General features: G+C 45.3%; 1 protein-coding gene and 1 long non-coding RNA gene across 3 annotated transcripts; one reads left to right on the forward strand and one right to left on the reverse strand.

Annotated features, from left to right (window-relative positions):
• Nucleotides 1-40,974: 40,974 nt before the first annotated feature.
• Nucleotides 40,975-50,516, reverse strand: prdm13 (PR domain containing 13). 2 transcript variants are annotated; one of them, XM_038799521.1, is made up of 4 exons: nt 50,328-50,516; nt 48,163-48,294; nt 47,902-48,022; nt 40,975-43,358 (listed from the first exon to the last, which is right to left on the reverse strand). In XM_038799521.1, exons 1-4 carry the CDS (start codon nt 50,466-50,468, stop codon nt 41,875-41,877), a joined length of 1,878 nt encoding a protein of 625 aa, XP_038655449.1. In that variant the 5' UTR covers nt 50,469-50,516; the 3' UTR covers nt 40,975-41,874. The 2 variants fall into 2 exon arrangements, with proteins under 2 accessions (XP_038655449.1, XP_038655450.1); XM_038799522.1 differs by lacking the exon at nt 50,328-50,516 and adding an exon at nt 49,092-49,305.
• Nucleotides 50,517-50,597: 81 nt separating this feature from the next.
• Nucleotides 50,598-54,246, forward strand: LOC119967241. Its single transcript, XR_005460944.1, has 2 exons — nt 50,598-51,294; nt 53,736-54,246. It is a non-coding gene; the product is annotated as an uncharacterized LOC119967241 (long non-coding RNA).
• Nucleotides 54,247-72,089: the final 17,843 nt, after the last annotated feature.

Below are 72,089 nucleotides of genomic sequence, written 5' to 3' on the forward strand. Positions count from 1 at the left end.
GCCTTGTACAACTTCAACAAGACGACCCAACTCCTGTATTCAATATTCTGACCAATAAAACCGAGCATGCTGAATGCCACCCTGTCCACCTGCGACTCCACCTTCAAGGAGCTATGAGCCTGTCTTCCTACATCTCTTTTTTCTGTAACTCTTCCCAACTCTCTACCATTAACTGAGTAGGTCCTGCCCTGATTTGATCTACCAAAATGCATCACCTCACATTTATCCAAATTAAACTCCATCTGCCGTTCATCAGTCCAGTGGCTCAATTGGTCAAGATCCTGTTGCAATCTTATATAACCTTCTTCACAATCCACTATGCCACCAATCTTGATGTCATCTGCAAACTTACTAAACATGCCTGCTGTACAGCTTCGATTGCCAAGCCAATTTTGTATCCAATTGGCTATCTCACCCTGGATTCCGTGAGATTAATCTTTTGCAACAACCTACCATGCAGTATTTTGCCAAACGCCTTGCTAAAGTCCAAGTAGACAACGTCGACCGCGCTGCCCTCATCTACCTTCTTGGTTACCCCTCCAAAAAACAATCAAATTTGTGAGACATGACTTTCCCCTTACAAAGCCACGCTGACTGTTCCTAATTTGTCCTTGCCTGTCTAAGTGTCTGTAGATCCTGTCCCTCAAAATACCTTCTCACAATTTACCCACTACAGAAGTAAGACTCACCAGTCGGTAGTTCCCGAGCTTACCCTACAGCCCTTCTTAAACAAGGGCACAGCATATGCTCTCCTCCAATCTTCAGGCACCTCTCCTGTGGCTGTCGATGATTTAAATATCTCAGCTAGGGGGCCGGTAATTTCCTCCCTAGCCTCCCACAATGTCCTGGGGTACTTTTCATCAGGTCCAAGGGATTTGTTTCTCTTGATGTGCGTTAATACCTCTAGCACCTCCTTCTCTGTAATATGTACACCCCTCAAGACATCACTTTTGTTTCCCCCAATTTCCCCAACATTCATGTCTTTCTCAACAGTAAATACTGATGAGAAATATTCATATAGGACCTCTCCATCCCTTGTGAATCCGCACACAGATGGCCCTGTTTATGCTTAAGAGGCTCTACCCTCTCCCTAGTCACTCTTTTGCCTTTTATGTATCTGTAAAAGCTCTTTGGATTTTCCTTTGCGTTATCTGCCAAGACAATCTTATGTCCCCTTTTTGCCCTCCTGACTTCTCTCTTAACTCTACTCTGACAAGCTCTATACTCTCCAAGGGATCCACTTGATCCCAGCTGCCTATGCATGTCATATGCCTCCTTCTTCCTTTTGACCATGGCCTCAATATCCCGAGTCATCCGGGGTTCCCTCCTCTACCAGCCTTACCCTTCACTCGAAGAGGAATGTGCTCACCCTGAACCCTTGTTAATACACTTTTAAAGACTCCCACTTACCAGCTGTCCCCTTGCCTGTAAACAGGCTCCCCCAATCAATTTGTGAAAATTCCCGCCTAATACCATCGAAATTGGCCTTGCCCCAATTTAGAATTTTAACTTTGGGGCCAGAACTATCATTCTCCATAGCTATCTTAAAACAAATGAAATTCTGGTCACCGGTCCCAAAGTAATCCCTCACTAACACTTCCGTCACCTACCCTTCCTTATTCCCCAAGACGAGGTCAAGCTTTGCCCCCTCTCTAGTTGAGCCACCCACATATTGAATGAGGAATTCTTCCTGAATACACTCAACAAATTTGTCTCCATCCAAACCCCTAGTCCCAGTTAGTGTTGGGAAAGTTAAAGTTCCCAACTCTTACCACCCTATTTTTCCGGCAGCTATCAATAATCTTCTTACATATTTGCTTCTAGATTTCCCACTGACTATCTGGGGGCCGATAGTACAGTCCTATCAAAGTGATCTCACCCTTCTTACTTTTTAGTTCTACCCATATGGACTCAGTGGACAGACCTTTGAATATATCCTCTCTCTGTTCTGCCGTGATGTTGTCCCTAATCAAAAATGCAACTCTCCCTCCTCTCCTATCTCCTGGTCTATCTTTCCTCTAGCATCTGTACCCCGGAACATTGAGCTGCCAGTCCTACCCCTCCTTTATGTTTCAGTAATAGCTATAATATCCCAGTCCCATGTACCTATACATGCCCTGCCTTGCCCGTTAGGCCTCTTGCATTGAAATAAATGCAGTTCAATCTGTTTTTCTGCCTTCCACTTTCCTCCTTACTGGCTTTTGTATATTTTTTACTATATTTTTTAGCCTTTTTTACTACCCTCTGACTTCCTGCATTGGTTCCCATCCCCCTGCCACATTAGTTTAAACCCTCCCCAACAGCACTAGCAAATAACCCCCCGAGGACATTGGTTCCAGTCCTGCCAAGTCTAGACCGTCCGATTTGTAATGGTCCCACCTCCCCCAGTTCCAATGTCCCAAAAATCTAAATCCCTCCCTCTTGCACCATTTCTCAAGCCATGCATTCATCCTGTCTATCCTGTCATTCTGACTGGCACGTGGCACTGGCAGTAATTCCAAGATTACGAACACTGAGGTCCTATTTTATAGTTTAGCTCCTGACTCCAACATTCAGCATGTAGGACCTCATCCCATTTTTTACCTATATCGTTGGTGCCTATATGCACCACAACAGCTGACTGTTCACCCTCCCCCTTTAGAATGTCCTGCAACCACTCTGAGACATCCCAGCAGTCAGCAGTGGCAGGATCAAGAGGTAGCCACTGCTGGGACTACAGGCAATCTCCAAAAATGAAAAGTCAGGCAGAGCCTGGGTCCAGAGGTAAATCCTTGTGGACAAGCCTGGCTTGGAGATGCTAATGAGGAGTGAGGGGGTTGGGCAAGTTGGAGATGTCAGGGAGGGTTAAAGTGATGGCCTGGTCTTGTCTGGGAGGGTAGGGGTGGTGAGGGGGTTCCTCCAATTAGCACTGGGGAGCCTCTAAAGGGAGGTACCTCCTTCCCAGTGAAAGCCGCCAGCCTATATGCCCTGCCTTTGTATTCCCCTGTCACACATAAAATAATAGCAGAGACAGAATAAGACCTTGAGTGGTTGCTAATTGGCCACTTAAGGGCTTTAATAGGCTAAGAATGGGTAGGCCGCATCATACCTTCCAGGCCCTTTGTAATATGGGATTGGAGTGGGAGGAAAGGAAGTGGGAAAATAACCCCGACTTATTTTACGGACCCCCTGCCTTCAAATATGCCAGTGGAGGCCATAAATTCCAACCCACAGATTATCACTTGTTTGTGCTCGTGATTCTACCATCAAGATAAAATAATTACTTTTGCAACAATGAACATGGGGAGAAGATCATGGGGGGAATGAGCGACCATAACATGGTAGAATTTTTTATCAAGGTGGAGAGTGAAGTAGTTGATTCGGAGACTAGGGTGCTGAATCTTAAGAAAGGGAACTATGAGGATATGAGGCGTGAGTTGGCCTTGATAGATTGGGGAGAGTTACTTAAAGGGATGACAGTGGATAGACAATGGCAAACATTCAAGGAATGCATGGAGGAACTACAGCAACTGTTCATTCCTGTCTGGCACAAAAGCAAAGGGGCTAAGAGGGCCAATCCACGGCCTACAAAGGAAATTAGAAATAGTATCCGATACAAGGAAGAAGCATACAGATTGGCCAAGAAAAATAATAGGTCCGAGGATTGGGGGCAGTTTAGAATTCAGCAAAGAAGGACCAAGGGATTGATTAAGAAGGGGAAAGTACAGTACGAAAGGAAGCTTTCAGGGAACATAAAGGCCGACACTAAGAGTTTCTACAGATATGTGAAAAGAAAGAGGTTGGTAAAGACAAATGTCGGCCCACTGCAGACAGAAACAGGGGAATGCATAATGAGGGACAAAGAAATGGCTGAGCAATTAAATATATACTTTGGTTCTGTCTTCACAAATGAGAACACAAATCAGATCCCAGAAATGTTGGAGAATGAAAGGTTTAGTGAGGGGTAAGAACTTAGGGAGATCAACATTAGTAGAGAAATGGTGCTGGGAAAACTGATGGGATTGAAGGCGGATAAATCCCCAGGGCCTGAGAATCTGCATGACAGAATGCTTAAGGAGGTGGCTCTGGAAATAGTGGATACATTGGTGGTCATCTTCCAGGATTCTATAGACTCTGTAACTGTCCCTGCAGATTAGAGGGTAGCTTACGTCACTCTGATATTCAAAAAGGGAGGTAGAGAGAAAGCAGGGAATTATAGACCAGTAAGCCTAACATTGGTAGTGATGAAAATACTTGAATCCATTATCAATGACTTTAAGCGGATCATTTATAAAGCAGTGGCAGGATCAGTCAGAGTCAGCATGGATTTATGAAGGGAAAATCATGCTTGACAAATCTGTTGGAATTCTTTGAAGAGGTAACCAGTACATTCGACAAGGGGGAGCCAGTCGATGTGGTATATTTGGACTTTCAGAAGGCGTTTGACAAAGTCCCGATAAGAGATTATTGTGCAAAATTAAAGCGCATGGGATCGGGGGAAATGTATTGAGGTGGATAGAAAACTGGTTGGCAGAGAGAAAGCAAAGAGTAGGGATAATGGGTCCTTTCCAAATTGGCAGGCAGTAACTAGTGGGGTACCATAGGGATTGGTGCTGGGCCCCCAGCTATTCACAATATATATTAATGATTTGGATGATGGAACAAAATGTAACATCCCAAAGTTTGCAGATGATACCAAGTTTGGTGGGAGGGTGAATTGTGACGAGGTTCAGGGATCCTACAGCAAGATCTGGACAGATTGGGCGAGTGGGCAAACCAATGGCAGATGCAGCATAATTTGGATAAGTGTGAGGTTATTTATTTTGGAAGCAAAAACAGGAAGGCAGATTACTACCTCAATGGTTGTAAATTAGGAAAGGGGAGTGTGCAGCAGGACCTGGGTGTCCTTGTGCACCATTCGCTGAAGGTAAGCTTGCAGGTGCAGGTGCATGCAGGCGGTAAAGAAGGCTAATGGTATGTAGGCCTTCATTGCGAGAGGTTTCGAGTATAGAAGCAGGGATGTGTTGCTGCAATTGTGCAATGCATTAATGAGACCACACTTGGAGTATTGTGTGCAGTTTTGGTCTCCTTCTCTGAGGAAGGATGTTCTTGCTCTCGAGGGAGTGCAGCAAAGGTTTACCAGACTGATTCCAGGGATGGCGGGACTGTCGTATGAGGAGAGATTGACTAGGTTGGGATTGTTCTTTCTGGAGTTCAGAAGAATGAGGGGGGAATCTCACAGAGACTTATAAAATTCTAACAGGACTAGATAGGGTAGATGCAGGGAAGATGTTACCAATGATAGGTGTGTCCAGAGCAGGGGTCACAGCCTGAGGATTCAGGGTAAACCATTTCAGACAGAGATAAGGAGACACTTATTCACACAAAGAGTGGTGAGCCTGTGGAATTCATTACCACAGGACGTAGTTGATGCTAAAACTTTGAATATATTCAAGAGGTGGCTGGATATAGCACTTGGGGAGAATGGGATCAAAATCTATGGGGAGAAAGCAGGATTAGGCTATTGAGTTGGATGATCAGCTATGATCGTGATGAGTGGCGAAGCAGGCTCGAAGGACCAAAAGGCCTCCTGCTGCTCCTATCTTCTATGTATCGATGTAGGATGCATAGTCATCACTCACTCATGTTTCAGGCTGCAGATCTGATGAATGTCAATGTGCTTGACAATTCTATTGGTCAGCACATGTAAAATAGCCCATTCTGGGATTTTCTGCCCCCTTCTATTGGTGGACCTTCTGGTCACGCCGAAGTCTATGAACGTTTCAATGGCTTGCCGCATCCACTTGTGGGGGGGAGGGGGACCTGTCATAGTGGGACTGGACAATCCCTGCCCATGTCTGAAGAATTACCAAACCATTCACAGTTTATTGACCCATGTTGAATAAGCGGCCTGAACGTGAAAAATGTGGCAAGGCCGCACGTAGCCTCATTTTGTTCAGTGAGGAACTCAGCTCACCTGAATGCTCCATTGCAGAGAGATATTTGAAAATGGCCAGGCCCCCAAAACAATCCCTGACCTCCCCCCAACCCAAACGGACTAATAGAGGATCCTCGTGACTTCCCCCATCCCCCAACACCCACACTGGAAAACCCCGGCCCGATCGTAAGCGCGCAGAAAATGCCTGCTTGCCACCTTGGCAGTGCCAACATAGCACACTGGCAGTGCCTGTGCCAGCAGGCAGTACCACCTGGGCACCACCAGGCTGGCACCCAAGTGACACTGCCAGGATGCCAGGCTGGCACTACCAGTATGCCAGGCTGGCACTAGCAGTGCCAGGGCACCACTCTACCCAAAAGGCATACAGCTGGGGGCCTCCGATCCCCTGGGAGACCGCCAGGAGTGCCGTTCCATCTGATCCCTGTTCGTGGGGACTAGTGCTGAACAGCACTCACCCGAGGTCTCCGAGGTGAAAGGGTTGAATCCCAAAGCCTCAGATACCTCGGGAATCTGCATATTGGATTGGATTTGGATTTGTTTCATTGTCATGTATACCGAGGTACAGTGAGAAGTATAGTTCTGTGTACAGCCCAGACAGATCATTCCATAAATAAAAAAACATAGGGTATACATAAATACACAATTACACAAGAATCGGGTGAAGCATACAGGAGTGTAGTACTACTCAGTAGAGAAGATGTGTGAAGAGATCAGATCAGTCCATAAGAGGGTCATTCAGGAGCCTGGTAACAGCGGGGAAGAAGCTGTTTTTGAATCTGTTAGTGAGTGTCCTCAAATTTTGCATCTGCTGCCCAATGGAAGAAGTTGGAAGAGTGAGTAACCTGGTGGGAGGGGACTTTTAGAGTAAGGCTGACTAGTTCACTCTAATTTGCAGATTTACTGAAAAGTGATCCCACCTATTGTGGGTGGGATTCACATCGAAACGTCTTGTGAGACCGGGGTCTCCCGACTTTCAACAGCCACACTGCACAGCGGCGAGCTGCTTTTCGGTGCAGCATGGCCGTAGGATTGTGTTATCTGTATACCAATGGTGGAAATACACAATGGCAGGCATGGACAGTGGATAGGGCAGATGCTGTCTATAGGGAATTCTGGATGACATTTGATACGGTTGTGCACAAGAGATTATGTGTGAGAATTTTCAAAATTTATTTACGGGGTATGGGCGTCGTTGGAGGGAAACCTCCAGGTGATGGTATTCTCAGGTATCTGCTGCTCTTGTCCTTCTAAATGATAGTGGACTTGGATTTGGAAGGTGCTGCCTGAGTGAGAACCTTGGTAAGTTCCTGCAGTGCATCTTGTAGATGGTACACACTGCTGCCACTGTTCGTTGGTGGTGGAGGGTTTGAATGTTTGTGGAAGGGGGAGCAATCAAGCGGGCTGCTTTGTCCTGAATGGTATAAAGCTTCTTGAGTGTTATTGGAGCTGCACTCATCCAGGTAAATGGCAAGTATTCCATCACGCTCCAGTATGTGCCTTGTAGATGGTGGAGAGGCTTTGGGAAGTCAGGAGTTGAGTTACTACTCTTATAGCCGCAGTATTTATGTGGAGAGCTAAGTTCAGTTTCTGGCTAATGGTAATCCCATGGAAGTTGATAGTGGGGGAATTCAACGATTGTAATGATAATGAATGTTAAGGGGCAATGGTTAGATCTGCTCTTGTAGGAGATCACCATTGCCTGGCACTTGTGTGGTGTGAATGTTGCTTATTTGTCAGCCCAAGCCTGGATATCGTCCAGGTCTTGCTGCATTTTAACATGAACTGCTTCAGTATCTGAGGAGTTGCAAATGGTACTGAACATTGTGCAATCATCAGCGAACATCCCCACTTGTGACCTTATGATGGAAGGATGGTCATTGATGAAGCAGCTGAAGATGGTTGGGCCTAGGACACTAACCTGAGGAACCCCTGCAGTGATGTCCTGGAGCTGAGATGTTTGACTTCCAGCCAACAGAACCATTTTCCTTTGTGCCAGGCATGACTCCAACCATCAGAGGATTTTTCTCCTGATTTCCATTGACTCCGGTTTTGCTAGGACTCCTTGATGCCATACTCTGTCAAATGCTGCCTTGATGTCAACGGCTGTCACTCTCTTCTCACCTCTGGAGTTGAGCTCTTTTGTCCATGTTTGAACCATGGCTGTAACTGGGTCAGGAGCTGCGTGACCCTGGCAGAACCCAAACTGAGCATCCGTGAGCAGGTTATTGCTGAGTAAATTTTAATTGCACTATTGATGACCTGTTCCTTCACTTTACAGATGATCGAGAGTAGATTGATGGGGCGGTAATTGGCCAGGTTGGATTCGTCCTGTTCCTTTGTATAGTACATACCTGCGCAGTTTTCCACATTGCCGAGTAGATGAAAGAGCACAGAAATGAGATACCCAAGTGACAAGGGCTGTTAATAAAAACAAAAAATGCTGGAAATATTCAACGTATCACGTAGCATCCATGAAGAGAAAATCAGAGTTAACTTTTCAGATCGATAACTATTGGCTAAAAACTGACGCGCATGCTATCTCTTTGAATAGACAATTGGTTATTTTGAAATTTGAATAATATGAGAATAATTAGCGTCTTTAATTAGTTACACATTTCCTATTCCAATATAATACATGCTGGAACACTAATTGTAACTATAATTCCCTGCATACAATTTTCAGGGATTGAACAGCCTTGTTAACTTCATAGCATAAGTATACTTAGCACCACCAGCCAAAAGATACATTACTCACACTTCAGATTTCACACTGCAACAGTGTAAATTTCTGTGCTGCACTGAGATGTATTTCTGAAATACAGAAAGAGATTGTTTCTAATGGAGAGAATGCCACACTAAAGAGTATTACTTTCCAATTAGCCAAAGAGAAAGCTGGCCAAACTTCTAATTGGTCGGGCAACCTTCTAAGAATATCAGACCATGAAGTGTGTGATCTGAGGAATAGATAGCACGGATTAGGTATTGGAAATAACGATGAGGATGTTAGTGCCCACAGTTTTTGTAATATAAATTTAGAGTACCCAATTCTTTTTTTCCAATTAAGGGGCAATTTAACATGGTCAATTCACCTACCCTGCATGTCTTTGGGTTGTGGGGGTGAAACCCATGCAGACACGGGGAGAATGTGCAAACTCCACACGGACAGTGATCTGAACCCGGGTCCTCGGCGCCGTGAGGCAGCTGTGCTAACCGCTGCACCACCGTGCCGGCCATTAGTGCTCACTGTTATTGCGGAACGTGGAGAATAATAATTTCCAGAGTAGGCATGTGTGCAGTTAAATGCTGAAGCTGCAGTTCAAGTTACACTACTCCTCCACAGAGTGCACTAAAACTGATGGACATGACATTGAAATCCATATATAGCTGTAAATATGCTGCATTTACCCACTGAACATTACATTAAAAGTGTGTGCTGGTATATTCGATTTAACTGAAGTTTTAATGGTTTGATAAATCATAATTATTCCCATAATCAATCATAAATAATTTTACAGTGTGGAGTCTCATTCCCTCAGAATTGAAGTAGTGCTGACAAATTAACTTTTTATTTCTCTCTTAAATCTATTGTTCTTTCCTTTCTTTAATTATTCTTCTGTTCATGATTTAAATCTAATTTATATTTTCTGGATTAAACTTCGTGGTATGGATGGCTTGGAATCAATTGGATTCTTCAATCTGCTTGGCGGAAGCCCATAGTGTTGCTTGCTTTGCTCACAGATCCACTGCAAAGGGCTCTGTGGTAGATCAGACACCTAATTATTCTTTCGTGAAAGGTGGGTATCACAGGCAAGGCCAGCAATTGTTGTCTATCCCTAATTATCCTGGAACTGATGGGCTTGCTGGGCCATTTCAAAGGGTGGTTAAGAGTCAACCACATTACTGTAGGCAACTGTCAGCATAGTGAATAGCAAGTGCCATTTCTTCATCTGTTGACCATAGAATTTGAGCCAACATGACCTTATATAAACACAGCAAGTTAAATATATTAGTAAATATATTAATGGACATGTAATGAGCAAATTAATTTCAATGTCGCTAAGTGTGGCTTGGTGCATATTGTTAGTCTTGGGCAGAGCAGGCTCCATACCAAGCTGTGATACAACCAGAAAGAATGCTTTCTATGGTGCATCTGTGGAAGTTGGTGAGAGTTGTAGCTGACTTGACAAATTTTCTTACTCTTCTGAGAAAGTAGAGTCGTTGGTGGGCTTTCTTAACTATAGTGTCGGCATGGGGGGACCAACCATCTGTACACCTAAAAACTTGAAGCTCTCGACCCTTTTTCCTTCGTTCCCATTGATGTAGACAGGGGCATGTTCTCCACTACACTTCCTGAAGTCGATGACAAACTCCTTCGTTTTGTTGACATTGAGGGAGAGATTATTGTCGTCGCACCAGTTCACCAGGCTAAATCGCTGCCTTGTAATGCAGAATAAGGCAGCAGTGCGGGTTCAATTCCCGTATGATTTTGATTGAGAGATAGATATTGGCCCAGCCACCAGGGTTTACTCCCGTACTCATCTCCGATGGGCGGCACGGCAGCACAGCGGTTAGCACTGTTGCTTCACAGCACCAGGGACCAATGCCCAATCCCGTGTTTGGGTCACTGTCTACATGTTCTCATTGTGTCTGCGTGAGTTTCCTCCGGGTGCTCCGGTTTCCTCCCACAAGTTCCGAAAGACGTGCTGTTAGGTGAATTGGACATTCTGAATTATTAATAATAATAATAATAATAATAATCTTTATTATTGTCACATGTCGGCTTACATTAACACTGCAATGAAGTACTGTGAAAAGCCCTTGTCGCCACATCCCGGCGCCTGTTCGGATACACAGAGGGAGAATTCAGAATGTCCAAGTGAAGCCATAGTGCTAACCACTATGCTACCCCTGTGTACTTGACCAGGCGCTGAATACGGCGACTAGGGGATTTTCACAGTAACTTCATTGCAGTGTTACTGTAAGCCTACTTGTGACAATAATAAAGATTATTATTATGAAAGAATGCCAAGGGATCTTTCAAATCCCCCAGAGATGGCAGACAGGGCGTTGATTTACTATCTCATCTTAAACAACAGACTCCCATCACTACAGCACTCCCAAAGTACTCCACCAGAATGTCAGCTTTACTTCTTGTCTTCAAGTCCTGGTATAAGTCTTTAATTCATATATGTGGGTCTCAAAGAGGGAAGAGTGCTGTGGTGGTATGACTAGGGGTATTACGGTACCTGGGAGTATGAGCTGCCATTGGTGCAGAGGGCTCGCTGCCCATTGACTCAAGTATCGTGTTCTCTGTATTCTCATTAGTCGAGAGGAAGGTAGCTCTGCCTACGAGGTGGGGTATGAGAACCCGTGTTTCCCAGCAGCCAGGTCATTTCTGTACTCCTGCTGCTGGGCACACTTCTTGCTGATTAAAGCTTTTGATTCGGTCTACTCCTTCGTCTTCGTGTCCATTGATTGTGCATCAAGTGCTAGCAGCTGAACAATTCACGCTGGGTGGGATTTTCCACCCAACTTGCCATGTGTTTCTTGGAGGCGGATGTGGCCCACCATTGACTGAATACAGGATCTTCTGGTCTCGCCGTTGTCAACAGTGTTTCCTGTTGAATGCACACCTCGTCGTCGGGAAACCCGCGGCAGGTGTGAGCCATCAGCAGGACCGGAAGACCTCTTCGATACTAAAGTTCATCATGGAAAGCATTCAAAATCCTTATTTTTTCCAGAATGCAGCATTCTACTTGCAATCTTCCTTTTAAAAATATACCAATTGCATGATAAGAATCATTAATCTTCTGAATATTCTGCTCATTTGTATTTTTCAATTAGCTATCGTTTTGTTCTGTATCTGACCTTTTTGCTGTGCATTGTTTGGAATCCAAGTCAATAGCACTTTGTACTTAATAAATCTGTTTACCTTTCAACATTACCACTTTGTTAAACACCAAACATTTTCACTGGGTTAAGTGCAGGCCTGATAGTGTCAGCATTGAATGAAGAGAGAGGAAAGGACTTACATTGATAGGTATTTCACATACCTGGGACAGCGAATGAAACACCCTTTACCTGCTCTGATTTAAAGAAATGCAGTAGCCAAAATGTACACAGCCAAACCCTACAACCAGCAATCAGATAAATGAACAACTAATTTACTAAGAAATAAATATTAACCAGGGCAACTCCTTTGTTCTTCTTCAAGTAACTCTATGGGAGAGAGATTCAGCATCTCTAAAATGGTTGTAGTATCTTAACCCACATTATGAGCTAATTTCCAAGTGGGAATGATATTCTGGGCGCGCTCTACCGCCCGCTCCCCCAATCGGGTGATCTAACGGAATCTTGCGAGACGTCGCAATTTGAATCTCACTCATTGTGGGCAGTATTTTGCAAATCTGCATCATAGAGTGAGGCAGCTAGTCTCACTCTGATGTGCACTCATCTGATCTAATCAGGCCCTGGGATCTAACCCCTTTGCCTTGGACACCTTAGCCGAGCGCCGTTCAGCACTGGTCCCCACAAATGGGAACCAGACAAAATGGCACTTAGTGGGGGAGGTCTCCCAGGAGATTGAAGTCCCAGGCGGCCCCTCTGAGCAGGATAGCACCCTTGCAGACCCACGTGGGTGCCAGCTGGGCATGGCTAAGGTGCCCAGGTGGTGCTGACAAGGGCACTGCCAGGGTGCTAGGTTAGTGGTGCCAGGCTGGCATTTTTCCCGTGCTGGGGATTGGGCCTGGGTGTACCCTGCCCATTTGAGGTGGGGAGGCTGAGGACCCCTTATAGGTGAGTTAAAATTTTGGAGGGTACAATTTCGGTGGTTGAACCGGGAGCGTTGAGAGATCTGGACGCCATTTTAAAATCCCGATCGCCTCCTGCATTGAGGAGTTCTGGCAAGAGGAGTTCCTCAGTGCAGGAAACGGGACTAAGTGTGGCCTTGGTGGGGCATTCCCAGCTGGGGCTCCGGATTGCAACAAAATCCTGTCGGTAGCGTGATGTTTCTTAGCATTGCGAGTATGGGAACACCTGGATAAACATGCTTGACATAGGACTCTGTTGCAATTCAATTAGATTGAGTTCTCTTATTCCGAAATAATGGTGCTGCAACTGAGCTAAAGAGCAGCTAATTATTCAACTGCTAAATCCAGATGTAAATAGAAGTATTGATTGGTAACAAATAATTCATAGTAGATCGCTTCTCAGTTTAGTGTAATTTCTAAATGTCTGCATTATACCATATCTAATTGGTTGAAATCTCATCCACTTAAAACACACGTGCAGGAAATCAATCAATGAAGCGCATATAGAAAAGAAATAATTCATGGATGGACAGCAAACATAAACTACCAATAAAATAAACTGGAAGCATAACCAACCAAATTATTAAAACAAAATGCATAAAATACTTATCCTTATACTTTGAGTTTGATACATTAATTGAAGAAATTTTCTTGCAGAACTTTACTCCTGTGTTGTCATCCTGAAGCTTATTTGGGATCAGAAATTGAACCATTTTGTTGGGCTGTACTGACCTTTTTTTTCTGCAAATGTATTGGTTCTTCCTTATTGACCTGTGTTGATGTTATTCAAAACAAATCCTTCTTCCTTTTGGCCCCAGAAGACAGTTAGGAGCACCAGAATTGAATATCTAAGGGTACTCGGTATTTCGTAAGGACAGACAGAAAGGCAAAAGAGGTGGTGTAGATTCACTGGAAAAGGAAAGGATCAATGCTGTAGTGAGAAATCATATAGGTATTGGAGATAAAGATGTGGACTCAGTCTGGGTCAAAATAAGAAATAACAAAGTAAAGAAGTTCCTGGTGGGAGTAATCTATAGATCCCCAAACAGTTGCACAGTGGTATAAGCCAGGAAATATTGGAGGTTTGTAAGAAAGGTACAACTATAATCATGGGTAATTTTAATGTGCATATAGACTGGATTAATCAAATTGGCAAGGGTAGCCTCAAGGGAGAGTTCATTGAATGCATTAGAGACTTTTCATTGGAGCAATATGTTGTGGAACCAACCAGGGAGCAGGCTAGTCTGGATTTTGTAATGTGCAATGAGGAGGGATTAATTAATGAGCTAATAGGTAAGGGTCACTGAGGGAAGAGTGATCATAGCATGATAGAATTTCAAATTCAGTTTGAGAGCGAGGAACTGGAGACCAACATTGACATTCTGGAGTTAAACAAAGGTAATTACATTGGCATGATGACAGATTTGGCCCAAGTGGATTAGGCAGGGGATATTCAATTTATCCCAATTAAAATATATTCCATCAAAGAAGAAAGATTGTAAGAGTGGGGAAAATATCCATGGCTGAGCAAGGTAGTTAAAGATAACATAAAGGCAAAAACAGAGGCATACCATATTGCAAAGGCCAGTGGCAGGCTGGATGATTGAGAAACTTTAAAAGATCAACAAAGGGTTACTAACAAAGTAATAAAAAGAGCAAAGATAAATTATGAAAGAAAATTAGAGCAAAATATAAAAAAGGATAGCAAAAGCTTCTATAAGTATATAAAAAGGAACGTGGTCCCTTGGCAGATGAGGCCGAAGAGTTAATAATGGAGAACACTGAAACAGCGGAGACGCTAAATCAGTTTCATGGTGGTACCATTGCAATAGTAACAGATAATGCTGAGGTAATGAAAGGGTGGAACTTTAAAAAATCATCATCAATAGGGGAAAAATATTAAACAAACCATTGGGATTGAAGGCAGATAAGTCTTAGGGGCAGCACGGTAGCATAGTGGTTAGCACAGATGCTTCACAGCTCCAGGGTCCCAGGTTCGATTCCTGGCTTGGGTCTGTGCGGAGTCTGCACGTTCTCTCTGTGTCTGCATGGGTTTCCATCGGGTGCTCTGGTTTCCTCCCACAGTCCAAAGATGTACAGGTTAGGTGGATTGGCCATGACAAATTGCTCTCAGTGTCCAAAAAGGTTAGGTTGGGTTACTGGGTTATGGTTGAAGGCGTGGGATGTTCTTTACAAGGGCCAGTGCAGACTCAATGGGCCAAATGGCCTCCTTCTGCACTGTTGATTCTGTGATGCTGTGAAGTCCTCAGGGCCTGATGGCCTACATCCTAGGGTTTCAAAGGAAGTGGCAGCGGATATAGTGGGTCCATTGGTTATAATATCCCAGGCTTACCTGGATGTGGGAAAGGTTCCAGTAGATTGAGAAAATTCTAATGTAATGCTCTTATTCAAAGAGGGGGAGGCAGAAAGTAGGAAACTATAGACCAGCTAGTTTAACATCTGTCATTGGGAAATTGTAGAATCCATTGTTAAGGAAGGAATATAAGGACAATTGGAAAGCCAATCCAGCAGAGTGGGCATGGTTTAATGAAGGGTATATTGTGTTTGACTAATTTGCTAGAGTTCTTCAAAGATGTAACAAGCCACGCGGATAATGGTCATCCTGTAGATGTAGTATATTTGGACTTACAGAAGGCATTTGATAAGGTGCCACACAAAAGGTTAGTACACAACGTAACATCATATGGGACTAGGGGCAATTTATTAGCTTGGATAGCAACAGAAGGCAGAGAGTGGGGATTAGTGGGTCTTTTTATGGTTGAAAGGTTGTATCTCTTGGAGTGCCACAGGGTTCAGTCCTCGGGCCCCAACTATTTACAATGTATATAAATGACTTGGATGCAGGGATAGAACGTACCATAGCCAAATTTACAGATGATACTAAAATAGGTGAAATAGTATGTTGCAATGAGGAAATAAAAAATTTACAAATGGATACAGGTATGTTAGGTGAGTGGGCCAAAATTTGGCAGATGGAATTTAACGTGAATAAGTACGAGGTTATCCATTTCGGTCGGAAAAATGGAAGGTAACTTATTGTCCCGTAACTCTTGGCTATTGGCAGGAAGCCAGGGCCGCCGATTCTGAAAGGGAAAATGCGCACTTTCCTGCGCTCAGATTATTCAATGAACCTTCCGCTCGTTGCAGCAGCCTGGGGCCTCCAGCAGGGCTGTCTGCGATGGCTCCAGCGTGGCACAGGAGCGGTGCAGCCATGTTCAGCCAAGTGTTGTAAAGGTATAAGTAAAGTTTTAACAATTTTGTTTGCTCTTTCTTTTATGCAGGCATTGCTGTTGTTATTGATTCTTTTAAAGTAATTTTCAATATTATATTTTATGATTATTATTTATTTTATTTATCTATTTTTTAATTTACAGGACCCAATCATTTTTTCCAGTTAAGGGGTAATCCACCTACCCTACACATCTTTGGGTTGTGAGGATGAAACCCACGCAAACATGTGGAGAATGTGCAAACTCCACACGGACAGTGACCCAGAGCCGGGATCGAACCTGGGACGTCGGCACCATGATGATTATTATTTATAAGTGAACATAGGTTTGCTTATTTAATTTAGATCTGAGAAACTCTTTAAATCTGCACTATAGTATTATATAATTTTACATGTGGCATGATTAAAAGTGTTTGTATGTTTTAATTTAAATTACGGTCATAAGATTTTAAAAGCGTCCCAGGGCGTTTTGCTGTAACTGACCTTGTAACATCTGATTTTTTAAAAGTTTGTGTTTACAGGATCATAGAATCACTGCAGTGCATAAGACTTAATGATCTGTTGAGCTGCTCGCAGAAAAATACTTTTCACTGTCCCTCGGTACACGTGACAATAAACAAATCCAATCCAATCCAGAAGGCCATTCCAACCATCGAGTCTGCACCAACACTCTGAAAGATTACCCTACACAGGCCCACACCCCGCCTATCCCCATCACCTCACCTAACCTTTGGGCACTAAGGGACAATTTAGCAGGCAAGCCATCTAACCTGCACATCTTTGGACTACGGGAGAAAATGAAGCAACCGGAAGAAACCACAGGAGCATGATAGCACAGTGATTAGCACTGCTGCCTCCCAGTGCCAGAGGCCCGGGTTCAATTCCGGCCTTGGGTCTGTGGAGTTTGTATGTTCTCCCCATGTCTGGGTGGGTTTCCTCCAGGTGTTCTGGTTTCCTTCCACACGCCAATGATGTGCATATTAGTTGGATTGGCCATGCTTGGTTGCCCCTTAGAGTCCAGGGATGTACAGGTTAGGTTCCGGAGAAACGGCGGGGTAGTGGGCCTAGATAGGATATTCTTTCAGACGGTTGATGTAGACTTGATGGGCCGAATGGCACTTTAGGAATTCTATGGTTCTAGGAAACCCATGCAGGCACAGGCAGAATATGCAAACACCACAGTCACCAAAGGTCCGAATTGAACATGGGCCCTTGGTGTTGTGAGGCAACAGTGCGAACCAGTGTGCTACCGTGTCGCCCATGTTATTATGTTTCTGCCTTGTTCACTTCAATTATCTTATCCATTTATAATTATCTCATAATTAAATGTTGTGTTTTGATGTTTCAGTAAGACATTTATAGAATCTTGAAAGTATGATGGAAAATATTTATTAACAAAAATAATTTTATACATCCGAACTTTGAAACTTGCTAACATTTAACGTAACATTTAACTTCATCAGCTAAACAATGACATCTTGTGTAATAACCTCAACTTTTACAAATTTCTTACAATAAAATATATTTTCTCACATAAACATAATGGTCAATAAAATATATTTCTCCACATTAACACAATGGTTCTGTCTATTTGTAAAGAGGAGGGAAGGGGAAGAGAGAGAGGGAAGAGGGGAGGGAGGGAAGGGGAGGGAGGGAAGAGCTCTAAGTCTGAAAACAGCAGCCACTGAAGCGTAATGTTCTGGCATACATCTCCTCTGACATAATTTTGTGATGTCCTTTGGCAGTACACTCTTAAGAGTGTGTAATTGATTTGCTGCAATACCTGGCAGAGAGATAGTTCATATTAGCTTACAGGAGGCTTGCATATGTCAACTAAGGCATTAAACTATGTTAAAGAATTTAAAGCAATCGCTGAGGCTTGTAAGGATGAACATTACATCAGGGAGATTCTTAAAAAACACAGCTTAAAATACATTGCAAAATCAAAATGTACTTTAGCTCTGAATGAGCTCGGAGGACAGGCGTGCTAACATTAGTGTCCTTGAAAAAGTCAATAGCACCATTATCAAGGCCATGATCATCCAAAACCACTGGGCCACCCATATGCTTAGGATGTCATAGTCCTGACTTCCAAAGCAAATGTTCTTCACCCAGCTTAAGGAAGGAACCCGAACAACAGGAGGACATAGGAATAAACCTTGCAGGCTTACCTCAAGAAATGGACCATAGACATCAATGCCTGGAAGACCTTTGCTCAGAAGAGACCTACTTGGAGGGACCTCCTGAGTGAAGGGTCACAATTCTTCAGGAACACCCAACGACAAGAAGAGACCTGGAAAAGGAGCCTCAGAAAGGAATACCTGCGACCTGGTGTCCAATAACAAATCCCACCTTTTGGAAACTCCTACCAAGTAAGTGATTTAAGATGTGGCTCTAGGATTGTGCTCATCAGCCACGCAAGGACCCACAGACCCGTGACCAGTAACACGGAGTATCTTCGGTGGACAATCACATTCTTTGCAGACAGTGGTCAGATTTCTGACGAGACCCTTTACAAATTCTTTCACTGGAGATGTGTGCACCTTCCCACCTCCAAGCCACTTCAACACTCACCTCAGAAGAAATGCATCTCTGATTTTTATGCAATATATCATGGAAGAGTTGCAAGTATGAATATAGAAAAATGAAGTTGTTCTTATCATATTTCATGGAGGCAATTCTCACGTTTTCTTCCCTGAAAAATGGACAGGAAGCATGTCAACATGGTGGGTAAGAAATGGTGGAATGACGGGGAGAGAGAGACACATAAGCGCCGCCATTGGTGCCCGAGTTCTAACTGATGCTATTTTCAAGGAAGCCAGTAAATTGACAAGCAGCATGCCCACCTGAAAGAGGCGGAAGAGCCCAACTGCATTTTTCAGGTCCAAATGAGTGGGCTTTGGAAAGAAAGAAATCTTTATTTTGTAGAACACTCCTTCTCCTCCTCAGCTTCCAAAAAGAAACTCAGGTCTCGTGTCTGCCCAAAGTCCCTCCGCGTATGACCTTTCCCCTCAATTCCCCTCCCCAGCTTCAGGACTGTGGGCTGTCTCAGCAGAGGAACCAACTGATTCCCAGGCCTCTCCTGCCCAGCTACCCGCAATTCACCGGGCATCACATTGAGAGACACAGGCCCTGAAGTCACTTTGACCTAATGCCAGCATCAATGGGAAAGTGGCACTTCCACTTTGCTGCTATGCACCATTTCTTGCAGAAGATCTATACTGACCCAACCTCCCAAATCATCATCCTACCCCACCACCTCCTCCCCCGCATCCTCCTCCTCACTTGCGGGCATCACACTTTGGAACAAACAAATTATAGCATTCACTAAAATAATGTAATAAAAGTTAGTAATTTTCTGCTACTTTCTGCTGACCTCAAATTGACCTCAGAAAAGCAGAACAATAACTTGTGGTTTGACAAAGAAAGGCTTGGATTTATGTAATGGCTTATCACACCTGTCAGAACATCCCAAAATGCTTCGCAAGCAATTATTTATCTTAAAGAACAATTGTGGTGTTTTCCAGGTGAGTGCAGTGTCCATTTTATACACTGTAAGGTCCTGCAGGCAGCAATAAGATAAACGATCAGTTAAATCTGTTTTAAGTGGAAATCATTGAAAGAGAAGCAGTGGACAGCCCATACTGGGTTACACACAGCTGCACCTGAGCAATTAGCCAGTACATTGTGCTTTACATGATAAAATGCGCCTGTCAGGGATCCTCTGGTTTTCTGTGAGTAGCGGCACTGAAGATGCATTAGTTTGTGCAATATATTTGTCAGAAATGTCATGATATGTGCTTGTTGCATTCAATGTTTTGCATTATGGAACTTTATTATTTTCTTTCTCAACTTTAATTAATTAGTCCTAATTAAAGCAAAATCTCTTTAATTCTCTCAACTTGTGACCAGCTTTCTTAGAAAACTAATAGTTAAGCAGCCAGCAACAAAACACATGAGGATGCAAATTACATTACACCTTCCATCTAGAGTAGTAATGTTCTTCCAATTCAGTAAGCATGTTTGGGAAACAACAAAATGCAGAAAAAATATTTATTGTCACTGCTACTCATGTTTTCTATAATGCCACCAGTTTGCAAGAATAATTGATGAATTAAAATGTAACTATCGTTGCTAATTTACATGTAACATTTTATGTAGCACAGTGGAGGTGGCAAGGTAGTACAGTGGTTATCACTGTTGCTCCACAGCGCCAAGGTCCTGGGTTCGATTCGTGGCTTGGGTCACTGTCTGTGCGGAGTCTGCACGTGCTCCCCGTGTCTGCATGGGTTTCCTCCGGGCGCTCCGGTTTCCTCCCACAAATCCCGAAAGACGTGCTGTAGGTAATTTGGACATTCTGAATTCTCCCTCAGTGTACCTGAACAGGTGCTGGAGTGTGGCGACAAGGGGATTTTCACAGTAACTTCATTTCAGTATTAATATAAGCCTACTTGTGATATCAGTAAAGAATATTGTTATTATTATAATTCATAAAATCAAGAAATCCTTAAATATCTAAGTTGCACTGAAGAGTATAATTCTCAAGCGTATATTTTCAAAACTGAACTGCTTTTTAAACCTAAGGCTGATTTATTTGATAACTTCTAAGCTTTTTTAAAATTTATTTTTCCAATGGGATGTGGGCATCGCTGGTTGGGCCAGCATTATTGCCCATATCTGAAGGAGTCACGTGAGGCCAGGCCAGGTATGAATACAGATATTTTTCCCCTTGGACATTAATGACCCACGTGGGTTTTTTCACACTTTTAATTCCAGATTTTTATTCACTATTTGCTGAGGCAGGATTTGAACCTGGGCCACCAGAGCATTACGCTGAATCTGTGGATTACTAGTCCAGCAACAATACCACTACACCACCATCTACCCTGAAGTGCGAATCTGTTTAGTTTAGAATCAATGAATTCAATATTTACTTTAGGAAAACGTTTGTACTTATTTGCTCATAGTGATAGAATCTATTTTTAATTCATTTTTAGAAAATCACTCTGTCGCTTTACTCTTTTCGGTCAATTCTGATGAGTGATGTCTTTCAATCGAAATGTCCAACAAGTCAAATGTTTGACTCTCTTCAGGTTAAAGAAGATTGAAATTCGATATTTACTGAAATAAATAAAAATCTGTAGCTTTGAAAGAAAAATAAGAAGGCTATGGAGACGGCTTCATTGAATAGATTGTCCTCGAGAGCATTTGTTTAACGCAGTATTTTAACTTTGGTGGCATTTTGACCCGAGATAAGCTTGAACCTGACCATGAAATGTTTTTGTTTACTTAAAGACAATGACCCAGGAAGAAACTCCTCAGTCAAGTTTAAGATAATTACGTCTGTCACTTTAACAAAGCCAGAAGTTAAAATGATCCTTGACCCTCACCCAACCCTCACCTCTCACTGACAGGCCTGCTAGCTGTTGCTTTAGAAAAACAGGAAAAAAAAATTGAACATGGAAATAAGGCATTCAGTCCCACCAGTCCATGTTGGTGTTTATCCTCAATACAAGCAAGTCCTAATTCCATTTTTTTTTCATTTTTGCAACCGGTACTGTACAGAGCCAACGCTACGTTCATACTGCAGTAATGCCAGATAAGAAGCATACAAATAGACAGCTACAGAAACAATAACAGCACACCCATGAAAATGAGTAGCAGCCATTCCTCAGGGCAGACTTTATAAACAAACTGGGTTTAAAGGTCAACATTGGGAGGTAAGGAAGATATTCAAAAGAAAAACCTATTTTACTGTGATACCTCGCAAAACATCACAGTATAAATAAATGATGAAGGTAAATACTACATATAGCTAAAGTTGTTACTCCTGTGTCAGTTTGCTTGACTGAATAAATATTGAGCAGCAACCTCTTAAATACATCTGTGCTCTTATTGCTCGCCTGCTATTGCAATGTGTTCCTCATTGCTATTACTAATACTGCATATATATTTTTCAGTCCTATTATTGCTTCTGGTCCACTCTGTTCCTCAGCGTTATTATTGCCCACCTGCTATCACATTGTGTTTCTTTGTAAGAAGTCTTTGTCGGGGCTAAGAATTGGCTTGCTGTTTCCTTCCAGCTAGTCTGTGCAGACTTTTGTTGCCCGTGCTAAGGTAGTGAAAATTGAAGCCAGGCCCTGAAGGCCCTGAGCTGCTCACGGCCATCCTTCAAAACCAGCTCTGCAACTGAAATGCAGCGCCCTCCCACCAGCCATAATGCAGTTAATGGGGTGGCACTTGAAAGGGAGCACTAAGTCAGACGAAGGAACCTGTAAGACAGGCATTAAGTTAATTTTCAAGGATGAAGTGTTCATTTATATCAGTATAATTGAATGTGTTGTTAGATAATGATAATAATCAGAGAGTTTTTGTGGATGGCAGGTGGTTCAGAGATGTTTGGCTGCACTCAATGGCTCCCTCACCATCAGGAACCCTGGCAAAGTCACATTCTACTTCTCTCTGCTGAAGGAGAAAACAATGTTCTCTCTTCTGGAACAATTAGCCCCCATCACCCCTCAAATGCTACAACAGACAGCATACTGGAAATGCCTGGAAAGGCTCCGTATCATACAAGTTCAATGCTACTGTGACCTTTACAGCCACTGGCAGCACCTTCTTCATGCTGCAGTGTAGCTTTAGGTCGGATTGTAGGAGGTGACACATTTCATTGACCCACTAGCTTGTTGAAACACAACTGCCTCAGGCATTACTCCTGGGTTAGGTGGAAGTAGGAGATAGGAGAAGTGGACCCAAAAACATGTGATGTGTGGGTATTCAGTGGAGAACACTTGTCTTTCCCCTTTATCAAAGATATCCCCCTCCCTGCAGCCTTCGCTCTATTTCATGGTCGTATACAGAATTCAAATTATTATGGTACAGAGTAAAGTAATTTGACCCAAAATATCTGCACTGGCTCTCAAACTAAGCATCTCACCAAGTATTGTTCCACCACCTTCTCCCCATTACTCTGCACATTCCTCTTTTTCAGATAATGGGCTGGATTCTTCCGCCCCACCCCCTGCATGATTGCCACAGGCGGGATGCAGACCATGTAAAGGTCCATTGACCTCGGGCGGGAATATCCGGTCACTGGGTGGGCATGGCCAGAAAATCCGCCAAACGTTCTAATTGACTTTTAAATGCCTCCATTGAACCTGCCTCCACCTACTCTCAGGCAGTGCATTCTTGATGCTAATCACCACCAGAGATGATTGTGGGCTTCTTCTGGTGTATGCAGGGAACACCTCTTCCTCACCAAAGACAGCAGTGCCTCCTTTCATGGAGTCATAGGATATGCGATGGAGACAAAAGACAAAGACCAGGGCGCCAACTAACAATCAAATGCATTGTCTAGAGCTAGAGACATCGTTAGACAAGTGTTATGGACACAAGGGTGAGGTGAATCGAATAATTATTGTTGGTCCCCTCTTCAATCCATGACAGCAATAGTTTTAATATCTAATTTCGTATTTTTCCCTTACTATCCTTTGCCTTGTTGAAATGGGCCATGGCGTGTTTCGTGGTTTATGAGATTCAACCTCACCAATAATCCCACAGCATGTTCTTTAAGGTAACACAAAACTAGGTTTTATTAACACATTCAAAGCCTAGGGATTGGATTGTGGCACATAACCACACTCGCGAACATACAAAGTAGAATCATAGAGAAAGAAAGGGAAGAAGTTACAACTTGCAAGTTACTTTAAAAAATGAAAAATGTATTGGTATTAATTGAAGTGAAAAGAGTCCAGTCAGTCAATGCCCAATGAAGGTTCTTTTGGGTGGCTCTATCTGACAAAATTCCTGGTCTTTGTCCTGGGAACTCTGTTGCGGTGGTGAAGAGACAGCAAAGTATTATTTTATTCTGAGAATTAATCTACAGGCAAAATGAGATCTGACTTTGGGATAAATGGCGGTCTGAGGCAGGCTGCTAGCCTGGAGTCCAGTTTTCTCTCCTGAGGTTAAACTGCAACTGAAGACAGAATCCAAAATTTATACAATTAAAGCAATTCAAACAGCCGATCCATCCAGCTAACAATGTACTTTAATGACCCTTGTTAAAATCCATTGTATTTGGAGCAGGTCACTATGGGACCATTACCTTAATGTTGGAGATAAGGAATCACAATAGCTCCGTCTTTGTCCAGAGCTGGATTGTGCATACATCTCGGGCTGGATTCTTTGTTTTAGGGATGTTAATAAGTCCCCACGCCGTCGTGAAAACTGTGGGGCTGGATTATCCGCCCCCAACACGGAAATCGCGATTAGAGAAGGGGCTGAGACTCCTTCCTCGCGCACGAAATCAGGACCAACGCCGGTTTCGCAATTCGTCGTCCCCCATGAAAATCAGCGTACTTATGGAGTACTCCGAGCTGAGCATCCACCACCTCAGGCCATTGCCTGAGGCCCGCTCCATGATGCTCCATTGCCGACTGGCCGAATTCCCGATGGCGAGGTTCTAATATGGTCCCACCCATCCGCGGTACTTGCGTGGCGGTTGCGGACTCAGTCCGGCGGCCGCCACAGTCGGGGGAGGGCCAATCGGTGGGCGGGAGAGGCTTCATTCAGGGCTGAGGGCAATGTGTGCCGGCAGTCTGGTGAGCGTGAGTGGCTGATGCGGGGCACTATTTCGGCGATCCAGGTCCGTGGGCTGAGTCTGCCATGGAGGACGGCATGGCCGCTGGAGGCTACCGCCGTGCGCATGCACGGCCTCTGACCTGGACATGCGGGGGGGGGGGGGGGGGGGGGGGGGGGGGGGGCCATATCGGGAGCTAGAGCTGCGAGCTCTACGACAGCTGCCTGCTAGCCCCCTGCAAGTCGGTGAATCTGTGGCCTTTTGACACAAGTTTTCCTGGCGTAAAATACCACAGTTTTCCCGACGGCGTGTGGACATAGTCGCAAAAACGGAGAATCCAGCCCGTGGTCTTTTATGCCAGGAAAGCTGGCGCCAAAGGACCACATATTCACCGTCTGTCAGGGGGCTAGCAGACAGCTGTCATACAGCCCACAGCTCTAGCTGCCATTACAGCTCCGCGCACTTCCAGGCCAATGGCTGCGCATGCATATGGCGGCAGCCTCTAGTGGCCGCAGATTTGAACCGCCGAAATAGTGCCCCGCATCAGTCGTCACGCGCCCCGGACTGCCCACGCACATAACCCTCAGTCCCGAATGAAGCCCCCCCCCTGCCCTCTGATCGGCCCTCCCACGGCTGTGGAGGACCGGACAGGTCCGCAGCTGCCACATGAAGATCCCGGGCGGTGGGATCATAAGAGGTCCACGCAATCAGGAATTCGGCCAGTCGGGGACGGAGAATAGCGTGGCGGGCCTCAGGCAATGGCCTGAGGCAGTGAATGGCATACTCCACGAGTATGCCGATTTTGGGGGGCGGAAAATTGCAAAACCGGCACCAGTCCCGATTTTGAGCGCAAAATCAGATTCTCCGCCCCATTGCCAAACGCAATGTCGCCGTCAGGGTGCGGACAATCCAGCCCCTCATCTACTCGCCCTTTGTGTTGACTTGGCTGAAATATTCATACAATGTAAAGGGGTGTCGCATCCCAAGAGGTTGATGAGTTAGTCTTTGTCCATTGGAACAGCTTAGAATCCTTCGGAACTACCAGCATGTGTCCAGCTGCGACCATTTTATCATCCCTGCAATTATCCATGACTAAAAAATAGAATTTAAACAAGAGAATAGGGAAGGACTTCCGGTGGCAGCCTTGGAGTGAGTTGGCGCACATTTGGTGGCTCCATTTAGCTGCCGGCCCCTCCACAGGGTGTGAAGTTGATCCACCCTCAGCAAAGTCAGTAATTATTACCCATCCCTAATTGCCTTGAAAAGGTGTTCATAAGCTGCCTTCAGTTAGACTGAATGCCTGCAATCTATGTGCTGTAGGTACACAGCAATGCTAGGATTTCTGACTGAGTAATGCCTTGAAATTCCACTACCCATTCCAGAATAACATTTTTTATTCACTATCTCATATGATTCCAATGTGAGCCTAATATATATGTTTTCTTTTAATGAATTAAAAAAGTGTTTAACTTTGTATTTTAAAATATTTGTCCAATTCAATGAGATCTCCTTTTTTCTCATCTCTTATCATAACTGTAATTTCTTATTTCTGGTGTAATTCTAGTGAACCTATATTGCTTCTCTTGCATGGCTCCAATATGCTTTCTTACAACTATGTCCTCAGAAACATATGCAGCTGGATTCTGCGTTCCAGAGATTAAGGGCAGGATTCTCCACCCCGCCGCGCCACTTTTCTGCCTCGACCCACCGGCGGGATTCTCCGTTACGCCGGCTGGTCAATGGGGTTTCCCATTGTGGGGCAGCCCCACGCCATCGGGAAATCCCCGGGCGCCGGCAAAACAGAGAATCACACCGGCGGAGAATCCCGCCATAAATGTTGACACTGGGGCATGATTTGTGGACTTCCACGACAGCAAAACTGGGCCGCACCTGGGCCAATTCAGCGACAATTGAAGGGCTAGCACCGGCACCACGTGGAACTCAATTAATTCCAATGGAAAATGGTGCGGGATTCGCTGGGACCATGATTGACACTCAGGAAGCTGACAAGTTGCAGCCGTACATACACACTTCACCCCCCCTACACACACCATGCCAGCCAACAAATGGCACTGGTTGCCCTGGAGCATGCTAATCGGTTGTATGGGGCCAGAGGTCTCCGAGGGGGGTGGCCTGAAGGAACATCCATATGACCGGTGGCCATAGGTTCACAGTAGGCAGTCAGCAGCTTGCGCAGCTGCATGGCTGCTTTGCAGGCCACGGCAATGGTGCTCCATGCCTGTCCACCCTGACCCCACATCCCACCTACTGGCGATCCCCCGCTACTCCCCCGGACCTGGCAGAAGCCTCCCAACCAGCGGCACAACTGTCAGCAAACCATGGTAATGTTGGACACTTTCTGAACCTTCTCTCTCTCTCTCAGAAGCCACAGCGCCTGTTTCACAATTTGTAAAAGCACAAGTGAACCTCGCCATCGGGAACTCGCCCCAGTGGAGGCGGACATTGCAGAGACCCTGGGGAATACCGCGTCAGGCCAACTAATGATATGCCAATGCGTTTACTGTACGTGCATTCTGGAATGCATTGATGCCGCTGTAGAGGCGATGGAGAATTGCGTTTTGGAGTGAAACCAGCACCGGCTATGATTTCAGTGTCAGAAACGATTCTCTTCCCAATTGCATTTCCCGATTCCTGCGGCAGCAAATGGAGAATCCTCAGAATTGTTACGATATAGAAAAAGGCCATTTGGCCCATCATGTCTGCACCGGCTATCCAAACAAGCATTGTGGTTTAGTGCTATTCCCCTGACTTTCTCCCATGCCCCTGCACATTGTTTCCGTTCAAATATTCATCCAATGCCCTCTTGAATGCCTCGTTTGAATCTGCCTCCACCATAATTCCAGGCCGTGCATTCCAGACCAGAACCACTCATGTGAAAAAGTTTTTTCTCAAATCACATTTGCTACTTTTGCAAATCACTTTAAATCTGTGCCTCTGTGCCTTTTCATTCTTGATCCTTTTATGAGCGGGAACTGTTGAGCTGCTGACTCCCTATCTACTTTGTCCAGCCCCCTCATCATTTTGAAGACCCCTATCAAATCTGCACCTGGCCTTCTTCTCTCCAAAGAGAACAGTCCGAACCTCTCTAATCTCTCCTCATAACTGTATTTCTCATCCCTGGAACCATTCTTGTAAACCTCTTTTGCACTCTCTCCAATGTGTTCACATCCTTCTTATCGTGTGTGCACCCAGTCTTCAACTTCTATAAATATTCAATGTCCAGAGAGAGTTCTCTTTTAGTGCTGTAGGTAACTGAAAACTGCTGCATGGGATATCAGAGCAGAAGCAATCACTGCAATCTTCTCTTCTGTTTATCACAATATACCTGTGCCCATCCTGGCATGTGATGTTGTCGAGGAACAACACGTTCAGATGGGTCTGGTTCAGTCATTGAAATGTGAATGGGTTCACTGATCAATGGATTGGCTGGTCTAATGATAGTTATCAGAACCCGATAGCTTTGGGTGGACACTTGAAGGAAATACACCTGCAGGCTAATGGGGATGAAGCAGAAGAATGAGACTGACGAGATTGCTTCATAGAGTGCCAGCATAGAATTGATGAATCATATGGCCTCCTTTCATGTCATAAATAAATGATTCTACGACCTCTGATGCAGTATACAGTGCCCTTTATCCCAGCCCCAAGTTCAGGAAGTTGGGTTGCAGTATCTATTCTCGAAACTCTTACCACAAAGAGCTATGCATTCGTGGAGGATGAAGAAGTAAAACTGTTCTCCAGATGAATCTTACCAGGGATGTCCGTGCACATTGCTGTAGAGACCAATGCCATATCTTCCTTTGATATCTTCAATGCAGTGCAAATTTCCCTCTTGTTGCAAGTGAGAACTGTAGATGGTAGAAACTTTGTTCCGCGACACACTCTCAGAGACTAACCTTGGAATTTACAAGTAAGTATGATATTCTATGAACATCCCACTGGCTTGACTCAGTCTGCAAAAAAACACTCGACAGTTGTTGTAACATTTTTTTCTACTATTTATCTGAAATCACTTACATTTGATTTTGTATCTACACCTCCTAATTCTACATTTTTGCTCACTCAAAACATACTGTTCTCATAAAAAATAAGAAAATTAATTTTACAAGTAATATTTTGGAGAGTAGTAGTCTAGTTAATGCAATTTACACCATCTAGAATTGAATGTATATCATTCACACAGGGGCATAAGTAGGCCGCTCAGCACTTCGAGCCTACTCTGCTATTCAATAAGATCATGGCTGATCTGATTGTAAACTTGACTCCACATCCCACCTACCCCCGATAACAATTTATCCCCTTATTTATAAAGTATATATCTACCTCTGCCACGAAAATATTAAAAGACTCTCTTCCACTTCCTTTTGAGGAGGAGAGCTCCAAAGACTCACAGCCCTCTGAGGGAAATTATTTCTCCTCATCTCTGTACTAAATGGGCAACCTCTTATTTTTGAACAATGGCCCCCAGTACTAGCTTTCCCCACAAGACAAAACATCCACTCAACATAGATCCTGTAAATTTCCCTCAAAATCTTATATGTTTCAATCAAGTCGCCTCTTACTCTTCTAAACTCCAGTGGATACAAGTCTGGACTGTCCAGCCTTTCCTCAGAAGGCAACCTGCCCATTCCAGGGAGTAATTTAGTAAACTTAGTAAGGAGACCAATACTGTACATAGTACTCCAGGGTGGTCACAGCAATGCACTTTACAACTGAAGCCTATTTTTGTATTCAACTCCCTTTGCAATAAATGATGGCATTCTGTTAGCTTTACTAGTTATTCGCTGTACCTAGGGGTGGCACGGTGGCACAGTGGTTAGCACTGCTATCTCACGCCACTGAGGATCTAGGTTCAATCCTGGCCCCAGGTCACTGTCTGTGTGGAGTTTGCACATTCTCCCTATGTCTGCTTGGGTCTCACCCCCACACCCAAAGATGTACAGGGTACGTGAATTGGCCGTAACTTTTTATTTAAAAAGTAAAAAATATATACAAGGCCAAATGGTACAAACACTAACACTCTAAATTGCCCCTTAATAGGAAAAAACGAATGAGGAACTTTAAATTTAAAAAAAAGTTATTTGCTACATCTGCATACTAGCCTTTTGCGATTCATGCATTAGGACCCCCTCGGCATCCCTTTGTTCCAATCATAATTTATTTTAAATGAGTTATCTGCTTATAATTTCCGATACTGTTTAGTGTCTTATTTACCTCTGCAAGATCATTTCTCAGATACTTCACTGCAGTGCTGACAGCTTGACTGCCTCACTTGTTTCTCAGCACCTACCAATGATTCAAAAAGGTGACTCACCACCACCTCCTCAAGGGCAATTAGGGATGGGTAACACTTGTTGGCCTAGACAGCAAAGCCCATATCCCATGAAAGAATAATAAAATATACTCAAAGTGCAGTCTGACTGGAGCACTGTATAATTTTGTCACTGCTTCCTTTGATTTGTATTTAAGTGTTTTGGTTATGTAGTTCAATGTTTTATTAACTTTTTTGGTTCCAGCTCTGACCTGGTTAGACACAAAGGGGTGAGAGCACGGTGGCACAGTGGTTAGCACTGCTGCGTCACAGCTCCAGGGACCCGGGTTTAATGCCGGCCTTGGGTGACTGTCTGTGCGGAGTTTGTACGTTCTCCCCGTGTCTGTGTGGGTTTCCTCCAGGTGCATCGGTTTCCTCCCACAGTCCAAGGATGTGCAGGTAGGTGAATTGGCCATGATAAATTGCACCTTATCATCAGAAAGGTTAGGTGGGGTTACTGGGTTATGGGGATAGGGTGGAGGTGTGAGCTTAAGTCGGGTGCTCTTTCCAAAATGCAGATCCTATGAGCCGAATCGACTCCTTCTGCAGTGTAGATTCTATGATCTATGATCATACAGCACCAGAATTGCACCATGCAGATCACATTGATTCCCCAGTGGCAGCCGGTCATCCCAACATAAAGCTATGGAGCACTTTCCTCAACCAACACTGTCACAACATCTTTCACCAGAGCCCTTTATATTCTGGGGGTACCCAATAGGTGTGGCAGCATCTGCAGAGGGAGAAAGGTTTTAATGAAAGATTCTTGACCTGAAATGATAACTCTGCTTATCTTTCTGGGGGGTACTGCCTGGCCTGCTGAGTAACTCCAGCATTTCCTGCTTTTACTTCAAATTTCCAACAGTTACAGTATTGTGCCCTTTATTTTCTACCATTCCAGCACTTTCCTATCCATGCATACAGTTGTGAATCAGCATGAACCCCCACTGCATGGAGTTTACTAAGTGTGAAAATTGATCAGATGTCTATCATAGAGTTTATCAGCCAAATGTGATTGTCACTTCATTGACAAATCAAGATACTTGGTCAGATTTCATACCCTCTCCCCCCCACCGCCCCCCCCCCCCTCCCCCACCTCCATCTCAAACCATTACAGTTGTTTACTTGACTTTTGCACAAATAATCTACAAGTTCATTCCTGATGATTGATTTTACTCAGAAAGGTAGATTATTAGGTCTGTCGTAGCCTGTGTCTGTTTTATCATTAGTTTTGAATATAACACCATTAACCAATCTACTAGTTGCTGCAGTGTTCATTTTCTCCCTTGTATTGATTGCCAGTTCCCTGTTAGTCTGTCTCAACACTTTTTTTTTAAATAATTTTTATTGAAAAATTTTGAATTTGTACAACAACATCGAACCATAATAAAATACCAACAATAACAATAATGATAGCAATCATAAACATTCGCCCCTCCTCAATGCACAACACAACATATTAACAACAACTTAAATTAACACAATGTTAAGTTACATAACCGTAGAAAAAAATAGAAACTATAATAAGGAACACCCCCCTAACACCCCCCCCCCCTCTCTCTCTCCCCCCCCCCCCCCCCCCCCCCCCCCCGCCCCCTTCCCGGGTTGCTGCTGCTATTGACCAAGATACCTATCTTTGAGCCAGGAAGTCCAGAAAAGGCTGCTACCGTTTATAGAACCCTTGTATCAGGGCAAGTTTGACCTTCTCCAATTTTATAAATCCCGCCATGTCACTGATTCAGGTTTCCACATTTGGGGGCCTCGCATCCTTCCACTGCAGCAAGATCCTCCGCCGGGTTACTAGGGACGCAAAGGCCAAAACACCGGTCTCTTTCGCTTCCTACACTCCCGGCTCCACCGCAACTCCAAAAATCGCGAGTCCCCACCCTGGTTTGACCCTGGATCCAACCATCCTCGACACCGTCCCCGCCACCCCCTTCCAGAATTCTTCCAGTGCCGGGCATGCCCAGAACATATGGGCATGATTCGCTGGACTCCCCGAACATCTGGTGCACCTGTCCTCACCCCCAAAGAACCTACTCATCCTAGTCCCGGACATGTGGGCCCGGTGCAGCACCTTAAATTGGATGAGACTAAGCCTCGCACATGAAGAGGAAGAGTTGACTCTCTCCAAGGCATCTGCCCAAGTCCCGTCCTCTATCTGCTCCCCAAGTTCCCCCTCCAATTTAGCCTTCAGCTCCTCCACTGACGACTCCTCCACCTCCTGCATTACCTTATAGATGTCAGAGACCTTCCCCTCTCCGACCCACACCCCCGAAAGCACTCTGTCCATCGTCCCCCGCGAGGGCAGCAAAGGGAATCCCTCTACCTGTCGCCTAGCAAACGCCTTTACCTGCAAGTATCTGAACATGTTCCCTAGGGGGAGCCCAAATTTATCTTCCAGTTCCTCCAGGCCCGCAAACCTCCCGCCAATAAACAGGTCCCTCAATTTACTGATGCCCACCCTTTGCCACCCCCTAAATCCCCCATCATTGTTCCCCAGGATGAACCGATGATTTCCACCCAATGGAGCCTCCATCGAGCCCCCTGTTTCCCCCCTATGCCGTCTCCACTGTCCCCAGATTCTTAGGGTCGCCGCCACCACCGGGCTCGTGGTATACCTCTTAGGAGAGAGCGGCAACGGCGCCGTTGCCAAGGCACCCAGGCTCGTACCTCTGCAAGACACCAACTCCATTCTTTTCCACGCCGCCCCCCCCCCTCCATCACCCATTTACGCACCATTGACACATTGGCCGCCCAATAGTACCCCAAAAGGTTGGACAGCGCCAGCCCGCCTCTATCCCTTCCTCACTCCAGGAAAACCCTCTTCACTCTCGAAGTCCCATGTGCCCACACAAAGCTCAAAATACTGCTAGTCACTCTCCTAAAGAAGGCCCTGGGGTTGAAGATGGGCAGGCACTGAAAGAGGAACAAGAACCTCGGAAGCACCGTCATTTTGACGGACTGCACCCTCCCCGTCAACGGCAATGGCAGCATGTCCCACCTCTTAAACTCCTCCTCCATCTGATCCACAAGCCTGGTGAAATTATGCTTGTGAAGAGTCCCCCAGTCCCTGGCCACCTGCACGCCCAGGTACCTAAAACTCTCCTCTGCCCTCCTAAGCGGGAGCCTACCAATTCCTTCCTCCTGGTCTCCAGGGTGCACCACAAACACCTCACTCTCGCCTAAATTTAGTTTATAGCCTGAAAAGGTCCCAAACTCAGCTAGCAGCTCCATCACCCCCGGCATCCCTCCCACCGGATCCGCCACATACAGTAACAGGTCATCGGCATACAACGACACCCTATGTTCCTCCCCACCCCGCACCAAACCCCTCCACCTTCCTGAATCCCTCAACGCCATCGCCAACGGTTCGATTGCCAATGCAAACAACAAGAGGGACAGGGGGCAACCCTGCCTGGTCCTTCGGTAAAGCCAGAAGTACTCCGACCTCCTCCCATTCGTGGCCACACACGCCATCGGGGCCTCATATAGCAGCCTCACCCATCTAATAAGCCCTTCACCAAATCCAAACCTCCCCAACACCTCCCATAAGTACCCCCACTCTACTCTATCGAAGGCCTTCTCCGCATCCAGCGCCACCACTATCTCAGCCTCCCCCTCAATCGCCGGCATCATGATGACATTCAATAACTTACGCACATTCGTGTTCAGCTGCCTTCCCTTCACAAACCCTGTCTGGTCCTCGTCTACAACCCCTGGCACACAGTCCTCTATCCTGGTGGCCAGGATCTTTGCCAGCACCTTGGCATCCACATTGAGGAGAGATATGGGCCTGTATGAACCACACTGCTGGGGGTCCTTGTCCCTCTTTAAGATTGACGAAATCAGCGCCCGCGACATCGTCGCGGGCAAAGTCCCCCCTTCCCATGCTTCATTGTGTCCGCACCAGCAAGGGGCCCACTAGGTCCACAAACTTTTTATAAAATTCCACCGGGAACCCATCCGACCCCGGCGCCTTCCCTGAATGCATCTGCCCAATCCCCTTAACTAGCTCCTCCAGCTCAATCGGCGCCCCCAACCCCTCCATCTGCTCCTCCTGCACCTTCGGGAAAGAAAGCCCGTCGAGGAACCTCTCCATTCCCCTCCTCTCCACCGTTGGCTCCGACCGGTACAGTTCCCTGTAAAAGTCCTTAAAGACCTCATTCACCTCTACCCCCTTCCGCACCACATTCCGACTCTTGTCTCTCACTCCAGCAATTTCCTTAGCCGCATCCCGCTTGCGGAGCTGATGAGCCAGCATCCTACTCGCCTTTTCACCATGTTCGTACACTGCCTCTTGTGCCTTCCTCCACTGTGCCTCCGCCTTTCTAGTGGTCAGCAAATCAAATTTATCCTGTAGGCTGTGCCTCTCCCCCAACAGTCCCTCCTCTGGTGCCTCTGCGTATCTCCTGTCTACCTCCAGCATCTTTCCCACCAGTCGATCCCTCTCACTTCTCTCGCTCCTCTCCCTGTGTGCCCGGATGGATATCAGCTCCCCACAAATCACTGCCTTCAGGGCTTCCCAGACCATCCCCACCTGAACCTCCCCCGTATCATTCACCTCAAGGTACCCCTCAATACTTGCCCGGACCCTCCTACACACCTCCTCCTCTGCCAATAACCCCACATCCAACCGCCACAATGGACGTTGGTCTCGCACCTCCCCCATCTCCAACTCTATCCAATGCGGAGCGTGGTCGGAGATTGCAATGGCCGAATACTCGGGCTCCTCCACTCTCGGAATCAGTCCCCTACTCACCACGAAGAAATCTATCCGAGAGTAGACCCTATGTACGTGGGAGAAGAAAGAGTAGTCCCGTGTCCTCGGCCTCACAAACCTCCATGGATCCACCCCTCCCATCTGGTCCATAAACTCTCTCAGTACCTTGGCCGCCGCCGGCCTCCTACCCGTCCTGGAGCTGGACCGATCCAGTGAAGGATCCAACACCGTATTGAAGTCTCCCCCCATAATCAGACCTCCCGCCTCTAGATCCGGGACCCGTCCCAGCATACGCCTCATAAAGCCCGCATCGTCCAATTTGGGGCATACACACTAGCAAGTACCACCTTCTCTCCTTGTAGCCTGCCCCTAACCATAACATACCTACCCCCCTTATCCGCCACCACCTCAGATGCCTCAAACGACACATTTTTCCCCACCAGAATCGCCACTCCCCGGTTCTTCACATCCAACCCCGAGTGGAAAACCTGCCCCACCCATCCCTTCCTCAGACGGACCTGGTCCGCCACCTTCAGGTGGGTCTCCTGAAGCATTGCCACATCTGCCTTTAGCCCCCTCAGATGAGCAAGTACCCTTGACCACTTCACCGGCCCATTCAATCCTCTCGCATTCCAGGTGACCAACCAGATCAGAGGGCATCCCACCCCCCCCTCCCCCGTCGACTAGCAATAGCCCGTCGACTGCCCGCCCCAGGCCAGCACCCCCTGCCCGACCCAGTCCCCACAGCGACAACACCTCACCTCTGTCCCCCCCGGCCCCCACCAGCTCCTTCCTGACCCTGCCAGCAGCAACCCGGTATTCCCCTTTCCCCCCTCCCCTAGGCTAGGAACCATCCTAGCCGCGAACCGTCCTCCATTGTACTTCCGTGGGTCAGCTAACTTCTGCTGACCCCGGAAACTCCCGCCAAAACCCGACCCCTCCCAAAGTGGGATCATCCCCCATCCTATCCCTCCCCCAGGCACCGCTCCAGCGTGGGGAAGAACCAGTTAAGGCCCCCCCCCATCATCGTCTCCACCCCCCAGCCCCGCAACGCAGGAAACCAGAGGAAAGCCCGCGCTTTCGCACTGCCCCACCACACCCTTCTGACGCAGCTCCCAAATACCAGCCCCACAAAATACCCCCAACCCGATATAGAATACAACAAACCCCCCCAACCCTCCCCGCAAGATACAAAACTCAAACAATGCCCCACAACAAAAAACAGAACAACACCCCAATAAATAACCATATCAAAATTACAAAAGTACAGTAAAAGGGAACACAGCAACAACAGAAACCAGCAATAAAGTATTACAACCGACCCCGCAACCCCCAACCCCTAGTTCGAGTCCAGTTTCTCCGTCCGCACGAAGGCCCACGCCTCCTCCGGGGAATTAAAATAATAATGCCGATCCAAATAAGTTACCCACAGGCGCGCAGGCTGCAACATTCCGAACTTTATCTTCTTCTTGTAGAGCACCTCTTTCGTCCGATTAAACCCAGACCGCCGCTTAGCCACCTCCGCACTCCAATCCTGGTAGATCCGTACTACCCCATTCTCCCAGTTGCTGCTCTTCACCTTCTTGGCCCAGCGCAGCACACACTCCCGATCACTGAACCGGTGGAACCTCACCAACACCGCACGTGGGGGTTCATTCTCCTTAGGCCTCCTGGCCAGTACTCTGTGGGCTCCCTCCAGCTCCAGGGGCAGATGGAAAGATCCTGCCCCCACTAGCGAGTTCAGCATCGTAGCCACGTAGGTTGTCAGATCCGACCCCTCCTGCCCCTCCGCAAGGCCCAGGATCCGCAGATTTGTCCGCCTCATGCGGTGATCAAGCTCCTCGAAGTGGTCCTGCCACTTCTTGTGGAGTGCCTCGTGCCCCTCCACCTTACTCACGAGGACCACGGCCTCCTCCTCTCATTCAGTGGCCTGCATCTGCAACACCTTGATGATAGCACCCTGGGTCGTCTGAATCTCCGAGAGCTTTTTATTCGTTTCCTGCAGAGAGCTCACTACCTCAGCCTTGAAATCTGCAAAACAGCGCAGGAGAGCAGCTTGCTGCTCCTGGGCCCACTGCTTCCACTCCTCTGGTGCTCCGCCGGCCGCCATCTTGGATTCCTTCCCCCGTTTTTTCTGGGGAGCTGCTGCCGTTTTTTCCCCCTTTCCACTCCGAGTTCGAGTCATGAAACGTGGAGAAAGTCGATCAGCACACCTTCTCCCACCGGGAGACGTCGAAAAAATTCCGTTTTGGGCTCTAAAAAGAGCCAAAAAGTCCGTTTAAAATGGGAGCTCCCAAATGTGCGGCTTCCTACGTCGTCGCCGCCACCGGGGCACCCCTGTCTCAACACTTTGAATAAATATTATGGTACCAGAGTTATGGTACAGACAGAAGATATGTAAGTCATAGAATGTTGAGAGTTCTGTAATTGACATAGGGATACAACTTTAAGAATTGACATAAAGGTGTTGCAGTTTTCAAAATCATAATATGCGTCAATATCTTGTTCATTATTGAAAGCAAAGACATCATTGGGTTGACACTTCACTACCCTTGTAAATACTTTAAGAGATAATTCTGAACTTTACTATTTAGTGTTTATCTTTAACTTCAAGGCCAATGGCATATTGTGATAGTTTCACCTCTTCATTGAAAGGGAGCATGCTAGAATGGCACTGAAATAATTGTTACAATTATGTTTGCCTCGGGAGCTATGTTTTATTCTAGATCTCTCCTTTACCCCCTCATGAATCTTTTGATGTGTTTCTGCATTATCCTTAATTCATTCCAGAGAATCTCTTCTTTTTCCCTCTGCAAGCTCGGTAGAGGTCTTTGCACTCTTAATTTCTCTCTTGTTTTTTTTTCTCAATCACTGTAAAATGGTGTTTGTTGGGTCTGAATTTCATGATCTTGATATGAACTCATCTCATCCCATCCCGAAGATGTCTTTTCAAAGGAATGTGCCTTGAATCACTTGTAAGAACCAAGAAATAACATATTCTTCCAGAGCAAGTCAGTTTGGAAGTTGGATCAGTAGAAATTGATTTGTTATATTCTTCATCAGAGCATTGCAGTACAGAGTAATAAAGTTATTGTTAGGCTGGTGATGCATAACCGGGTGTGCTTGGATTTTATGCTTTACAGTTTTGCCCTGACAAAGCTGTCTTTTTGTACATTTCTTTTTATATGAATTGTTAGATGGATTGAAATAATAATGCTTCAATTTTAGCTTTATTGTGAAATTTGTTTTTGGGTGAAAAACCTTTGGAATAATTTTGTTTGGTGATCCCCCTACCGAAAAACTTGACCTATAATACTGATGCTCAGCACTATTCTTTCAGATTCACTCCATTTCACTTCCATGAAGATGAACAAATATACTTTTCATTGATTTTCTGAACTATTTTCTAATTTATTTGAATTTAACACTATTAAAGCTACCAACTTGGCTCCTGGTCTTTGATATAATTGAATCCCAGGCCTCACCTACCCAAACAGTGGGAGAACACCAAAACATGTTACATCCTCTATTTTTGAGTTTTGAGTCCTTATTCAAGATTCATATGTTATTTGTCTGTATTTCATTTATCCTGAGGTGGACTGTACTCATTGCCCCTATATAATATACTTGTCCTCCTTTACTTGAAAATTATCAGGTTAGTCCACTGATAAGATGTAGCTCACATGTCAGTCCTCTTCAACAAACATCTACATATATTATTATAATAACAGAAGCATTGAAAACGATTGTTACCTTGTTGAGGGAAAATTTCTATTTTTTTCTACCTGTTGATTATACTTTCCAACCAATCCAATCTATGTGTATTGAAAGGTTTTTTGTTGGGGATAGCATCACATTTGAGGAGTGTGTAGGAGCTGCTTGGAATGTCTATGCCTATGTATGTGTGTGTCTATGTGTGTGTGTATCTATGTGTATGTGTGTGTCTATGGGTGTATATGTCTGTGTGTGTATGCCTATGTGCATGTGTGTGCATGTATCTGTGTGTGCATATGTGTGTATTTTTCTGTGTGTGTGTCTATGTGTGTCTGTGTCTGTGACTTTGTGTGTGTGCCTATGGGTGTGTGTGTTTCTGCATGTGTGTCCATGTGTGTATTTGTGTGTGGTTCTGTATGTATGTGTGTGCATGCATGTGTATCTATATTTGTATGTCTATGTATGTGTGTTCTTGTGTGTGTGTCTATGTGTGTATGCATGTGTGTGGGTCTATGTGTGTGTGTGCCCATGTGTATATGTGTATGTATGTGCATGTGTGTGTCTGTGTGTTTGTGCGTGTGTGTCTGTGTGTGGGTCTTTTTGTATGCATGTGTGTGTGACTGTGTCTATGAGTGTGTGTGTCAATGTGTGTGCGTCTAAGTGTGTGCATGTGGTGTGTGACTGTGTGTATCAATGTGTCTATGTGTATGTATCTAAGTGTCTCTATGTGTGTGTGGGTGAGTGTTCATATGTTTCTGTGTGTGTGTGTCTATGTGTGTGTGTCTATGTTTGTGTCTATGTGTGTGCGCCTGCATGTGTGTGTCTATGTGTGTCTATGTATGTATGTCTATCTGTCTATATGTGTGTGTGTCTCTATGTGTGCTTTTGTGCCTATGTATGTGTCTAAGTGTGTGTGTGTGTGCCTGTGACTATGTGTGTGTGTATGTGTGTCTATGTGAGTGTGTGTTCATGTGTCTATATGTGTGTGGCTATGCGTGTGTTTATGTGTGTATGTCTATATGCGTGTGTTTATTTAGGTGTGTGTGTCTATATGTGTGTGTGTCTATACGTGTGTGTTCCATAAATCCCAATTTTAAGAGTCCTAAAACTGTACAGAACTGAAAGGTTTGTTTTTAATAGCTTTCTTTATAAGATAAATACATCTATTTTCTGAAAATAATTCCCCTGAAAACAACTTTGTTGTCGATCACATGTAGATGTATGATTTATTTCAATTGAGATCAGGCACCTATTTTCTACTGCCTTTTCACTTCGCAAATATATCGCTCCTTACTGGAGAATCATTCCATCCCCGAATGATCGCCAGACACAAGAAGCAAATGGTTAAAGGCTCACTTTTATGTGTGGCACACAAAACCACAAGCTATGGGTGAAGAGTCCCTGCTAGTTTAGGGATAATTTGACTTCATCACTCATGAACCATACTGGCCGAAAAGAAACCTCAGACTGTGTACACCCCTATAATAATTCACCCGTTCTTCAACGAACAATGGCTCACCAAACATACACTGGCCTTCACAAGCATTCAATCTGTGATTAATCACGCCCTATTTCAGCGCCTTTCCCCTGGATTTATCTCACTTCACTAAATTATAATAAAGGGTCGGGTTATATTGAAAAGGATGTAAGTTTTTCAAATCTATTTGGCTGCATACCGGACCAGTGGTCTGATCGGGGGTGGCATTCTGAAGCCGTGCTTTATTCCCTTGGAGGCTGTCTGGCCAGCCACCCAATCTATTCCCTCTTGTAACACATGCAACCCGCGAAAATGTAATATCCATGTGATGGAGCCCATGACTTCTGACAAGTTCTCCTGCTGAATATTAGTGCCAGGAGTTGTAAATAAATCCGTAACTCATTAACATTTAAAATAGAGCAACTGCAGATGCTGGAAATCTGAAAGAAGAAATATGAAGGAAAGGCTTAATCGACCAGACAGCATCTGAGGGCTGTTAATTTAGGCTAACATTTAGGCTATGGTGCGACCATTTGGTCAGAACATATTTAACAACGTTCTCTGGTGAAAGCGTTATCCCATGAGATTATTTGTCAATCTGCACAAAGTGTGTTATCTACTCCCAATGTCCCAACACTTCCTTGTCCAGACTCATTATGATTTTCGAAAAGTTAGTTTCGATTTTTTTTGCAAATGTTTTCTTTTTTTTAATCGGAAATTGAACAGATCTGCGACGATTGATTCATGGTGTCAGTAACCCGGTATTATCGTTTACCCTCCTATCCCTTCCTTTTGATCAATTGGCAAAATAATTCGAATCATACTGGTTATATTTGCATTGCAGCCTTAAAGCTGACCAAAACAAGATTTAGTGGCCGCATTCCTCAATGCAGCAATAATTTATCCATGAAAGTGTGCAGTCGTCAGTCACACTGTTTGGTGGGAGAGTCACTAATGGTGTCTGTTACAGCTTAGAAAACTGAAACCCATGGAGGGGGAAATAACTACTTTCTTGAAGCAGAAAATGGATAAAGCCCTATTGTGTTATTTCCCAATGCAATTTCGAACTCGTAAAATTTATTTCAGTTTTTAAAACCGTGCAGCTAAAATTTTAACAAACCCATCCATAATCTCTCGCAAAAAAGAACAAATCTTTAAAATGTTAAAGTAAGTTTATTCGAAAATTCTCGCACAATGCATTGCAACGAAAGGGCGAATACCAAGTGCACTGTACATCATTCAATATAAAAACAAAAAATACACAACATATTGTTCTACTTCACAAAAAAATTATATTTTCTTTGAAATTATATATAGCATTGTCACATACTGTCAGATTCATGCTCCTAATATGTTTCCAGAAAACATATGTACAGAAAGATGATTAAAACAATAATGGATGCCCTATTTTAAATAGTTTAGCTACTAATCTATCAACAAAGGTCCCTCTGTCATGTTTTGCGCGAGTCTTATAGTGCTTTAATGCTTGTCCGTTTAAAGACGCGAGTTCAAACAAAATTGAATAATTGCTCCCAGCTCTACATCATGGGTCACCTTTAGCTTTGTCTGTTAATAAAGTATGTTGACCCTCACACATTTGCTTAAATGATTGATATTCACTCTGGACCTGTCGACTTATTAATCATCATGATTTCGAGATGAGGGTCGTTCCAGTTATTGAAATGTGTCGGTGATATCAGCGTTTACTTTATGACAATATTACATCGACAGGTAAGAACTGAACATTGAGGATTTGATTTAATCACGATCGCCTAATTCCATTCGTTGAGTTTCTTTTTTACAGACGCTTTGAGCTTATTTGTAATTTCCTACTCATTTATTAAACGACCAACACTTGGCCTTCATAAATTACATTAGCCGGAACTATGAATATTGCTCAGCCCTAATAAATACCCTTTATTGTAACAGTCACCGAAAGGCACAATTCCTATCATCTTATGTACAAAATAAACAGGCATTTTTTTAGATGCTTCAAGCATGTTCGTTTTTGGCAGTTCGGTGTTCACTCGCGTCAGTTCTCCAAACTATTCAACTATTGGTCGGTGTTCTTTCCCGAATCTTGGTCGCTCTGGTCATCGGTAAAACAGACGTCCACGTCGCTCTCGTTGCTCTGGTCACTTTTCTGCTCGGTCTCGTCGAAGGAATTTTCCGTTTTGCTCTCGGTCTTGCTGTGCACACTTTGTCCTGGGTGCCTTGATTTCACGTGCCTCTCCAGGTCTCTGCGACGCACCAGCACCTTGCCGCAGAATTCACACCTGTAAGGCGTGTTGCCCTCGGCGTGCAGGCGGATGTGTTTGTTTAGGTTGCTGGGATCTCCAAAGGGTCGGAGGCAGACTTTGCATTTTAAAGGCTTGTACCCTGTGTGTGTCCGCATGTGGATTTTCAGTCCGTATTTACGCGAGTAGAGCTTCCCACAGTACAAGCAGAGATGGCCCTTTTTGGGCTTGCCGCTGGACGCGTTGGTCGTGGACATAGACTCCAGGCGAGATCGACTCTTCTCTGCGGCAATACTGGATAGCTGCTGGGTGTGCATGGCAATCTCTCGGTCAATATTGGCGATGGAGCCAAGTTCTGGGTTGAGAGATGGAGCTCCAAAGTAGGTGACAGATTCCGGGTATTTAATTAAGTTGCTGAAGTGGAATTTGAGAGGGTAGTAGGGAGGGCTGTAGAGAAGTTCGCCATTATAAACGGTTAAGGGCATAAGGGGGATGTTGCATTCCCCGGAGAAAGGCTTCACTCCTTCAAATGGTGGAATAGAGAACCTCTCAAAATGAACGCTGGTTGGAATCGGGGTGTATCGGTTCGGGGACAAGCTGGCGTGAAGCCCCCTTTCGACATGTTTGAATGCGGACGCCTCTTCAAAATTGGGAAACGAAGGGAAGGCCCTGGGTGTGTTGCTGCACGGCAGTGCTGGCAGTGGGGGCTCGATGGAGTGAATGCATTTGGCTGGATGGTTTGCCGCCATGCTCTCACTGGTAGAACGTGGTGATTTCACACTACTCAGGAGTTTATTGAAACCCAATCCATTTGATTTAGTGCTGCTGTCTCCGCTTGGATCGGACGATATTAATTTTGATAATCCCGTGGGTTTAAAAGCCGATCGGATCCCAGGATGAAAGCCCATGGCGTTGACTATTGAAGAAGTCCCACTGATAGTCGTCAGGGCTCCATGGCTCCTGGCTGAATTGACACTCATGTCCAGGGCTCTGTCCTGCTCCTCCTCATGTCCCACTGTTTTCTTGCTCATAACTATTTTCGCCAAAATCGGCGAAATTGATCGTTTTACCCCTTCTGTGGAGCCAGAGGCGATTTGATGGCCATTCCTCAGGGGCGTTGACGAGCTGGGTATGTCGACTGCCTTTGGAGATTTAGTGAAAGTCTCCGAAATTCTGCACTGGTCGTTGTTGATAAAACCCCTGCCGTTGCTGAGAGCGCAGTGGAAGTGGATGTGAGCGATTAAAGTGTTCGGATATTTGAATGTCCTCCAACAGTACCAACAAATATAACGCTCCTCCCCTAAAGAAATCAATGAAAAGAAGACTAAGTTTTGGGATAAGTTTGTACACATTTCCACATACACGACAATTAATAATAACACGAATTATACCCAAAGGCTACTGATAAGGTAAATGGGTGACAGCGTCTCAAATTATGACTCACATTTCAGCAGTTAGAGATGTAGCGACTCCCACATTCCATGAATGATGTTTTTTTAAAGATATAGATTGCAAACAAGCCATGTGGTTATTAAGATGATCCTTATCTGATGATATAATGCGTACTGTCAGTGTTTCAGAATACGTCCCCACTACACCAGCCCAGCTTCTACGACCGAAACAGATAACTTTACAAATTAAATGGTAATGAATGTAGAAGAGGAGGTCTATTTGGTAAGGTAATTTAGATGTAATTTTCAGTCCTGTTATTTAATTATTCTATTCTCCGAGGAGGAAACACAAGCCTGGTCAGACATATACAATCTAGACAGTTAATGTTTTGGCCTTTGCAGGCCGTGGAGGTGACAACAGCTGTTCCTTGAAATCATGGGGCGCTTGAAACAATGCACTTGGCCCATCTGTTGATGAAAGGAGGCGTATGGTAGGGAGTTACACAAACTGGTCAAAGACAATCTATATATCATGAGCTTCACATTAAAGCCAGAACAATGCCTAGGATATAGACGTTACTATCCGAAGAGTAACAGTTCCTTACGGTGCTCTCATTTGTAGGTTTCAACGAAATGATGGCATCAAATTATTCACTTTACAATTGAAAGCGCAGTTCTGTATATTCGGCAATCCTGTATTAACCTTCGTCTTTCCTTTATAAGTGATATTTTTGGTGTCCCCTTTTATAAACGTGTGCATGCATTTCCCCAATGCTTCAGTTCATTTACTTATTTATTTTCGTTCCTCTCGTTCTGTCTTTTAATTTAGTTTATTTCTATTTCCCACTTCAGTTTCATTGCATCCTGTTCGATTCCTTTTCGAAAACCAATTTCCCCAATTAATGTAGCTTCGTGCAATTCACTATATTACACTATATTCACTATATTACAACTTTGTCCTAGTTCATCCCTACATTCGTGCTAATGTCAGTGGTATTCTATAACTCTCACACCAAAACCGCGTGTATAAATAACATTAAACTGACTGATTTCCGGCATTGACCTTAACAATGTAGGTTATTTGTGAACAGTTGGAATAATTAAATAAAATTTTGTTCCGGGTCTGCAAAAAAAACCCCTCTAAAGGATCAAAACATATTACTATCTCTGTCATTTGTTGAAAATCAACGTGAATAAAAAGCATTTTCCGCTTATTTTACTGATAATGTTCTGATTCTACCCATGAAGCAGGATTAGCAAAAGAGCGGATCAGATGCTGCTGATTCTCCAGGATAAATGGTTATCATGTTTGTAGTTAAGGTATCTTTTCATTCAGTTTCTTGGAATTGGTGCTATTACTTCTTATTTCTTATCATTTCGAAACCAATATTTACAGCTGCTTTATCAACGGGAATTTAAGATTATTTACTTTTCAAATATTTAATTTCAAACTCAAACAGGTAAAACAAAAAAGGTCGTGTAAAATGCAAATATAGGGTTATAACTACATTGTTCGGACTGTTAAATTGCATTCAAAATTCTCCACTAGAATTATTTTAAAACTATTACAATTAGGTTTACACAGAAGATGCGACACCTAATCCTATGTTCGTGTTCAACATTTGTGAAACCAATGCAGTTTTACAGAACATGACCTGCTGACAATCGGACAGTTCTGTAAAATGCAAGAATTATTTCATTGTTTAAATCCATTACTAGGTATAAAATCATCGTTTTATACCTGGGCTATTATGCAAGGGTGCAAACTAGTCAGGTGGGGCGGTTCAATTGCATTTTACATTCAGAAATTGTCACGGCATGGTCTATTCTCGCACGCTTTGACGTGCAAAGCAAGCTAATGCCGAATAACATAAATCCCAGGTGCGGGATGATTCAGAATGAAAAGTGCCTTTTCCCCTTTAGATCAAGTTGATCTATTTGTTATTTACATTGTACCTCAAAAAGGGAAAACACAATTTTCGGTATTCTGTATACTATTATTCAGGGCCATTCATGCACAATCTATCCACGCTAAATTATAGGTGGTCAGAACTGGAAGGTGGTCAGATCTGGAAGTCTGTTTACATACTGTTTGTTGATTTTTGGGAGTGTCTGCTGAAGTTACTTTTAATTGCTACGGCGCTGTGAGCTGCCGGGGCTGAAGTAACGACTTCACTAATCCTATTACCTTGCACTTTAGCATCAACTTACTTTAAGAACTACAGAAGCCCCGCCCCTTTCCAAGACCACCAGTCCCCGACTCCTATGAAAAAACTGAGATTTAATAGCCGAGTTCGCCACTGGGTCTCTGGTTATTAATTCTTCGAGGAATGCAATATTGCACCCGTAAATAGTTTGGAGCCAACATTCCTCTCCGTGTTCTCCCTCTGGATTTCGGTACAAATAGTTCTTTCATAATTTTCTAGCATTAGTTAATTACATTGCAATCTACCTTAGACACAAAATAATGATATCCACTTTCGAACGGTTCAATCACAGAAACACTTGTGTTTGAACGATTATTCTCGGAGCAGCCAAGGCTCGAATTCAACCAGATTAATAACCATCAATCAAAGTAGCCAATGATGAAACGAAAAGTCCGAGGCTCATCAAAATGGCTATACTGTACATTCCATTTCACTATCTCTTTAACCTTGCCTTATTATCAAATATGACTTACATATGTGCGTGAGAAACTGCAGTCATGCAGGCGTGGTGTTATGCTTATGAGACGTACTGTTATGTGGGTGCGTGCATTTAACAATTTTCGATAGAAACATATCAATGAGGGTTTGTGCACGCGATCACTAAACACAACATGTATATCTTCAAATCCATTCCCACGGTAAAACGTGACCTGGTAAATTTCAGCATCTTTTGCAATTCGATTCCAAGTGATGCTTCTTACTAATGAGGCTTTTATTAAGTTTTGCCAAGTCCATCAAACATGGAACTACTAAGTACTCCTTTCCCGGTAGACCCCGAGAGATGGTTAGAATTTCTCCCGATTGAAATAAAACATGGTTTAAAAAAAATACCCGGTTCTGTTTTCTTTTCAATGCCAATGTTTTCAATCGTATACTTAAACTGAGTCCTGAGCACCAAACTGTATATTTCCGATGTATTTGCTCTTCTATTTAAGATCAATGGAACCAAAGAATGTCTGCTCAGAACTGAGTCTCGGTTGACTGATGTTAAGAGATTCTTGCTTGTGAAGATGGGCTCGAATCTTTCCTGATTCGCAACAACCCCGCAGATTATACTCCCTTTTCTCAAGGGTAATGCTGGAAAAAAAATGCAACTTGCAAAGAAGCAAAGTTCCATCGAAAATCCAATTCTTGCAATTACGTGCTAATTGTGTCGTTCGATGAGGGAACATTGTGTTATCCCGCGCACATATCGAATTCAAGTGTATTCCTTGAACACACTGCGCCACCACAGTGACTCTTGTCAAGCAGCAGAAATACAAAATAAGTAATTATGTACTGCTTCTTGCAGACCGCCAATGGAATTAACCTGCCTCCCAATTCTATTGACCACCCATTGCAATCAATGTTTTAAAAAATAGTTTCAGAGAAAATGGCCCTCTTCGAAATTAAACAGGAACTGTGAGGTATTTTCCCTATCCGTGTCTTGTCTGGGCACATGGTACATGGCACTGGGACAAGGTTCACTTCGCACAGTCAACTATATGTGAACTGAAAACGGATGACACATTTTCAACGTTAAGAAAAAGAGCTTCTCCTTCAGGTCTAAGGTGACTGGTCCATTGAAGCACATCTTGGGTGCCCAATGAAAACATGAAGGTCACACAGTACATTTGCTTTCGCCTCCAGTGGATTACAGTTGCCCCAACAACTTTAAGGTCGAAGATAACAAAAAGGAAATTCGACCATCTGCGGTGATTTCACTCTGATGATACATTTCGTTATCGATTGAGATAGAATGTAATCATTCTTAATTGTATTTCGATGCTTTTCATTACATCGCGGCAAACTGCGGAAGGGCTGCGAAACACCTGCGTGTAAATAAATCTTAAGATTAAAGCAAATTACTGCGGATGCTGGAATCTGAAACAAGAACAGAATATGCTGGACAATCCCAGCAGGTCAGAATCTCAGCAGCTGTCAGAGCTGCTGGGATTGTGCAGCATTTTCTGTTTTTGTTATAAATAAATCTTGATGGATGTCCGTACATACATTAAAAGATAGCCATGTTCACAGGTAGTTTGTGATTACAAGGAATCTGTGGTTATACTTTCCACGCACGCAATAGATATGCAAACCCTCACTTAATTTTATATGTATATAATCATCTTGGGGGAGGGGGGGGGGACTTTTTAGTGAACTGTGTAGAAATGCTGTTGAATTAAATATATATATTTTCAATCTAATGCTATTTTTCAGCGTTCGCCTTGCACTTATGCAGTGGTGCTGAATTGATCACCCCTACCTTTCTCATCATGAGTCGGTGTGGCTGTGGTTGGGATATCGAACCACTGAGCCAGAGAGCTGGAGTACCATGCTGCTAACTCCTCCCCAGGCTGGATGTCCCTCAGTGCTCTGTAAAAGATCTGCGGAAGGGAACAGATGCAGAAATCTAAGGATTGGATGCGATTTAATGTTTTTTGTTGGGGTGGGGGGGGAGGCTGTGCTTTGTTAAAGTGATTTTTTTTAAACGCTACAACTATGCCAGGATTGCAATGTGATGTACCTGTCCCCCTGGAAGGTCCGTGATCGCTTCCAGATTCTGCTCTTGGACGTGTCTGGCAGCTCGAATTAACTCTATCCACTCCGAGACTGAGTCGCCAGCTTCATCAACCAAATCCCCTCTGACAAAGCGTACCTGGAATACATGCCCAGCGTCACAGTTTAGGAAAGGCAATTCCAATATGTCTGCATTATCCCTTCAATGATCTTTTAATTCACACACACATTCGATTCATCTCGTTAGTCTGTTTGCAACATACACAAACCCCATCATATAATTTAAAGTCATGTCCAAAATGCTCTATAAAAACACGATTACATTTAGGTGTATTGATACGCGTCCCTCACCGATCACTAACATGCTAGGCACTTTAGAAGACCGAAAAATCTATTTCAAATCATCTAGGCAGGAATGGTACGTTAAGGGAAATATGGTGTGAAGATACCTGACGGTGACGTGACTCTAAAGCAGTTCAGAGTTACAATGATTGGCGGGAGCTGGGCTTACACAGTCTTGCTTAAACCAGAAACAACAACAAAAAATAGAGAAGTTGCATCTGGCACACAAACTGTTGCAGTTTATTTCACGTGTTTGCAAATGAGGAAGAATCTTCAGATACGTCTCAGTCTTCTTCGGCTCAATAGAAATTTCACATATGTTTAGAATTCAGAATAAGCGATTAAGGGTTAGAATTGTCCACAGAGGAACAACATGAAAACTAGGGCGCTTTGTTTATCAATTACAAACCTGAGCTTCCAGGGTTGCGCTTTGTAAAAGCAAGTTCATGCTCGCTTAAATGCAACTTTCAAACTATATTTATATAACACCGCAATGCACAAAGAACCCCCATTCCGCATGTTTTAGTGACACCTGTTCACTTTTTGGCAATTGGTTGCTGGTATAATTGAATTTCGAGGCGCAGCCGGGTTTACCTTTTGACTTTTATTCCACATTTCAGCCACTTTAAATGAAGGTGGTCAATAAGTATGCTGGTGCTGGCGAGCAAGTCAAGAGACCCAGCCAACAGACATCGTAATATTTCGCGCGATCTTGCGAACAGGCCAACAAAACACTGGGCTTGGGTGGAGAAAGTGCGGCCATTTCGAATCGCTGGGGAGAAGTTAGCTATAATTTGGCAGAACGGTCCTTCGGCAAGAAACAAAATCGAAACAGACGGGAAATAAATAACATGGTTTGTCAGAGCGTTTAATGGAGTGGGGGGGGGGGGGGGGGGAGGAGGAAGGGGGGGGGGGGGTAACAAAGTAAAAATCTGACCATGACATACGACACGGCATCTGCACCTGTTTAAGGAAGCTTCAAACAATATGTGGCTATTGGACAAGTGGAACAATTAAAGCGGAGTAACACCTCCTGTGTATGCACCACTCTGTCTATTACACACACATAGGCAGTCACATCAGCAGCCAACTTCAGGAATTGTGATCGATTGTGCTGATCCTATGTCGTTCTGCTATTGGTAACTAACTGCGGCTTCACGGAGCAAGCAATATCTAGTTAATAACAATCGCTCTTCTAAATGCAATTGGCAAGTGTGTAAACTGAAAAATGATCCGATCACTTCGATGATTTTAATCAAGTTTAAGAAATGAGACCTGGCTATTGAGGGAATGGTTAACACTGCGAAGTAGCTACAGAGATTCCAGCCACCAAGTTGAATAATGAATCACCGACAACACACATTTTCGATCTCGGTTATGGATCTCGACAAGAGTAAAATGAATTAATTAAAGCCTAAACGCACGGTTAATTGCCGACCATAAAATTGAACCTTTTAGCCGCACGCGAGAGCAGAGCTGAGATCCAATTAAAGCGGCCTGTCAATAACTTTAACACAACTTAGCACACTGTGGTAATCTGCAGGAAAATACAATTAACTAACCATTAGCGAGCGAACCTTGACTTCGCACTCATGCTCCCAGACAACCCCCAGTATCCGCAGAACCCAAAAGGTCAGAGATCTGTTTCTGCCCAGTAACTTTCTCTGCTAAAGAATATCGTTTTGAGAGAGGAAATTCAACTCCAGTTATTTTTCTCAGCTGCCGGAAAGCTCCTAAAACTGGTTCGAAGTTCTCTCTCCCAATCCCGACATAAAGCATAGGGAATAAATACATCTGAACTATTTAGAACGATGCAACGAAAACTGTTACCTTTTTTTTGTTGTTGTGTTCCCTGCGATCGGACATATATTTTCCCAGCCTAAAAATGCCCTGCACGGGACCCAGGCGCAGCCCGGCTGGGATGATGCTTTCCGCGGTCACGGTGAGCGCCGAGCTCCGGGGGGTTTGCATTGCTCCGGGGATGCAGGGGGTGGTGGAGGTGGTGGTGGGGGGGAGGTGGGGGGAGGGAGGGAGGGGGATGGAGCGGAGGAAGAGGGATGGATTGACAGCGAGATGAGACAGATGAGAGAGAGATGGAGATAGAGAGAGAGAGAGATGGGCACAGACTGGTCTCCGCCTGCACAATGACGCGATGGACTGGGTGCGCTGCGCTTTTTCTATCCAAGGGGGGACGGTCGCGTTTTGAGCACACTGCACAGAGTGCCTCAGTTTGGTGAGAGAGTTTTGGTACGATCACAGCTGCGAGCCACAGCCAAGAGGGTCAGAGAGACACACATGGAGACTTTCCCTACCCAACTGAATAATAAAGTACTCGAGATGGCCGGGAACAATGGCCCGGGCGACCTTCCCAATCCTAAAATCCAATTTGTCAAGGGCGCAAAAAAGGCGATTGTGAATCACAGGTCTGGCGGGACCATTAATCGTCAGCTTGTGTTATTGTCCAGCAGACAGTTACGATATTTTAAGTGACAAATTCACTGTATAATTTCTCCATAAATTTTGCCTTCTTTTATTGCGACCAACAAAACTTTGGGAAAATAAGTGACTAAAGTTAAGTCTACTTGGCTGATTCTTTTCAGGTTAAATATACTTCAAAGATTTTTCTCTCCCCCTGGTTTTTTTTATTTTCTCAGAGGAGTGGATCTCAGTTAAACAAAGAGAGCAGGAATGTTTGAAGGACTTGTTAACTTCTATTGATTCGGCGTGTGCCGCATAGAAACAGGGCAGGTACTTGATGGTAAAACACCAGATGAAAAGTCGCTGCTACCGTCTCAAGGTAACCACCAATCTACACTTGTCCATCTCTCCCGGTAACCTCCTGGCCCATCCGACTGGGAGAATTATTTTAACCTTTGCCAATATCGGCCTATTCCCCTGTTTATTTGGGGCAGTGATTGGAAATTTCAGGCTGATCCCCTTCTTAAAACAAATAGCCTCCCCAATGCACCTTTCCTTAACTTTTATTCCGCTCGGAGGCAGCAGTGCAGCGGGTTCCATTCGCTCGCCCTTCAAAAGTGAAAAAGCTTGAGATAATATCTCATCCCTTTGAAAAAACTATTCTAAAAACATTCACAACCACAAAGTTTTCTCTCTCGATTCTCCTTATTGCATATCTTTTCAGGGTGTGAATTGTTTGGAATATAACCCCCTTTGCGTGTGAATTAAAACACTCTCATTTTTAAGATTTAGCATCTATTTCCCACATGGAGATTTAAAAAAGATGCTCTAAACTGACTGGAAAGATTTTCGCCCGCCAGGCTTCTTGGATTAAATGTTTATTAAAGTGAGATAAATCGTTTAGCTATTTAACCTGCTATTGAAAGTGAAACAGTTCTTATCCTTCGGAAAGCCTATTAAACATTACGAGATTTATTTTTCACGCTAAACAAAAACGATTATTTATTTCTTCGCAGGAAGAAGCGCTATAAAGTGTTGAGTGCAAATAATTATCTGTGTTACGATTCAAATGGCCCATTCTTAAATTAAAGATTTGTATTGTATATGTTAAGTAAGGCGGGTAAGCTTTATAGACGTTTAAGGTACGTTAGTGAGAGGAGATATTGCATTGTAACTAACTTTAAGGCAGATTGCACTGAAAGGCGCTGGCAATGATCCTTTGATTCGCCGTGCAACAATCATGGAGCACAACATGTGTGGGCAGCTTTAAATCTATTACCTAAAATAGCAACATAAATGCCTTTGATATATTTGGAGGAAATGTAGATAATCGTGCCGAATGCCCAGTTCCTGATCATACAACCGGAGTGCGGAAAACATTAATGAATTGAAATTTGAATTGTCATATTTGATATTGCAATATCTCGAGTGATACTAGGACGGCCGGCAGTCCTTTGTGAAACTGTGAAGTGGGTAGGAGAGGCCGTGTAGAGACACTCCTGTCTGCTGCAAATAAAGTTCAATGCTGAAGAGACATGTTTTACAGTGGTTTGGTGATTTGATTACAACTATCATCGTCGTAGTTTGTCACGAGGATGTTCATTTGACATAATCAACAGGCAGTATAGATTTCTTCCAGCCATAGTTGCATCAGATATATTCAATTATCAACCATACACCAATACATACGATACAGAAATGTATGGCGCCTATATCCCTAAAGATTTCGCAAGTATCCAAAAAAAAGTACAATTTATTGGGAATCACATTTTATCTTATCCACCTGCCTCAATACGATTTTTGCGAATACCTTTTGTATTTATTGCTATGTAATTATGTTTATTTAAAATATAGAATGATAATATTTGACTAGTGTGTTGGATGCGTGAAGAAAGGATTTTTAAAAATTAAGGTTTGACCTCTTTGATAAGTCTTCCTTGGCATTTCTCTCAATAGCAGAGAGAGAAAAAAACAAGAAGTCCGAGCAATAAATTTAAGCCATGTCCCTGTAACCTCTGGCCTGGCGACTTTAGGATGACACCAAGTTAAATTGGGCAAGCAGAGGTAGATGGCTTTGGAGTGCAAGGTACCCCACTGCTCCATTTGTGGAGCCTTTCCATACTTTATTTAATGATCTCAAAGCGTGAACGACACGCGAACAATTTTATCAATAGGACCATGTAAACTCTGACTGGGAGCAAAGTTATTTATTAATGTGCGTCAATTGTGACTGGTTCCCAGCCACTGAAAGTAAAAAAAAAAAGAGCTCTGCTCTGAAATCATTCACACCAGCACGGCATTTTTCTTTCCACTCTGGCTCAAAGATGCACTATTCCAAGTGAAATAAATTGGCCAGAGGAGAGGGAAGAAACACGTTTTCTTTTATATTTCCCCGTGAAAAAAAGCAAGGGTGAAACCAATCTAATGTGTCCACTGGAGCAGGAGCCAGAATGAAAGCCGGGGTGTTAAAAGTAAAAGCAGTGTTCGAAGCAAATGGGATGGAAAATTAAATGAAATCAAATAGCTTGAACGACTGTATTGTGTCTTATAAAAGGACACATTAATTACATGGTTTCAGCTTTATTCCAGGACAATGTTGTGGACTGGGCGATAATCAAAACATTCCAGGGCTTGCTGTCACAGACTTCTAAACTGGCCACAAAACAATATTTTGCAAGCCTCAACGGAAAATGATCGAGTTCGCACAAAATATAGTTTGATAAGAGATCCTGCAGCAGCTTGAGCTCTTTTGCGCGTGCCGTTGAACTGTCATTGCCATCAAGTAACATTTTTGGCATAATGTTCTTTTTGATTTAACAGGTTGCCCGATAATCAGCCATGAATGTTGAAGAACAACAGACGTCCAGAGCCACAGCAGCCTGGGCCAATGTCCCACCAGGAAGCTCCATTCAACACATCAAAATGCTTCTGGCTAGAGAAGGTTCAACATTACTTTCAAACCAGCATGAATGCCTGTATATAGGGCCAATTTAATTATAGGCAAACAGTGGAATAAATCAGCGGTTCTCGCAAACTCCTGTGCATAAGGGAATCAGTTTTAATTTAACCACTCCCAAACTTTGGAACTGTACAACTCCCTCCTCGGATATTCCTTAAAAAATATTTTGACACGTTTAAAGCTTGATTATTAATTCTATTAAATCTCAGGCCTTTTTGATTTCACAGATTCTTATTGCTGTATTTTTGAATGAAGGGAATTGCTGGAACGGACGAAGGTATTCAGTGTGTTCAGAGGCGAGGAAGAGCATCTAATATGTGGAAAATGCCTTCCCGTTAGAGGCTAACGCTATAAAAGATAAAACCACCGTAATTAGACGTTGTTTTATTTTGTACTAAATATAACAGAGTAAGGCGAGTTAACAGAAAAACAGCACACTTTGATGTTGCTGGTCACTTATTTAGCTAGTGTCAAAATTGCGGTTATTCGTGTATCCCGCATGACCTCCTTACAAATTGGACACAAGAATAAATGTAACATTTTGCATCTGCTAAAGTAAACAAGTTATGGTGGGCTGCAATTCTTCTTCTCATGCAAGTTAAGCGGGTCTAAAATGAAGATTTCAAAGCCCGTGCCTGAGGTGGAAGATATCCTTCTGCCACGATTTCAGTATGCAAGAAGTCAAGCGCCTTTTTAACGGGATTTTCTAACTTTTACTTGGTTTTCGGTTGACGTGGTGAATATAAAAGGCCAGAAACTTGTGGCTGAATTGAAATGTTTCGCTGTACCTTATAAATTCATACCTTTTCTCACTCGATCGCATTAGAATGAATTCTCCACTCAATTCGATTTTCCTTGCTGTTGGGCACATTTAGGAGAGTCTATTTATGAAGTTCATTTCTAGGCAAATGAATTCAGAGCCTGAGCCCAATGAATAGGACCGTGTGTTAGCCGCCCCTAATTGGGATTAAAGCACTCGGGACCATATGCACAGAGTGACAGAAATTCTCAGGTTTCATTGTATAACACGACAAGATCAGTAACCAGCCAATTTCCAGCCATCCTTCTGAATAACGTAGCTGCTTACAATACAGTCTAAGGCTTATTTGTTGGCCTACCTAGGTAGTTTATTAACTCTATTGAAAAATCTAAATTAAAACCACCTTTTCAATAAAGACACTAGCCTGTCCCGTCGTGGGTCCATCTCATCAAAACAGCACGCGAAAAGTACAACAGAATTATTTCAATATACTCGCCTTAGAAATTAAGCTAATGCCAAAATGATCCATGTGCACAGAAGTCTTTATTTAGAGTTGCAGAGAGTTTTATCAAATTTGCTCGACGTGGTAGGAAGGGACTTTTGAAAAAGAAAAAATTTTGTTCAGGTTCCGTTCGAAATGTTGATTGTTTTTTTTAGAAAAACGAACCAAGGGGATGGAGATATGAACTAGGTTGTTGTCATTTACAAAGTTTACAGAGTTGGGGAAAAACTGCCCAGAACAGGCCGACTTGCTTTCCTTGCTCTGGGTAGTACGTTTCTGAGATGACGGACAAAAGGAACCGCTGCCTTTTGAATGCCAGTACTTTGTAGTAGACCAATAAACAAATCTGATTATGCCCTGCAACTTGAATGACATGTAAGCGCCGTAAATGGGGCCTGGTAGTTCTGCTAGAAAACAACATGAAAACGTACGAAATTGGACAGTTTTTTTTCTGAGTGGCGAGACAGTATTGAAAATCAAATGTTTGCATTGGCTAATAACTTTATTTGATCTGCAGCAAGTGCAACATGAACATTTTAAAACCTTGGCGTGCCTGCAAAAAGCACCAGGACATTTATATCAATTGTCATGTAGCCTTTCTTAAGTAATTATGTGATCTGGTTCTTCGGGTTCTTTTATCATCTTACATGCCGGACAAAGTAAACAGCAACACGTAGGCACGTTTCCTACCTATATTGATTCCCCTTCTCGCCCGCTATCCTCAGTACCTCAGTCCCCCCCCCCCCCCCCCCCCCATCCCATTCACCTCATTTCCATTATAAACACCACCGTCACTAATTTGAAGATAGGGTATTAGCGGACGCGAACATTGATTGGACTTGTGAATTTCAGGAACCAATGGTTGATTAAAGCTGCATATTCTGCTAGCTATTTATCGAAGTACTTGAACAATTGATTCTCGCAATCGGATTCACCCTGCCATATGGAAATACAATCATTTCAAAAGAGAGGGAAAGCAAATGACCCAGGCGTGCCTGATCGCCGGGACAGTGATGTCAATTTCTAGTCGGGGACCATGTGAAGAATCAGATTTAAATTAAGTATCAGTTCTTCTGCTGACAACTGTACATTGATGTAGGTTACAATTATTGTGGCTTTTGCATTGTGTATTAAAGCATAGACATTAATCAATTAACCAAATAGCGAAGATAAATTGTTTAAATAAAATTGACAAAATTAGCATTATCAGCCTTAGAAGCAGGGCTAGATTCCATAATATATCCAGAATACATGGAGGGAGTTGATATATATGTAGCTGCAATTATTGCCATTGCATGACTACTGGACGACACTATTCATTATACACTACAATTGACTCCTAATAAAGACATAATGAGTGTGCCAAAAATGTTTTGCTTGGGCCAACATTTCCGTAAACTGCAAAAAAAACTAGTAAGTTGTCAAAGCTTTGTCCCACCGCCATTTTAATAATCAAGTCAACAGTTTAACCCAAAGAGAAACAACAAATCACTTAACAAAACAAGAAATACATTTTACACGGACGGAATTACATTTCTGCAATGTCCTGCTGGCTGCGGTTGAAATTTGGCGGCGAGCTGAGCATTTTCAGTGCGCTGAGCATGACCCATCGGATAATTGGAAGAAATTTTATGCTTGGATAAGGATTTTGCATTGAACAATTATGCTTGGATCAGGAATTCTATACAATATTAGTGAATAGGAAGTGGCTTGGTACTTCAGAATTCCATGCTTGAATCAGAATTAGGCGCGGATCAGGTATGCCTTTATACGGAGTCCTTTATATTATTTTTGCATTTTATCTTATTTAATTACATATCTGGATATGCTATTTTCCCGCATGATTAGGCATCTATTATAGTTGATGTGCCCGTCAACAATGCAAACCCTTCAGCAATTTGGTGCAGGTGACACATTGTATTTCGCTTATTTTCTTGCAATTTCAGAAAATCAGAACCGCAGATTTTCATCTTTTTAAACCTTACATGTGAGGGTATCTATGTTTCTGTGCGCTCTCTGTAGTATGATTATATTATAATATATACAATTATAATGTAAGTTGCGTTCATCGCATTACAACCTTACATGTTAAAATTGTACTTTCGCTTATTGTTTGAGAGTAGTCTTTTTTCTCGAAAACTTTAAAGAGTTATTCCTGACACATCATTGTCGTCTGAATAATCATTTAAATAAAACTTTCGAATAGAATTAAGATAAATGGAGAGTGGATCCAGAAGTTATCTATGCATTTGAATAGCCACATTTCCGTGGCCAGTTGCATTTGGGAGCAATTTTGATCAAGTTTTATATCCTCTGTGTCGGGATTTTAAAGTTATTTAAGATGGTTATTTATGTTTTTTCTGGGTACTTCTGCGAATCACAAGTTTTTTTAAAACTTATTAGATAAATGTCCAAACAAAGTTCATTTTCTTTTCATTCTGATTGAACATCTTGTCACTGATTATGTTGATCGACATTGTACTTTCATCGGATATAATGCAACTGAAAGTTAAAGTTTACAAGTGCATCGAGTAAAGTAAGACGCCTCTGAAGAAATGTAAAGGGCCTGCGAAGTTTAGGGGGGGGGGGGGGGGGGGGGGGGGAATCGGTACGAGTAAGAATTGTTAGAATGGTGGGAGACATTCTAGGATTAGCAATCCTTTGACCAGTTCTATCTCTTCAAAAACAAATTAAAATGACGTTATCAAAAATGGTGATAAAAAATTTGTTGCTTGTTGAGGTAAATGATGAAGAAATTCTATTCTATTCTACGAGTGAGGGTTGTACTCTGAGATTTAATCTGACCTTAACTTTATTGAACATGAACGTTGTGAAGTATCAGCAGGGGCTACAGGGGAAATGGAATTTGATTTGCTCGAAATCAGGCCCATTGGCGATTCATTCATTTCCACGGACAGCCCCGGCTGCCTCAGCAATGCATTGCTGGACGTGACTATCAGCCCATTTGCAAATGGGAGCATTCGTCTACTCTTCGGAGATATTTTAAAAATAAAATAAAATTGGCTTAAATTAAAGTATATGGGAGTGTATTCTGTTAAAACCACTGTACTCGGCCATTGAACAGAGATCTAAATAATAGCCTGAGCACAAACTGTAAGATTTTTAAAAATGTTCTGGACATGTCCTGACCTGAAACCCATGAATGAGGCCCCAGCTTTCCGTCAGCATTCAGAACACTATTTTCCTTTAAAATGGGTTAAAACTCCCCGAATTTTCACCCTTTGAATCACCTGCCTTCATAAACCAAACATTGTTTCTCAAAATTGTATGAACAGCGCACAAAGAGGAAGTGGAGTGTTGATAGCGGCATTGAAAAGGCGCGTTAGCATTGCTTTCATGTCGAATATGGCGATGACAGTTAGGATGTCAACAGAGGAGGCAAACCAGTATAAATATAAGGGATAAAGGAAATCAGCTGGATTTGTGAATTGAGATGTCATCCTTCTACCTCTTTACGTTATGAGTTTATAACTGGTTTAAGGGCGCATTCACCTTCTATCATGGAAATTGGAAAGAGCAAACTGGCTTCAGGGTTGGAGGTCCCATTCACCTCCAAAATCCGATCGGATAGGGATTGCTTTGGTCATGACACTGGGCATTAGGTCAATCTTGGAGACATTGCAATTATTTTCCACTGGATTCAGATATTAATAGAAATGTCTTCTACTTGGTGAGTGTTACCGCTTGGGAAGAACGCACAGAATCCCGGCAGTGCAGAAGGAGTGAGGTCGGCTCATCGAGTCTGCAGCCGACCCCCCAAATGAGCACCCTATCCAGGCCCACTGCTCTGCCCTATCCCCATCTTCCCTGCACATTTGAAATGTGGGAGGAAACCAGAGCAGCCAGAGGCACAAACACAGAGGGAGAACGTGCAAATTCCACACATTCACCCAAGGCCAGAATTGAACACGGGTCCCTAGCGCTGTGAGGCAGCACTGAACCACCATACCTCTCCATGCACACAAAAGTTTGAGATCTGTGACAACCAGATATAGGAAAGTGGACTCTGGAGGCCAAGTTGGCCCCATCAGTGTCTGATCCTGTTTACACGAAAGCGTGGAGTTTCCACAAGGAGCGCAAATGTGCGAAACGTCACATTGGATATGCCTGGATGCAGCGATGTTCACATCTCCATTCAAGTAAAAGCCAAAACACATATCTTCATACATCAGTACAATGAAGCAATGCTTCATCGTAATCAATGGATGCCTGATATGGGACATTCTCCAGCATCACAAAGAGGAATGGAATTGCTACAAAATGAGCCATTCTTCGATCAGCTGATTTAAAGCTCTTACTTTTAAATTGGTTTTGATTGACTTCTTTTACCTGCCCTGTGGAGCAGAAAGTGTGGACATGCATGACTGTCTTCTGCTTCACATATATTGACTGAATTTAGCCTAAAGCTGAACTTGGAGCAACAGGATACACACACACCCAAAGTTCAAAACCTAGGACTAGGCTCCTCACTCTGCAACTGGATCCTCGACTTTCTGACCCACAGACCACAATTAGTGAGATAAACAACAACATCTCCTCCTCAATACCTGGGCCCCGCAAGGCTGCATGCTTAGCCCCCTACTATATTCCCTGTACACACACGACTGCGTGGCAAAATTTGATTCCAATCCATCGACAAGTTTGCTGACAACACGACCATAGTGGGTTGGATTTTGAACAACGCCAAGTCAGAATACAGGAGGGAGATAGGGGGCGCAATTCTAGTCCAGACGCCGGAATGAAAACCAGAGGGCGCAATTCTCCGCACCCGCGAAAAATCGCGAAGTTGGCCGTTAAAACGGGCGCATTTTACGACGGTCGGGAAGGGTCCAATTCCCGACGTATTCACGTTCGGGAAATGGGCTAGGAACGCGGCTGCGTCAATCACGTGCGCGATGACGACGGAACGCGACGACGATACGACCACGCCCACGTGACGCCGCCCGACGCCGTAAAAAGGCGCGGGCGAGCACAGAATCTGGCGGCCATGATGTCGGAGCTCAGGAGAGCTGCCACTTGGTTTGTTGAGGCCGATGTCGAGACGCTGCTCGATGCCGTCGAGCAGAGGAGGGGCATCATCTGCCCGCGTAGAGGGCATCGCCAACCTGCCAGCGCTGTGCGCCAGGCCTGGCGTGACGTGGCTGCTGCCGTTAGTGCTGTGGGGCAGACCCCTCGCTCAGCAGAGCAATGCAGAAAAAAGATGCACGACCTCACCAGGGCTGCCAGGGTAAGTCCCAAGAGGGTGCCCCCTGGTCACAACCATCTCTCCCCCCTTAACTTAATCACCCACCTCCCCCCCTGGCACGGGGGGTGGAGGGGGATTGGGGCAGAGTTAGTTGAGGGTGGTTCACAAAGTTGTCACAGACCCAGCGCTCTGGCCCCCGTGGAGAGATGCAATGATCTTATCACAACTTGACCCCCAAACTGTGCCAGTATCTGAACAGCCTGCTGATACCTGCCATATTGTAATGATCTACCTATGTCCCCTCCCCCAACAGGCCAAGTCCGCTCACAACACCCGTGAGCGGCACCACTCTGGAGGGGGTTCGCCCAACCTGCACCCCCTCACCACGTTTGAGCAGAGGGCACTGGACCTTATTGGTGGGTCTGGCACCCGGGAGGTCGCGCTATGCGAGCTTGGCGGAGCTGCAACAAGTGAGACAACCCTCCATGACAAACACCCCCCCCTCCCCCATCCTCTGTCCCTTCACACCCTGCCCCCTGGACACTTCCCCCATCCTCTGTCCCTTCACACACCCTGCTCACTGGGACACCTCCCCCATCCTCTGTCCCTTCACACCCTGCCCACTGGGACACCTCCCCCATCCTCTGTCCCTTCACACACCCTGCCCACTTGGACACCTCCCCCATCCTCTGTCCCTTCACACCCTGCCCCCTGGACACCTCCCCCATCCTCTGTCCCTTCACACGCTGCCCACTGGGACACCTCCCCCATCCTCTGTCCCTTCACACCCTGCCCACTGGGACACCTCCCCCATCCTCTGTCCCTTCACACACCCTGCCCACTGGGACACCTCCCCCATCCTCTGTCCCTTCACAAACCCTGCCCACTGGGATACCTCCCCCATCGTCTGTCCCTTCACACTCTGCTCACTGGGACACCTCCCCCATCCTCTGTCCCTTCACACTCTTCCCACTGGGACCGTCCAGCGCTCGGCCGAGCGAATCTAAATAAGCCGTTTCATTCTCTTCCCCAGGACGTGATGCCGAACGACTAGGGCCGTCTGCCTCCAGGCGGAGACACGCATCGGGCCCCACCTCACCCAGAGCTGCACAACATTTGGTGCCCGATCAGCTGGGAGTCCCATCCTCCCCAACAGAATCTGTGGAGCAGGACGCCCAGAGGGCGGCGACACAGCAGGAAACAGAAATGGCCCGCGACCGCCCTGCGGCCTCTCACCTGGACGATGACATAGAGGAGGCGTCAACCCAAGACGACCTCGAGCTTGCGGCACAGCTATCTCCCACACCATCCATCATCGCAGAGACACTCACCCCAGCTGGCCTATTTAGTGATGAGGCTCCTGGGTCACAGTCTGGGTCGCACATCACAGCTGAGCAGGTACAGCAGGTGGAGGTCGGAGCAGACGAGGGCCCGGACTGGCGGAGGGCAGACCAGACCCAGGATGCAGCTGGCTCCCAGACGTTTTCTGAGTTCCTGGAGTTTCTCAACCCACCCGCACAGCCGATGCCTCAAGAAACCCAGGGAAACAATGACGGGATGAGGGCTGTCTTCCTGGCTCTGCAGACGCTGTTAGAGGAGTGGAACCGCGTCCACGAGCAGGGAGTGGTGCCGCTCATGGCAGCGACCCAGTCCGACACCGCACGGATGGCATCCGCGATGGAGGCAATGGGTCAGGTTATGCAAGGCGTTGGGGTTAATGTGCACGCGTCATCCTCGGCCCTGGACAGGGTTGCCCTCTCACAGGCAGCAATGTGCCAGAGCCAAAATGACATTGCCGGCGCCCTGCGGGCCTTGGCCCAGTCTCACCAGGTCATGGACCAGTCGCAGCAGTCAGTCGGTGAGAGCATCAACCGCCTGACACATGTGCTGGATGGCGTCGTGCACTCACAGGTTGAGGTCGCACAGTCCCTGGCGGGAATGTCTAACTCCCTGGACTCCGTGTCTGCAAACGTTCGGATCCTGGTAGATACCGTCGCAGGCCTCCAGGACTGGCAGCGCCAGGTGTCGGTGGCGCGACGGGGCACCTCCCCGCTCGTACCTCTGTCCCAAAGTGAGGCCCGGGGGCCACCGGGCTCCCCGAGGGAGGAGGAGGTTTCGGGGCCCATCCCATTAAGTCCATCACGGGACGTCCCGGAATTCTCGGCCTCCCCCCCGTCCCATCCCTGGTGCATCGGGTGGGCAGCAGGCAGAGCAGGGTGGCACAACGTCACCCGAGACGCCTGCAGAGCAGCCTGGCCCATCAAGGCCGGGTCGCCCCAGGAAACGCTTGGCCAAGGAGAAACGAGTCGAAGGGGGCGATTCGCAGCAGTCCTCCTCCACTCCTGCTGTATCATCTGGGGATTCACGTAGACGTAGTGGTAGGGCCCGTAAGGCAACAAAGTGAGACACAGAGTAAGTTGGCACGGGTGAAGGGCACAGTTTAGTTGTAGGGGCTAGGGCACCTGTAAATTATTGTTAACATTAAACGCACTGTTCCACTTTACTTGTAAAACCGTGTGATTGTTCCACAGCCACAGGAATCGTGATGGTGACCGAATGTCGCTGGGGTTGACGAGCGGTGAAACTTCGGTGCCGGGTGTGCAGTCCCTGCCCCTCCCCCCCCCCCCCCCAACCCCTCCCACAGCTAGCCCACGCGGGCACGTGATGGAGTGTCAGTGACGATCTCAGCGGCCACCAAGGTGGATGGTTCAGCTATTGCCATGGGTCAGACTCTCTCTAACGATTCTGAGCTCACAGCTCATCGCAGAGCGGGCTGTCATCATTCCACATGGCACTGATCACACCCGCTGACACAGCCATCAATGTTGTGCCATACCGTCTGGACCCAGTGGTAAGGGTGATGTCGAAGTGGAGCAGTGTACACTGAGAGGGGGTGGAGTTGTGGTGGTGGCAGTTGTGTGTTGACCCTCTGCACGACTAGTGATGCAGGTGGTGGTTTGGTGTTCAGCGGGGACGTCACATGCGACGCATGAACCGTGCTGCCACCAAGGCGTCGCGTACCCGCCGTCCTCGCCGGGTCCATCGTGCCGCCTCCTGGACATCACCAGCACTTGGGCCGTGTCTGAGTGCTGCGCCCGCCACTCCACCAGCCTCCTCCTCCTCCTCCTCCTGCTCCTCCTCCCTCTCCTCCTCCTCCTCCTCCTCCCTCTCCTCCTCCTCCTCCTCTGTGCTGGCACCACTGCCACTGGCTTCTCCCTCCGCCTCCTGCAGCAGGTCATCTCCCCTCTGCATCGCGATGTTGTGCAGCGCACAGCAGACCACAACAATGCGAGCGACCCTATCGGGCTGGTACTGCAGGGCCCCTCCGGAGCGGTCCAGGCACCTGAATCTCATCTTCAGGAGGCCAAGGCAGCGCTCCACCACACCCCTGGTTGCTGCATGGGCATCGTTGTATCGGGTTTCCGCATTGGTCTGAGGCCTCCCTATAGGCGTCATCAGCCAAGACCTCAGCGGATAACCCCTGTTGCCTAGCAACCAGCCCCTCAGCCAGGGGGGACGTCCCTCAAACATCGCAGGGATGAACGACTGCGCCAGTATGTAGGAGTCAGGCACACTCCCTGGGAACCTTGCACAGACATTCATGATCCTCATGTGGGGGTCGCATACCACCTGGATATTCATGGAGTATGTCCCTCTCCTGTTTGTGAACACGTCCCTGTCCCCTGCAGGAGGGCGCATGGGGACGTGAACACAATCGATTGCCCCCTGCACCATCGGTATCCCGGCCACTCTGGCAAATCCACGAGCTCGTGAGTCTTGAGTTGCTCGGTCCTCTGGAAAGGTGATGTAGAGGTCCGCGATGGCATAGAGGGCGTCGGTCACATCCCGGATGCACCTGTGCACCGATGACTGGGAGATCCCGGAGAGGTCCCCGCTCGGAGACTGGAAGGAGCCGGTCGCATAGAAGTTAAGAGCGACCGTCACCTTGATGGCAAGTGGGATCGCGTGTCCTCCCCCCGTTCCACGTGGGGCGAGGTGCGCCACGAGGTGACAGATATGTATCACCATCCGCCTACTCAGCCGGAGTCTCCTCCTGCAGGTGATGTCCGTCATTGTTAGGAATGAGACCTGGACACGGTACACCCTCGGCTTTGGTCGTCGCCTCTGGCGCCGTGGCTGCACCCTCACTCTCTCCTCTTTCTCTTCCTCCTCCTCCTCCTCCCCATGCTGCTCGATGACTGGCAACTCCTCGGCCCTTCCCTCTGCTGCTGCAGCTGGCCCTGCAGCCACTGCGGGTTGTGGGTGTGGATGCTGCTGCATTTCCAAATGCAGTAGAGCGGCCCCAACCACTGCGCAGAACATAGCCGTTCTGTTCGCAGACATTGTGCTAACCTACAGAAGGGTGGTGGGGGGCAGAGAAACGGGACATGTTAGACGGAGGTTAGTCGACACCTCGGCAGCCGCCTGCCACGGGATACCTGTGTGTCCCGGTGGCCTGGACGCGCTGCTGACTGGCGGGCAGCCTAACCCCTGGTCACTTTCTGCATCCAACGGGCAGTTAACTATGTCCTCCTCACCGGTACGTCAGTGGCCTGTGGCCGTAAGCCACAGGGCAAACAGCGGCCTTGTCCTTGTGACCGGCACGCCATGGCATGGTGGCAGACATTTTGTTACGGGGTTGGACGGGTCACTCGCTCACTCTCTCCCTAACACCCCCCCCCACTCCCACTCCCACTCCCCCCCTCCATCTCCCCCCTCCGTCTCCCCCACTCCCCCCTCCATCTCCCCCACTCCCCCCTCCATCTCCCCCACTCCCCCCTCCGTCTCCCCCCACTCCCCCCTCCGTCTCCCCCACTCCCCCCTCCGTCTCCCCCACTCCCCCCCTCTGTCTCCCCCACTCCCCCCGCTCTGGACCCCCCTCCTGTTCTCAGGGATGCCTTCCCCGTTGTGGCCAGACTCCAGCAGTGCGCTGAGCTGTGCGCTGAGCGGTGCGCTCCCCTCCTCGAAGCTGTCGTCAGCCAGCACGACTGGTTGACGAACTTGAAAAGCAGGTGTGTTGGACGCCGTGTAAACAGTGCGTGATGACGTCGGGACTTCGGCCCATCCGGGCCGGAGAATAGCGGGGGGGCCAAAAACTAGCGATTCTGGTCGTGTCGGGGGCACGTTCGAGGCGTTTGATGGGAATGGCGACTTGGAGTTTGTGCGGGGTTCGGAGAATAGCGGGAGGGCGTCGGACCAGAGTCGCCGTGAAAATTTGCGCCGCCCGCTATTCTCCGACCCGTCGTGAGTGCGGAGAATCGCGCCCAGAGTGTTTCACTCCGGCGTCGGAGGCCGCTCCCAGCCACCTATTTTCCCACCCCCGGGGGGCTAGGAGCGGCGCCGTGTCATTTATGCGCACCAGGCCTTGGCGCCGTGTAAAAGCGGAGCTGCGTAAATGACGTCACCCGCGCATGCGCAGGTTGGCCAGCGCCAACCCGCGCATGCGCGGTTGCCGTCCTCCCAGCAGCCACCCCGCAAGAAGATGTCGGATGGATCTTGCGGCACGGCGGAGGAAAGGAGGTCCTCCTTCAGAGACGCTGGCCCGTCGATCGGTGGGCACCGATCACGAGCCAGGCCCCTTTTGAGGCCCCCCCCGGTGCAAGAATCCCCCTCCCCCTCCTACAGGCCACCCCCCCCAGTTTTCCCGCCGGCAGCGACCCGGTGTGGACGGTGCCGGCGGGAACCTGTTGTGTTGGGCAGGCCGCTCAGCCCATCCGGGTCGGAGAATCGCTGCTCGCCCGTTACAAATGGCGAGCAGTGATTCTGCCAGCGGCCAGCCGTGAATCTCGCCGCGCCGGTTTGGGGGGTGGGAAATCGCGTGCGGGTGCCGGGGCACTCGGAGGCCCGCCGATTATCCCACCCGGCGTGGGGGGGAAGGGGGGGGGGGGGGGATTCCACCCAGGGTACCTAGAGGAGTGGTGCAACAACAACAATCTATCCCTCAGTGCCAGCAAAACTAAAGAGGTGGTCATTGACTTCAGGAAGCAAATTATTGTACACACCCCTGTCTGCATCAACTGAGCTGAGGTGGAGATGGTTGTAATTAATAGAAAGCAAAGAGTGGGGATTAATGGGTGTTTCACTGGTTGGCAATCAGTAGCTACTGGTGTCCCTCAGGGAAACGTGTTGGACCCACAATTGTTCACAATTTACATAGATGATTTGGAGTTGGGGACCAAGTGCAATGTGTCCAAGTTTGCAGATGGCACTAAGATGAGTGGTAAAGCAAAATGTGCAGAGGATACTGCAAGTCTGCAGAGGGATTTGGATAGTTTAAATGAATGGGCTAGGGTCTGGCAGATGGAATACAATGTTGACAAATGTGAGGTTATACATTTTGGTAGCAATAACAGCAAAAGGTTTATTTAAATGGTAAAATATTGAAACACGCTGCTGTGCAGAGAGACCTGGATGTCCTAGTGCATGAGTCGCAAAGAGTTGGTTTACAGGTGCAACAGGTGATTAAGAAGGCAAATGGAATTTTGTCCTTCATTGCTAGAGGGATGGAGTTTAAGACTAGGGAGGTTATGCTGCAACTGTATAAGGTGTTAGTGAGGCCACACCCGGAGTATTGTGTTCAGTTTTGGTTTCCTTACCTGAGAAAGGACGTACTGGCACTGGAGGGTATGCAGAGGAGATTCACTAGGTTAATCCCAGATCTGAAGGGGTTGGATTACGAGGAGAGGTAGAGTAGACTGGGACTGTACTCGTTGGAATTTAGAAGGATGAGGGTGGATCATATAGAAACATATAAAATTATGAAGGGAATAGATAGGATAGATGTGGGCAGGTTGTTTCCACTGGCGGGTGAAAACAGAACTAGGGGGCATAGCCTCAAAATAAGGGGAAGTAGATTTAGAACTGAATTTAAGAGGAACTTCTTAGTTTAGTCATGATCTCATTGAATGGTGGAACAGACTTGAAGGGCCAGATGGCCTACTCCTAGTTCTTATGTTCTTATTATGTTCTTATGTCAGCTTCAAATTCCTCAGTGTTCACATCACCAAAAATCTGTCCTGGTCCACCCACGTCGCGCTACCACTAAGAAAGCAACACAGTTCCTATACTTCCTCAGGAAACTAAGGAAATTTGGCGTGTCTACTCTGACTCTTACCAACTTTTACAGATGCTCCATAGAAAGCATCCTATCGGGCTGCATCACAGTCTGGTATGGCAACTGCTCGGCCCAAGACCACAAGAAACTTCTGAGAGCCGTGAACACAGCCCACTCCATCACACAAACCTGTCTCCCATTGATTGACACTATCTACACCTCCCGCTGCCTTGGGAAATCAAAGACCCCTCTCACCCGGCTTACTTACTCTTCCAACTTCTTCCATCGGGCAGGTGATACAAAAGTCTGAGAGCACGCACAGATTCAAAAACAGCTTCTTCCCCACTATTACCAGACTTCTAAACAACCCTCTTATGAAATGAAAATCGCTTATTGTCACGAGTAGGCTTCAATGAAGTTACTGTGAAAAGCCCCTAGTCGCCACATTCCGGCGCCTGTCCGGGGAGGCTGGTACGGGAATCGAACCGTGCTGCTGGCCTGCTTGGTCTGCTTTAAAAGCCAGCGATTTAGCCGAGTGAGCTAAACCAGCCCCTGGACTGACCTGATTAATACTACTTTCTTGAATGCTTCACCCGATGCCGGTGTCTGTGTATTTACATTGTGTAATTTGAGTTGCCTTAAATGGTAATGAGCGTAAATCACTTGCATTAAGAATTCTGCAACCTTTAGTGCTACCTCATTGCATGACACTGAATTCATGCGGAAATTCTAGATCCACCTTTGAGAAATGGGAACCACACTGCATTGCTGCTAAGATTAGTTTATGAATGTAGACAACTTAGGCTGTTCGTGATATGACAACACTATACTCTATCATATTAGTTTTAATCTAAAGCGGAGTGCTATCTTCAGTTCGACTTATATTAATATAAAAAGAAGGAATATTCAAGGACTCTTCCAATAAATTACTGTATGCTTGATTTCAAATAAATTGTACTAGCAAAGTTTTCGCAATTAAAACTGTCTGATCGTTATATTAGAATCACAGAATGCCTTCTGCACAGAAAGAGGCCATTCGGCCCATCGAGTCTGCACCGACCATCCCCCATCCTATCCCTGTAACCCCACCTCGGTACAATTTAGCATTGCCAATCCACCTAACCAAGGCATGATGTGTATAGATGGTGAAAATTGATACAAATTAAGTATAATGCATGGTCATGGACTCCCATTATCAAGGAGAATCATATCAAATTAATACTTTTTTCCAGGAAAAGACAAAATACTGTGGATGCTACAGACCTGAGATAAAAAAATAATAAAGGCTTTAAATCTTCAGCAGGTCTGGAAGTATCTGTGGAGAGAAACAGATTATTGACCTCTCGTTCTGATGAAAGGTCGTTGACATTTAAAACATTTTTTTGAGATGTGGACATCACTGGCAAGGCCAAAATTTTTGGCCCATCTCTAATTGCCCTTGACTGACTGACTTGCTGGGCCATTTCAGAGGGCAGTTAAGAGTCAATCACATCTGGAGTCACATGTAGGCCAGAAGGGTAAGGACGGTATATTTCCTTCACTAAAGGTGCATTAGTGAACCAGATGGGGTTTTCTAATGACAATTGGTAATGGCTTCAATGTTATCATTAGATTTTTGATTCCAGATTTTTATTTAATTCAAATTACATCATCTGCCCTGGTGCGATTCGAAACCGGGTCCCCAGAGTATTATACTGGGTCTCTCAATTACTTGTCCAGTGAAAATATCATAGCGCCGCTGTGTCCCCTAAACATTTGAAAACATTGATTCTATTTCTCTGTCCATAGATGCTACCTGACCTGTTTATCATTTTAAACCTTTTCTGCTTTTACTTTTTCTAGGGATACTGGAGTATGATCAGCGCTGTACCACAGAGATTTTTCAAATCGTCCAGACAGTGGAACATGCCAACAAACTGATCAATGATATTTCTGTGGTCAGAATGGCCTTTATTTTCAGCCAGATCTTCAGCTGTGCACAGGTCCTGAAAGGAATCATCTTAAGCCATATCTGAAGGATTATTCCTTATCACCAATAGCCACCTTGTGACTGGATGGAACAAAGGCATCAGAGAGACAGCTGCAGTGTGAATTAATAATGACTTTTGCCAGGAAATTAGGCATAGACCAAAGTATGTTGGCCGATGGTTGCAAAAGTAGCTTGAAGATTGGCGGTGGCTTCCTGAATGGAACTGTGGGCTGTAAATTGTCAGGTATAGGTGATATCTCATGCTGCAGCTTGGAAAGAGTCCATTGCATCTAATGGAACAGGGTAATCTTGGCAACAACAGGTAATGTTGCCCATGCACTGGTTTGAGGCTCCATCTGTGGCTGCAGCAGGTGACATAACTCAGTGGCTACCTCCTCGATGAAGTGCAAACATTTTCCACATTTCTCCTCAGATAAGTTGAGATCAGAGAAGTGCTTCCTGAACACCCACCGTGGGTTAGATCGCCTGTACATTGCAGTCCTCCTCCATCTTTCTCCTGCTGCCTCTGCTTTCCCCTGTCTCCTTTGCTACCACGGGTGACTGTCTCTGTGGAATTTTCACATTCTCCCCGTGTCCGTGTGGGTTTCCACCGGGTGCTATTATCCTATGAGTGCGAGTGATTTACTCCCTTGGTTAAAGAACAGTGGTAAATGTTTGCTAAATAAATATAGATATGTAAAGTGCACTGACCTGTTTTGTTTAGATGGTAGCCATGATGTGGAGATGCTGGCGTTAGACTGGAGTAGACACAGGAAGAAGTCTTACAACACCAGGTTAAAGTCCAACAGGTTTGTTTCGATTCACTAGCTTTCAGATCCCACCTGAGGAAGGAGCTGCGCTCTGAAAGCTAGTGATTCGAAACAAACCTGCTGGACTTTAACCTGGTGTTGTAAGACTTCTTACTGTTTTGTGTGAGAATGTAAAACATTCTCTCCTACAGTTGGTGGGTGTGATTAAATGGATCTCCATTGCCACATCTGTGGCTAGTCAGTAATTTCTGTATGTTGCTGTACATATTGGCAAGAGCACTGTGCTAGATAATCGGCAACATACACTATATGTTCTTGTATCATGATGCAACCTCCTGAGATGTTTCTGGGATGAAATGAAGGACTATTGTGCTTATATTTTCAAAGTAGATGCGGGGTATTATAAATCAAGGACAATGCTTGGGAAAAGTCATTCTAACATGAATGTTAATCAAATTCAGTTAATCGCTTTTAACGGTAGTGTAAAAGATTAGTTGTTACTGTAAATAGAATTTTTTTTTGATCATGAAATATGAGCGTCACTGGCAAGGCCAGCATTTATTGTGCATCCATAACTGCCCTTAATAAGCTGATGTCACCTGATCAGCAGAACAACAAATGAAGCAAACGGTTAGACTTCTGAAAATGAGATTCCGACGAAAGCGCCTGTCGGGTGCTGCCCTCTTTCAAGTGTCTCTCAGTCATTATGATGGTTGGCATTGCTCTCCATAACATGAACAACATCCTCACATTGTCCCAATTATATTCCATATGTCAATTTTCTTTTACCAGTCACATCACCTATCTATATCCCTTTGCAAACTTTTTATGTCCTCAAAACTTGCTTTCCCATCTATTTTATTATCATCCGCTAATTTGGCGACAATATTTTCTTTGCCTTCATCCAAGTCACTAATACAGATTGTATATAGTTGAGGCCCCTGTACTGGTCCATGTTGCACTCCAATATTTATAGTTTGCCAATGATTCATTTATTCTGCCTCTCTGTTTTCCAATAATTAGCCAACCCTCTATCCTTGAGAATATGCTACCATCGATAGCATGAACTCTTAGTTATGCAGTAAGCTTTAATGTGGCAACTTGCCAAATGCCTTTTGGAAATCAAAAAGCACAATATCTACAGGTTCCCCTTTATTAGCCCTGTTTATTATATCCTCAAAGAACTCTAAGAAATTTGTCAAACTTAATTTCCCTTTCATAAACTAAACTGACTCTGCTTAACATAGACGCATGGAAAATAGGAGCAGGAGGAGACCATTCAACCCTTTGAGCCTGCACTGCTATTCATTATGATCATGGCTGATCATCCAACTTTGTCCCCATATCCTTTGATCTCTTTAGCCCAAGTGCTATATCGAACTCCATCTTGAAAACATGAAACTGTATGTTTGGCCTCAACTGCTTTCTGTGGTAAAAAAATCCACAGAGTCACCATGCTCTGGGTGAAGAAATTCCTCCTCATCTCAGTCCTAAATGGTTAACCCCATATTCTTAGATTTTTTTTACCCCTGGTTTTTGATTTCTCCACCATCAGGAACCGTGTCTAGTCCTGTTAGAATTTTATAGGTTTCTATGAGATCCCCCCTCATTCTAAACCAAGCAAATATAGTCCTAACTGATTCAATCTCTACTCATCCATCAGTGCTGCCATCCCAAGAATCAGTCTGGTAAACCTTCAATGTACCCCCTCCATAGCAAGAACATCCTTCATCAGATAAGGAGGCCAAAGCGGCACACAATCTTCCAGGTCTGGTCTCACCAACTGCAGCAAGACATTCTTGCTCTTGTATTCGAATCCTCTCACTGTGAAAGCCAACATAACATTTTCCTTTGACAAAGAGTCATCCAATCTCGAAACATTAGCTCTCTTCTATTTCCACAGATGCTGTCAGACCATATGAGATTATCCAGTATTTTCTGTTTTTGTTTCAGA

The sequence above is a fragment of the Scyliorhinus canicula genome, chromosome 6 (assembly GCF_902713615.1).
Source record: "Scyliorhinus canicula chromosome 6, sScyCan1.1, whole genome shotgun sequence".
Classification (NCBI taxonomy): domain Eukaryota; kingdom Metazoa; phylum Chordata; class Chondrichthyes; order Carcharhiniformes; family Scyliorhinidae; genus Scyliorhinus; species Scyliorhinus canicula.

Coding starts and splice junctions, on each gene's coding strand:
- prdm13 (XM_038799521.1), bottom strand. CDS start 50,468: ATGCAAACCCCCCGGAGCTCGGCGCTCACCGTGACCGCGGAAAGCATC. Junction 48,023..48,162: donor CGGACCTTCCAGGGGGACAG/GTACATCACATT, acceptor TCCCTTCCGCAG/ATCTTTTACAGAGCACTGAG. Junction 43,359..47,901: donor ACCGACTCATGATGAGAAAG/GTAGGGGTGATC, acceptor TGATTTCTTTAG/GGGAGGAGCGTTATATTTGT.